Raw genomic sequence first — 72089 nt, forward strand, 5'->3', positions numbered from 1 at the left:
GATGATTCTTATAAATTAATGAAATACAGATGGAATACATCCAGCCAGAGATTCTAAGCTTTGGCTCCCACATTGAACAAACTAATCACCATCTGTGTCTACAGGGCAGCAGGGTGCACCAGTGAAGGTAACTCTGGGCTTGATACAACACAACTGCTGGTTAGGACACACTGATTGGTTTTCTAGGCAATGTATGATTTGAAGGAGACATGAGCTCAATAAAGGACAGAAACAGTATGGACCTAACAGAAGCAGAAGATATTAGGAAGAGGTGGCAAGAATACACAGAAGAACTGTGCAAAAAAGATCTTCATGACCAAGATGATGGTATGATCACTCACCTAGAGCCAGAAATACTGGAATGTGAAGTCAAGTAGGCCTTAGAAAGCATCACTACAAACAAAGCTAGTGGAGGTGATGAAATTCCAGTTGAGCTATTTCAAATCCTGAAAGATGATGCTGTGAAAGTGCTGCACTCAATATGCCAGGAAATTTGGAAAACTCAGCAGTGGCCACAGGACTGGAAAAAGTCAGTTTTCATTCCAATCCCAAAGAAAGGCAATGCCAAAGAATGCTCAGACTACAGCAATTTGTATTCATCTCATATGCTAGTAAAGTAATGCTCAAAATTCTCCAAGCCTGCTACTGCTGCTAAGTCACTTCAGTCGTGTCCGACTCTGTGCGACCCCATAGACGGCAACCCACCAGGCTCCCCCGTCCCTGGGATTCTCCAGGCAAGAACACTGGAGTGGGTTGCCATTTCCTTCTCCAATGCATGAAAGTGAAAAGTGAAAGTGAAGTTGCTCAGTCATGTCTGACTTAGTGACCCCATGGACTGTGGCCTACAAGGCTCCTCTGTCCAAGGGATTTTCCAGGCAAGAGTACTGGACTGGGGTGCCATGGCCTTCTCCGATTCTCCAAGCCAGGCTTTAGCAATACATGAACCGTCAAATTTCAGACGTTCAAGGCGGTTTTAGAAAAGGCAGAGGAACCAGAGATCAAATTGCCAACATCCGCTGGATCATGGAAAAAGCAAGAGAGTTCCAGAAAAACATATATTTCTGCTTTATTGACTATGCCAAAGCTTTTGACTGTGTGGAACATAGTAAACTGCAGAAAATTCTGAAAGAGATGGGAATACCAGACCACCTGACCTGCCTCTTGAGAAACCTATATGAAGGTCAGGAAACAACAGTTAGAATTGGATATGGAACAACAAACTGGTTCCAAATAGGAAAAGGAATATGTCAAGGCTGTATATTGTCACCCTGCTAATTTAACTTATATGCAGAGCACATCATGAGAAACGCTGGGCTGGATGAAGCACAAGCTGGAATCAAGATTGCTGGGAGAAATATAAATAACCTCAGATATGCAGATGACATTACCCTTATGGCAGAAAGTGAAGAGAAACTAAAAAGCCTCTTGATGAAATGAAAGAGAGTGAAAAAGTTGGCTTAAAGCTCAACATTCAGAAAACAAAGATCATGGCATCTGGTCCCATCACTTCATGGGAAATAGATGGGGAAACAGTGGAAACAGTGTCAGAGTTTATTTTTGGGGGGCTCCTAAATCACTGCTGATGGTGACTGCAGACATGAAATTAAAAGACGCTTACTCCTTGGAAGAAAAGTTATGACCAACCTAGATAGCATATTCAAAGGCAAAGACATTACTTTGCCGACTAAGGTCCGTCTAGTCAAGGCCATGGTTTTTACAGTGGTCCTGTATGGAAGTGAGAGTTGGACTGTGAAGAGAGCTAAGTGCCAAAGAATTGATGCTTTTGAACTATGGTGTTGGAGAAGACTCTTGAGAGACCTTTGGACTACAAGGAGATCCAACCAGTCCATTCTAAAGGAGATCAGTCCTGGGATTTCTTTGGAAGGAATGATGCTAAAACTGAAACTCCAGTAATTAGGCCATTTCATGCAAAGAGTTGACTCATTAGAAAAGACTCTAATGCTGGGAGGGATTGGGGGCAGGAGGAGAAGGGGACAACAGAGGATGACATGTCTGGATGGTATCACCGACTCGATGGAAGTGAGTCTGAGTGAACTTTGGGAGATGGTGATGAACAGGGAGGCCTGGTGTGCTGCCATTCATGGGGTTGCAAAGAGTCAGACACAATGAGTGACTGAACTGAACTGAACTGAGATACATTGTTATTAGTCTTATAAAAGTCCATCAGTCCAGTTCAGTTGCTCAGTCGTGTCCGACTCTGCGACTCCATGAATCGCAGCATGCCAGGCCTTCCTGTTCATCACCATCTCCCGAAGTTCACTCAGATTCACTTCCATCGAGTCTGTGATGCCATCCAGCCATCTCATCCTAGGTCATCCCCTTCTCCTCCTGCCCCCAATCCCTCCCAGCATTAGAGTCTTTTCCAATGAGTCAACTCTTCTCATGAGATGGCCAAATTACTGGAGTTTCAGCTTCAGCATCATTCCTTCCAAAGAAATCCCAGGGCTGATCTCCTTCAGAATGGACTGGTTGGATCTCCCTGCAGTCCAAGGGACTCTCAAGAGTCTTCTCCAACACCATAGTTCAAAAGCATCAATTCTTCAGCGCTCAGCTCTCTTCACAGTCCAACTCTCACATCCATACATGATCACAGGAAAAACCATGGCCTTGACTAGACGGACCTTAGTCGGCAAAGTAATGTCTTTGCCTTTGAATATGCTATCTAGGTTGGTCATAACTTTTCTTCCAAGGAGTAAGTGTCTTTTAATTTCATGTCTGCAGTCACCATCAGCAGTGATTTTGGAGCCCAAAAAAATAAACTCTGACACTGTTTCCACTGTTTCCCCATCTATTTCCCATGAAGTGATGGGACTGGATGCCATGATCTTTGTTTTCTGAATGTTGAGCTTTAAGCCAACTTTATCGTGCTCCTCTTTCACTTTCATCAAGAGGTTTTTTTAGTTCCTCTTCACCTTCTGCCATAAGGCTGGTGTCATCTGCATATCTGAGGTTATCGATATTTCACCCAGCAATCCTGATTCCAGCTTGTGTTTCTTCCAGTCCAGCATTTCTCATGATGTACTCTGCATAGAAGTTAAATAAGCAGGGTGACAATATACAGCCTTGATGTACTTCTTTTCCTATTTGGAACCAGTCTGTTGTTCCATGTCCAGTTCTAACTGTTGCTTCCTGACCTGCATATAGGTTTCTCCAGAGGCAGGTTAGGTGGTCTGGTATTCCCATCTCTTTCAGAATTTTCCACAGTTTACTGTGATCCACACAGTCAAAGGCTTTGACATAGTCAATAAAGCAGAAATAGATGTTTTTCTGGAACTCTCTTGCTTTTTCCATGATCCAGCGGATGTTGGCAATTTGATCTCTGGTTCCTCTTCCTTTTCTAAAACCAGCTTGAACATCAGGGAGTTCACGGTTCATGTATTGCTGAAGCCTGGCTTGGAGAATTTTGAACATTACTTTACTAGCATGGGAGATGAATGCAATTGTGTGGTAGTTTGAGCATTCTTTGGCATTGCCTTTCTTTGGAATTGGAATGAAAACTGACCTTTTCCAGTCCCGTGGCCACTGCTGAGTTTTCCAAATTTGTTGGCATATTGAGTGCAGCACTTTCACAGCATCATCTTTCAGGATTTGAAACAGCTCAACTGGAATTCCATCACCTCCACTGGCTTTGCTCGTAGTGATGCTTTCCAAGGCCCACCTGACTTCACTTTCCAAGATGTCTGGCTCTAGATTAGTGATCACATCATCATGATTATCTGGGTCATGAAGATCTTTTTTGTACAGATCTTCTGTGTATTCTTGCCACCTCTTCTTAATATCTTCTGCTTCTGTTAGGTCCATACCATTTCTGTCCTTTATCGAGCCCATCTTTGCAGGAAATGTTCCCTTGGTATCTCTAATTTTCTTAAAGAGATCTCTAGTCTTTCCCATTCTGTTGTTTTCCTCTATTTCTTTGCACTGATCACTGAAGACTCTCTTATCTGTTCTTGCTATTCTTTGGAACTCTGCATTCAGATGCTTATATCTTTCCTTTTCTCCTTTGCTTCTCACCTCTCTTCTTTTCACAGCTATTTGTAGGGCCTCCCCAGACAGCCATTTCACTTTTTTGCATTTCTTTTCCATGGGGATGATCTTGATCCCTGTCTCCTGTACAATGTCACGAACCTCACTCCATAGTTCATCAGGCACTCTATCTATCAGATCCAGGCCCTTAAATCTATTTCTCACTTCCACTGTAAATCATAAGGGATTTGATTTAGGTCATACCTGAATGGTCTAGCGGTTTTCCCTACTTTCTTCAATTTAAGTCTGAATTTGGTAATAAGGAGTTCATGATTTGAGCCACCGTCAGCTCCTGGTCTTGTTTTTGTTGACAGTATAGAGCTTCTCCATCTTTGGCTGCAAAGAATATAATCAATCTGATTTCGGTGTTGACCATCTGGTGATATCCACGTGTAGAGTCTTCTCTTCTGTTGTTGGAAGAAGGTGTTTGCTATGACCAGTGCACATTCTTGGCAAAACTCTATTAGTCTTTGCCCTGCTTCATTCCGCATTCCAAAGCCAAATTTGCCTGTTACTCCAGGTATTTCTTGACTTCCTACTTTTGCATTCCTGTCCCCTATAATGAAAAGGACATCTTTTTTGTGTGTTAGTTCTTAAAGGTCTTGTAGGTCTTCATAAAACCGTTCAACTTCAGCTTCTTCAGCATTGCTGGTTGGGGCATAGACTTGGATAACTGTGATATTGAATGGTTTGCCTTGGAGACGAACAGAGATCATTCTGTCATTTTTGAGATTGCATCCAAGCACTGCATTTTGGACTCTTCTGTTGACCATGATGGCTACTCCATTTCCTCTGAGGGATTCCTGCCTGCAGTAGTAGATATAATAAAAGTCCATCAGTGCCACAAAATAGAGATGAGACTTACTTCTGCCAGTAAGAGAGACTCATGGAAAACTTTTGAGGCGAAGACCACCATAAGCAAGTTGTCTCAACGAATGGCATGTTAAAAACTGTATCTCTTGTAGCAGGCTAGTGGATCAGCTAGAGGAAAGAGAGATCAGTGGCTACCCTGCTGATAAGCACCAGAACTAGGGTAGTGACTTATTATGTATAGCAAGTGAGAGGCTGTTAAAACAAAATCATTGTAACTTAGAATGAATGGTGGCAATTCAGAGATTGTTGTTGTTCAGTCACTAAGTCAAGTTTGACTCTTTGCGACTCCATGGACTGCAGCACACCAGGGTCCTCTGTCCTCCACTATCTCCTGGAGTTTGTTCAAATTCATGTCCATCGAGTCAGTGATGCTATCTAACCATCTCATTCTCTGCCATCCCTTTCTCCTCCTGCCTTTATCTTTTCCAGCATCAGGATCTTCTCCAGTGAATCCACTCTTTGCATCAGGTGGCCGAAGTATTGGTGCTTCAGCTTTAGTAGGAGTTCTTCCAGTGAATATTCAGGGTTGCTTTCCTTTAGGATTGACTGATTTGATCTCCTTACAGTCCAAGGGACTCTCAAGAGTCTTCTCTAGCATGACAGTTCTAAAGCTTCAGAGGTCTCATTTCTTTTCTCTAGATATAAATATTCTATATAGGTTTCTTATTTATATATATTTCAGAACATTTCTGCTTTCTCAATATACCTAGATGTGGTGTGTGTCTATGCATATATTTAAGCAAACAGTTTTTGTGGTATTTTGGGAAGAAGTAACCAGAATTGCTGCTAGAAATTCTAATGGGAACTTGGAAAAGTAACACTTTGAAGACTCTTATTTCTTCCATTTAAACAAATGGTTTGTAGTGAAGACATACTTTTCAGCATATTGTGTATAGTTGGCTTTGTTTCCTATGACAAGCTTTAAATTTGGAAACAAGATAATGCTCGTTAGTTAAGACCTTTAGGCACAGCATTTACAAAATCAAAATGACAATTTTCAGAGTTAAAATCTTTATATTTACAAAGGAGGAAAAGACTCTGATACTGGGAGGGATTGGGGGCAAGAGGAGAAGGGGATGACCGAGGATGAGATGGCTGAATGGCATCACAGACTCGATGGACATGAGTCTGAGTGAACTCCGGGGGTTGGTGATGGACAGGGAGGATTGATGTGCTGCAATTCATGGGGTCGCAAAGAGTCGGACATGACTGAGCGACTGAACTGAACTGAAGACTATACATTGAGACTAGAACTTTAGGAAGTTAATTCATGTTTGGATATTTAGTTCATCTTGGCTTTTGTCCTCCTTGTACCCTAAATGGACTGCTTATTCTGATAAAAATAATTGTTTTATGGATTTATGCTACTCTATATAGTTTCATCTTAGTTTAATCTCTTAAAAATCCTGCTTAAAAAAAAATAAGTGTGGATTATTGAAATCACTGTAAGTTGACACTGGTCTAACCTACTTGGCCACCAAGCTGTTAGTTCAAGAACTAATGAAAATCGATATTTGTGATTGTACTTTTTCAGGCAGTAGCATCCCAGCTGTGATTCCTTGAATGTGTTCCAAGGGGTAGCATTTTAGGCAATATTGCTCACTCTGATAGAATGTCAACTGGAAAAGCTCCTGGCTTCTTCTTTGGTTCTGCTAGCATTTATTGGGATACCATTGTGAGTTCACTGCTATACCCAGTGCTTTCAGACAAAGAGCTATGAGCCTCTTGGAAACACAAAGCCAAGAGCAAGCTTCATTTGAAATTCCCCAGTTGAAATATGTGATATATTAAAGTTCACCTTGAAGGTCGTCAGCATTTGGATCTCCGACACTGTGACCTCACTCTATGGAAGAGTGCTGCTATAGGAAGGAAGCTTACAAATGAGCAGCATGGATTCCACATTCTGCTAAAATCAAATAGGACCTTTCCCCTTTGTTGGATGCCTTCATACACAAGAAATAAGTCAGCAGGATGCCCATATTCATCCTTTTCACTCAGGTAACAGAGGGCTGTCACTTTATTCAGCAAGAAAAATTTTACCATGAGGCAGTTCATTTTCCAAGACAAAATAAAGTCTTATATAACTGGAGCCAAAAAAGTAAACTTTTTATACATTTTAATGAAGGATTTCTATTTAAAAACGTATGCTTTTCACCAGAAGCTGCCCCAATAGAGAAAAAATATGGCTTTGGCATCAACCAAACCTCAGTCTTAATTCCAAATCCACCACTTACTAGTTTGACTGTTCATATTACTTATGCTTCAGTTTCTTCATTTATGAAATAGAGATAAGGACACAATCTCACAAGACTGCTTTATGTTTAAATAGGGAAGTTAGTATGCTTGGGTTGTGTAATTCCTAACCAAATCCCCAAATTGTCTCATAAACTGATGTATGTATGTGTGTGTACTTTTGTGTGCACATGAATTATTATTACTATTTTTTATTAGTACGAGCAGGGAAGTTGGAGACCTGGTTTCAGGCTATCTCCACCTCTTTATGGTCAGATGACTTTTAGGAGAATTTTTACTCTCGGTATCTCTCCCTGAGCCTCAGTTTCCTTGTCACTAAAATACTTCTTACCCGAGCTGGGTATTATGGTGAATAGTTGAGATAATCTGTGAGGACCTGGAACATTCTCTCTCCTTCTCCCTTTATGCCTTTGAAAAGAGAGAGAAAAGGAGAGCAGAAGAAGTTTAAATGTAGTATATTTCATGTTTGCAAAATGATTCACTGATGATATCAAGGATGATTGTATCGACTATCTATTGAGTGTGCATGCTAAGTTACTTTATTCACTCTGTGACCCCATGGACTGTAACTGCCAGACTCCTCTATCCACGGGATTCTTCAGAGTGGGTTGCGGTGCCCTGCTCCAGGGGATCCTCCTGACCCAGGGATCAAACCTGTTATTTCTTATGTCTCCTTCATTGGCAGGCTGCTTCTTTACCACCAGCGCCACCTGGGAAGCTCACCTGTTAATTACTCTGTCTGAACAGCTCCAAGAGCTTATATGTATTATCTCATGAATCCTTACTCCAGTCTTTGAGAGATAGTGTTATTACCCCCATTTTATAGACAGTGAATCAGAGATTTACTAACCTAAGATCAAATGTAGGTCTCCCAGATTCCAAAGCCAGTGTTCAACCATTCACTCTTCTACTTCCCTGACCATGTTTATCCTTTCTTTCATCATAAATGACATGGAATTTGCTGTTTGTCTATTTTTTTGTTTCTACTTTTGTTTGTTTTTTGCCAATATTCGGATATAGGTCAAGAGGACTATTACCTTACAAATTATAGATAAGCCTAACTAAGCTGCTTTAAACTTGTTCTAGTCAAGAAGGTATCTTTTTTTAGTCTGAGTATTTGATTGTTGTTTTTATAAGTTTAAAATTGGGATGCACTTAGAAAAAAAGATAGGATAGTACTTTCTCATTTGCGACAAAGGTATCGGCTTGAAGAAGTCTTGCCCTTAAATGATTAGACAGCTTGTGTGACTAATAAGATTATTGTCCCTAAAGGAAAGAGGAACATTTTATGAATACAAGAGCACTCAATTAGAGTTTTAAATTAGAATGTAATTATATGTTTTTTTCTCTTTTCACCCTTTTTTAAGGAAGAAAAGGAAAGAGGTTTTAATCATTTGGGTTGCCTCATTTTATTGAAGACAGTTTTAGGAAGTGTTTAAATTTAAGACACTGCTTTGCATCTTGCTTAATTTTGGACCTAGTCCAATCCCTGAAGAACTAGAACCAGATAAGTTTGCTTATACCTGACTTTTAAAATAACTGCATTTCATAATTCAAAACAAGGATGAGCTGTTTATATGGATTACTGCACTCTGTATAATGAAATTGTCAATATGCTTAGAGATGCACAGTATGTAATCAGGCACATAGGGAAATAGCCCATTCAACCTCTGAAACAAAGGATTTGCCTTTGAGACCATAGCTGTACAAAAGAATGTGTGCTCCCCATGCTTTCTACTTAGGAAATAAACTGAAATGTGGGTAGTTTTCTTAATATGGAACCAAGTGTATGCTTTGTCCCTAAACACTTTCCTTTGTAGAGAAGACTACATGGATGTTAAAGACCAATGGAGTTATCTGTGAAAGGTCTCCATTTATCTGCCACCTGAACTGGAATAAAAACAACTCCATGGGCTTCAGATCTTGTGAATGGTAATGTAACTCTAAGCGAATTTCAACAACAATTCAGTCTGAAGAGGACTTAAAGACTCAGTTGCGTCTGCATCAGTCACTCAGTCATGTCCAACTCTTTGTGACCCCATGGCCTGTAATCCACCTGACCCCTCTGTCCATGGGATTTTCCCAGCAAGAATTCTGGAGTGGGTTGCCATGTTCTCCTCTGGGGGTTTTCTTGACCCAGGGATTGAACCCATGTCTCCTGCATTGCAGACAGATTCTTTATCACTGAGCCAGCAGGGAAGCCCTATTAGTCATTTGTTTAACTTGGACCAATTTTCTCCTTTGGATAAGTCTCTATTCCTGAGATGTGGATTCCCTGCATGTTCTGTTCTATCCTCTGATTTTGCATGCTCTCTAATAAGGACACTAGTAAAAGCTATCAATTGGGTACTGCAATGTACAGAGTACGTTTGCAAATACTTTACACTGATATACCAGGCAATACTCTTGATATTATGCGAGTAGGTCTTATGTCTATGTTCCATGGCTGATTGGAGAGATAAAGTGACTTTTAGACCCCATAGCTATCATGCAATTGGAGCAGGACTTACCCACCTGCGCTCTTAATCATATGATGTGTTAATGAATGTTTAATCTTAAGTGTATGCATGCATTCATACATCAAGAAGATGTGGAAAAATAAAGAAGGGATATATGTATAGGTATAATTGATTCACTTTGCTGTACAGCAGAAACTAACTCCACATTGCAAAGCAACTATATTCCAATTAATTTAAAGTAAATTAAATTAATTAAAAAAAAGAAGACATACTCTGCCAGTGTTCCTTGTGGTCATACTTATTGTCAGTCTCTAGCTGTGCTTTTTAAAAACATCTGGCAAGAATGCATTTGGTTAGAATAAGTTTCCTAGGATCCTAGAAACTCAGAGTTCAAAAAAAAATGCTAAGTTTCATCCAAGAACCAACTGTCTGAATATGCTCATGAGCAACTGAGGACCAGGAAGGCAAACAAACACACCACCACCGACAAGAATCTTTCTCCCAGATTCACTCAGAAAGTTAGTAGCAGAACTAAAGTTGCTGTTCTTTCTACTGAAGCTGAATCATTCTGCCTCCATATATAATGCAAATGACATATTTGCATCTTTACTTGTTTCCAAGGACACAGTGCAGAATTTTTTTTTTTCAAACAGGGAAATAGAAATTACATTTCTAATGCTGTTTTTTTTCCCTTTAAAAACTATATAGGGATTAAAAAGAATCCTTGTTGAGAAAATAATTATAGATGAAAACACAAATAACTGGAATACTATTTAGAGACATCTGAAACCATAGCAGGAGGCTGAAAATAACAGAATAAGCAAGTCACCAAATATAGGAGATGAAAATGGTCTTAGAAATCATGCTGCTTAATGTTTCCCAAAGAATGACAGGCATAATACTCAGAGGGGTGATTAGGGGGTATATGTGATAGCTTTTGGTGACAAAAACGAAATTTAATATTTATTTTAATTATATTAGCATATATATGCAAATATATTTGTGTATAAGTATGTATCTATTTATGCACATTTATCTGTATATATGGGCTTCCCTGGTGGCTCAGTGGTAAAGTCTGCCTGCCTGCAAGAGATACAGGTTCAATCCATGGGCTGAGAAGATCCCCTAGAGAAGGCAATGGCATCCCACTCCAGTAGTCTTGACTGGGAAATCCCATGGAAAGAGGACCCTGGTGGGCTACAGTTGATGGGATCACAAAAGAGTCAGACAGGACTTAGCAACGAAACAACATGTGTGTGCGTGCATGCATGCTCAGTTGCTTCTGTTGTGTCTGAATATATATATATAGGCTCTCATTGTGGGCTTCCCTGGTAGATCAGCTGGTATCGAATCCAGCTGCAATGTGGGAGACCTGGGTTCAATCCTGGGTTGGGAAGATCCCTTGGAGAAGGGCGTGGCAACCGACTCCAGCATTCTTGCCTGGAGAATCCCATGGACAGAGGAGCCTTGCGGGCTGCAGTCTATGGGATTGCACAGAGTCAGACATGAGTGAGCGACTAAGCACAATAAAGCTCAGGCTGTTACTGTATGCCACGTACTGTCTTGGGAAATATGAGAAAACAGGATAGGTGAACATCGCTGCCATGCTGAAGATGATGTCAGCCCATGAAGATTATCCATGCAACCCAAGGAATCCTTTAAGTTTGAAATCTTCTGGCTGAGACTATGCTGGGCCTTTTTACTGTTGCTCTTAACTATAAACCAAGCCCTCTCTGCAGGCACGGGTGGATAAAGTCCTTGTCTGGGAAGAGAGAAAAAATGTTTTAACACAATCCAGGTTCTATCACAATAGATGGGCCTCATTACCCATTCTCAGCTTCATAGATAATGCAGTCGTGGATGGCATCATTGGTATAGTGAAGAATTGCCCAGGAGATTGTGTTGACATCTGAGATTTATTTTAATCCTTTTTTGCAGATCTTATAATGAGCATTATAACAAAGTATGCCAAAGAATCATTACATATCTTATAAAATCTTAATAATATAAAAATTAGAAACGTTTTTCATGCATATGTTCAATTTGTTCAGAATCCACAGATTTCATTTTGCTGATTAGCACACGGTGCCCTTTGAGAGGACACAGTGTTTCAGAGGTCACAATTCCTGAACTGCTATGCTCTTTTTTGGTTATGAATATTATTTATATTCACGGGCTCTTACTATTAAATTTTGCAGTTTGCACAAAGAAGACATAGAATGAATGCACATATACCTGTGTACAAGGTTTCTTTTTTCCTCACTTATTTGCTAAATGTTTATTGATTGCCCACCTCAAGCATAGTATTAAGTATAAAAAGAGGGGGAAAATAAGGCTTTAGACGTGAGGAAACATTTCCAGTGTGGTGCAGATGTAGTGTGGGGGTTTATTTGGAAAAGGAAATGATTCCCACCAGGGCAGGAAGTGAGCATAAACACAGGACCTAAGGTTAGGTGCTCACCTATTCTTCTCCTGAGTCTATTATTTAATTGCTATGTGATCCTGGGTGCTGGAGACCGAATGTTTGTGTCCTTCAGAATTCATGTGTTGAGACTTAATTCTGGATGTGATGATATTTGGAGGAGGGCCTCTGGGAGGTGTTCAATCTTTCTGAGACTGATTTCTTATCTGGAATGTACCATGAATACCACCTACTTTGTTGTGCTATTGTGAACATGAAAAAGAATACTATACTCAAAAGTAGCCATTGCAGAGAAGACATCCAATAAAGGTTTTTCCTCTTTCTGTTATTTAGTTGTAAGCTGTCAAATAACTCAATTTTCCTCACAAATCAGTAGTTTTTAAAATATTAATACATTTGCCCTATGGAACTCTTCATGGTCCTAACATGACATCTCATACAGTGTTCTTCTTCTATACTCCCCAGTTCCAACCCAGATCAGGTGTATCTCTGTTCTTCTCCAAGATTTCTATTTTCTTGATCTTCCAGTCTTCCTTTTCATTCAAAAATCCACTTCTTCCCTTTCTTTTTCATAATTTTCTCTTACTCTCTTTCTTAAATGGTCCATTCCATCCAAGACACAGACAGAGCAGATAGCACTTCCAAGCTCTCTATTTTTCCTGCACCTGAATTGAAGTACTCAAATGGTTTTAATTAAGAGACATTCTTGATAACATGAATATAAACAATATTGAAAACATCTTGGAATTTCCCAAAATTCTTCCTATGGTATATCGAGATTTCATTTGCATAACAGTCCTTATTCTCATTGTACTTTTACTATTAATTCTCCATTCAGTCCAAGAGGATAGTCAGGCTTTTGGCCCATGAGCTTTTACGGAAAACTTGCCTGTAAGCCCTTTCCACCAACTACCTTGACTATCCTGCCTGAACCATGCCTTCCTTCAGACATTCAGTATTTTGCTTTCTGAAATTAAAGTCACTGAAGCTATACAGTAAGGTGAGTGGCTGAGACAAATGCCTTAGGAACATGAGCATGCGAAATGTATGGATGCACAGAGAATGAGAAGAAAAAGTTCTGGGGAAAAGTTCCGTAACTTTTTCTTCTCTAATAAAATAGCCTCTGTGGCTACTGGAGACTTACAATGTGGAAATCTGATTGAAATTAATTGTAAGCACAAAATACATACTGGATTTCAGGGACAGTTTAAAAAGAGGAATATAAAATATCTCATATGTTATTTTAAATTGATTACATGTTAAAAAGATAATATAGTCATGTTAAAAAGATAATACAGTCATTTTGGTATCCCTAGGGATATTAAAATTCTGGGATTTCAAGTCTCTCATATAAAATGGCCTAGGATTTGGCTATGACCTATCCACATCCTCTTAAATACTTTAAATCTCTAGATTATTTATAATAGTTAATATAATGTAAATGGTTGTTAATGCAATGAAAGCAGTTGCCAGCACACAGAAAGATCTAAGTTTTGCTTTTAGGAATCTTCCAGAACATTTTTTCCCCCAATTTTTTCATTCTGTTGTTGGTTGAACCTGCATATACAGAACCTGAGGATATGAGGGTTGATTGTATTTTGGAGATACTGTGTCAAATGCAATAGATTATTAAAATTAATTTCATCTATTTCTTTTAATATTTAAAAACTGTAACTACTAGAAAATTTAAGATAGTAGTTGTGGCTTTCATGTGGTTCACCTTATATTCTACTGGAAGCCCTACTGTAGAAGATGAAATATAAAAGTTGATAAAAGTTCCATTTTTTTAATGCCTGTAAGCCAATGTATAGAGATGGAAATGGCAACCCACTCCAGTATTCTTGCATAGAGAATCCTGTGGAGAGAGGAGCCTGGTGGGCTGCCACTTATGGAGTCGCACAGAGTTGGACATGGCTGAAGTGACTTAACAGCAGCAGCAGCAAACCAATGTAAGGACTTTTGCACTTGCTCTAAGTGAGAGGACAGTCACTGGAGGTTTGGGGCAGAAAATGGCCATAATTTGCCATTTTATAACAGGTCACTCTGGAACTTCCTTGGTAGGCTATAGGGGGACAACTATGAAATCAAAGAGATCCCTTGAGGGTTATTGCAATAATCCAGGACAGAGATGTTGCTGGTCTGGGTAGCAGATAGATGGTGAGAAGTGGTCAGATACCAGGTAATTTTCTAATATATTCTAAGTAAAGTGTCAGAGAGAGGGACTGAGAATTACTACCCAAAATGTTGGTCTTGAGAACCTATAAGTTGGATGTGAAAGTTGGACTATAAAAAAAGCTGAGTGCCGAAGAATTGATGTTTTTGTTGGAGAAGACTCTTGAGAGTCCCTCGGACTGCAAGGAGATCCAACCAGTCCATCCTAAAGGAGATCAGTCCTCGGTGTTCATTGGAAGGACTGATGTTGAAACGAAATTCCAATACTTTGGCCACCTGATGCAAAGAGCTGACTCATTTGAAAAGATCCCGATGCTGAGAAAGATTGAGGGCAGGAGGAGAAGCAGACAACAGAGGATGAGATGGTTGGATGGCATCACTGACTCGATGGACATGGGTTTGGGTAGACTCCGAGAGTTGGTGATGGACAGGGAGGCCTGGCGTGCTGTGGTTCATGGGATCGCAAGGAGTCAGACATGACTGAATGACTGAACTGAAGTGAAGGATTCAGTTGCCTTTGACTGAGGTGGAGAAAATAGGAAAGAGTAGATTTAGACAGAAGATCCAGAATTTAGCTCTGTACATGTCAAGTTTGTAATTCTTACTGCGCATCCAACTTGAAGTTTAAGAAGGCAGTTTGATATGAGTTAAGGCAGGGTCTTGGCATAATACCAACTTTGGAGGATCTTCAATGTAAAATTGGCATTTAGTACTAAAAGATTGGGTATCATTACCAAGGAAGTGAGTAGAGATAGAGAAGAGGCTAGAATACAAGCTTGGGGGCACTCAGAGAGTTCATGGGCATTCACTGCAACACAGTCTTTAGCATTCCCATCCATGGTGCTGACTAATTCAGACTTACTTAGAAATTTTAAAATTATAAATTTAAAAAATCCTGTGTGTTTTGGGTCGATAGTTACAGCAAGAAATATATTAATCAGTATGATAAAAGTCATATTTTTAAAATATTCCACCATCTAAATATGAATCATTATTTAAATAGACAAACTGTATTGCAAACAATTCTTAAAGATGTCCTAATTTTAGTCAATAATTTGAAATTCCAGTGATCCCAATATCGTAGTATGCTATCAATTATCTCAGTAGGTGACCTTCTCCGATTTCTAAGGGGAAATTTTTAATTTTTTAATTATTTTAATTGAGCTACACAGTACTCTGAAAAGAATACTTGCAAAATTTAAAAAAATCATAAGGTCTTAGAACTCTAAAATAATGAAAATTACTGTGACATAGAATTTCTGAACACACATTACAAAGACATTTTCAAGCGCTCTTGACCTTGTCTTCTAGAAAATATGCTTCTTATATGTTCACTTACTGCTGCATTTTAAATCACCACCTCCGAGATTTCCAAGTTTCTTTTTCACTTCAAACCTGATCAACATGTCCATTTCTTAAAAGTAAAGATTCCACAAAGGGATAGAAAGTAGAGGCTGAGTGACCAAAAGCAGAATAACATTATTCTGCTGCAGGATACCCAGGATGTGATGTGGAAATTTAGCTGCTTTTTCTAGGCATAGAAACTGTATATTTTAATTTCTATTTATCTATCTAGAGAGTGTGTATATGTAGTGAGAGGGGAAAGAAACCAAACTCTGGAGCTGTACTCAAAAGCTCAGGTTCTTCTATTCAGCAATCATTTCAACCAAAGCAAAATTTTAGTCTTCTTTGTGCTTCAGATTTCTTATCTGCACAATGAAAGTAATGGTATCTACATCATAAGTGTTAAAATGAGTTAATACTTGCTAAACACTTTTAGTGGGCTTCCCTAGCGGCTCAGATGGTAAAGATTTCGCCTGCATTGCAGGAGACCTGAGTTCAGTCCCTGGGTCGTGAAGATCTCAAGGAGAAGGGAATGGCTACCCACTCCAGTATTCTTGCCTGGAGAAAGCCATGGGCAGAGGAGCCTGGCAGGCTGCAGTCCATGGGGTTGCGAAGAGTCAGACATGGCTGAAGTGATTTAGCAAGCAAGCAAAGACTTTTAACGGTGCCTAGCCAAGCACTCTATAAATGTTAACTATATTATCTATCTGTTTATCTATCTCCCTGTATATCTATCATGCTTTGTGCTCTGAAACTGCTGTCATTAAGAACTGTATGTTCTCAGGTTTAGAGACTTGTGATTACCAGGGGAAAGGGTAGGGGAAAAGGATAGTTAGAGAGTTTGTAATTGACATGTACACACTGCTGTATTTAAAATGGATAACTAAAAAGGACCTACTGTACAGCACAGGGAACTATGCTCAGTATTATATAATAAACTGGGGAAAGAATTTGAAAAAGGAAGTATGTATATATATAATTGAATCATTTTGTTGGACACCTGAAATTAACACAACATTGTTAATCAACTAAACTCCAATACAGCATAAAAAGTTAAAAAAAGAAGAGTGAGTTTTTATTTTGCACAAAGAAACCTATTTTAGACTGTGGATGCTCATTCTTCTGGGGATTCAGGAGACTGAGGATTCCTTAAACCCAGGTTTTGAGAAAATTTCCCCAATGCCCTAGTCCTCTGGCCGTTAGTTATGACTCATCTAAATGAGTTTAATTTAAAGCTGTTCTTCTTCACAGCTCTTTTGTTTCCTTTATGTCACCAACTTTTGATGCTTTTGTGCTATGTACCATACTGCCTGCCATTCCCTCCAGGGTCTTCCATATCCTCCAGGCACAATAAGAGACATAATTCAATAGCTCAGGATGGAGAAACAGAGATCAAATTTACCCTCCTGCCTGGAACAACCAACAAATGGATACAATACATGACATGATGTTTTGTGGGACACTGGACATCAGACAATGAGGAAGCAACATGAGTCCTATGATTGCTCCAGTTTACTGTCAGGAGAGTTTCCAGTTCACAGAGTAGGGAAGTGGGGTCTAGCAGCAGAGTCTGACTCCCTGAGCTGGGGAGATGGATTTGAGAGTCTGTGGAAACCAAAGCAGCTAGAGTCAATAGAACAGAGTACTGGAGAAGAGAGAACTTCACATAGAGAGAAGACCAGGGAGCTTCACATAGTTCCACTCCAGCATTCAACTGAGTATTGATACACATACACATGTGAAGAAATGACCCAAAGGTGGGAAAAGAACCACGTGGCAGGACTGGACATGATAGTGATCTGCACTCAAACTAGGCTGGGACGAGCACCTGTTTGCACCTACCAGACTAGAAAGCCGCAAGATTCATAGGCTTTGGGTGGAGTGTTTAGGGAGAGCTTGCCTCAGAGTAGGAAAAATTAGCCCTAACTAAGCACTGCTCTGATCTCATATGATATGTCTTAAATGCAAGACCCCAAAGGATCAAACTGTTTTAAAATAACTGCATCCTGGAGCAAATATCTAGATTATTCACAGTAATACAAAATCATCTGGCTCTGCAAAGTAATATTCACATTTGCTGTCCAATCAAACATGATTGACTATGAAAAAGCAGAAATATCAATCAAAACCAACCCAACATTGACACAGGTGTTAACAATTAGCACATATTTTCATTTTCCTCTTTCACTTTCATCAAGAGGCTTTTTAGTTCCTCTTCACTTTCTGCCATAAGAGTGGTGTCATCTGCATATCTGAAGTCATTGTTATTTCTCCTGGCAGTCTTGATTCCAGCTTGTGCTTCTTCCAGCCCAGCGTTTCTCATGATGTACTCTGCATATAAGTTAAATGAGCAGGGTGACAATATACAGCCTTGACGTACTCTTTTTCCTATTTGGAACCAGTCTGTTGTTCCATGTCCAGTTCTTCCTGACCTGTGTATAGGTTTCTCAAGAGGCAGGTCAGGTGGTCTGGTATTCCCATCTCTTTCAGAATTTTCTACAGTTTATTGTGATCCACACAGTCAAAGGCTTTGGCATAGTCAATAAAGCAGAAATAGATGTTTTTCTGGAACTCGCTTCCTTTTTCAATGATCCAGCGAATGTTCTCTAGCATGTATGTAATAATCAGATTCTCTGAAGTTGTGTGGTGGCAAAAAAAGCATTTGAAGAATAATGATAGACTTTTCCAACTTTGGTAAAAACTATAAACCCACAAATCAGTCAGTGGGTATCTAGCCCAAGAGATATGAATAAAGGCTACTTCAAGGCACCTAACAATCAAATTGCTCAATATCAATGATAAAGAGGAAAATCTTGTAAGCAGACAAAGGAAAAAAACACATAAGGTACAAGGGAACAAAGAACAGGATTACAGAATATTTTTTTTCACCAGAAACAGTGTAAACAAGAGAAAAGTAGAACAACATCTTTAAAGTAGTGAAAGGAAAAAAAAAATCAATCTAGAATTCTAGACTGAGTGAAAATATCTTCAAAAAGAAAACTGAAATAAAGATGTTTTTCATATAAAAATGATTAAAATAATTATCACCAGAAGGGCTATCAATACAGTAAAAGAAATGATAAAAAAAAGTCTGTAAGGTTAAAGAACATTTTACCAGATTTGGAAATATGGATCTATACTAATAAGTGGAAAGCACCAAAGCTGATAACTATATAGGAAAATATATAAAATAAATTTCATATTACTCGTCTCTTTAAAGATAATTAATGCTTTAAGCAAAGTAATAGTAATGTAATGTCAGTTGATAATACATGTGAAAGTAAGCTACATGACAACAATAACAGAAGGGTCAGGAAGAATAAGTGTCTTTATGTTATGATAAGGTCCTTATGCAAGTAGAAAGTGATATTATATCACATGAAGATAGACTGTGACAGGTTAAAATATAGTATACACCATTAATTCTAAAGCAGTCACTCAGTTAAAAAGTTATATCTAACAAACCAACAACAAAGATAAAACAGAACCATAAAGAAAAGTGTACTATCCAATGTATGATTTGAATAAGTGTAAGACTGCCCACTAGATTTTTAGAAATTCATTTTTTGATAACAAAAGAGTTAATTTTGAAGAAAGAATAGGAAAAAAAAACCCACTTGGATAAGCTGTCTTATACTGATCTAGGGTGTGGCTATCATCTTTGTACTACAAATAACCTGAAAATAAGAAACTTGCCTTAAGAGTGTTATACAAATTATTTGGAGTTCCAATAGGAAGTACAAGACTTGAATTAGGAACCAACCCACTCCCTTCACTGGGCACAGCAGATTTAAACTTAAGTGCTGAGATGCATTTCCAACATGAAGCATCTACATGAAGACAACATAGCGACTGAAGGATGTTGGCTTACAGAGACGGTTTTACCTTAAGCAGAATCAGTCTTATAACTAGTGGTTGTTGTTCAGTTGCTATGTTGTATCCAACTTTTGTGACCCCTTGGACTGCAGCACATCAACTTCCCTGTTCATTATCTCCCAGAGTTTGCTCATACTCATGTCCATTGTGTCAATGATGCCATCCAGCCATCTCAAAATGATCTGTTTGTTTCTAAAACAAACTATTCAACATCATGGTAATCCAAGGCTATGCCTCAACCACTAATGCCAAAGAAGCTTAAGCTGAGGTCCTATGAAGTCCTCCAAGACCTTCTTATAACAAGCATGTGCCCATTAAAGTAAATGTAACTTTTATTTAAAAAGGTGAATGCTAAAGACAAAAAGTGGCTACCAACTATTTGCATATTTCAACCAATTCTTAGAATACCAAACATAGATGAAAGAATATTTCTTGAGAATCAGAGTGGAAGAATCTCATCTTGGAGCATTAAGAATGAGATTGCTGTGGACAGGAGAGGAAGTTGACCAGCCTCAGAGCCGGAAGGTGCAAGTGAGAAGTAGGATAGAAATCAAAGGCATTAATGCTAGGACTGTACATGTAGCAGGTGACAGGCAATGGACTTCTTTATTATTCCTTTCTGAAAAATATATGATGGCTAAGAGTACATCAGGAGAAATGCTGGGCTAGAAGAAACACAAGCTGGAATCAAGATTGCTGGGAGAAATATCAATAACCTTAGATATGCAGATGACACCAGAAAGTGAAGAAGAACTAAAAAGCCTCTTGATGAAAGTGAAAGAGGACAGTGAAAAAGTTGGTTTAAAGCTCAACATTCAGAAAACTAAGATCATGGCATCTGGTCCCATCACTTCATGGCAAATAAATGGGGAAACAGTGGCTGACTTTATTTTTTGGGCTCTAAAATCACTGCAGATGGTGATTGCAGCCATGAAATTAAAAGATGCTTACTTCTTGGAAGGAAAGTTATGATCAAGCTGGACAGCATATTAAAAAGCAGAGACATTACTTTATCAACAAAGGTCCGTCTAGTAAAGGGTATGGTTTTTCCAGTAGTCATGTATGGATGTGAGAGTTGGACTATAAAGAAAGCTGAGTGCCGAAGAATTGATGCTTTTGAACTGTGGTGTTGGAGAAGACTCTTGAAGTTCCTTGGAATACAAGATCCAACCAGTTCATCCAAAAGGAGGTCAGTCCTGGATGTTCATTGGAAGGACTTATGCTGAAGCTGAAACCCCAATACTTTGGCCACCTGATGCGAAGAGCTGATTCATTGGAAAAGACCCTAATGCTGGGAAAGATTGAGGGCAGGAGGAGAAGGGGATGATAGAGGATGAAATGGTTGGATGGCATCAGCGACTCAATGGACATGAGTTTGTGTGAACTCCAGGAGTTGGTGATGGACACGGTGGCCTGGCATGTTGTGGTTCATGGGGTTGCAAAGAGTCAGACATGACTGAGTGACTGAACTGAACTGAACTGAACTGAACTGAAGTTTCTATGCCTCAGCCAAAATAATGAGTAATATATAGGTTTTTGGTTTTTTTTTTTCCTCTGTAGAACTGGAAGGTATTGTTAGAAGAAAATAGTAGAAATAGTGTTAGTATCATCCACCTAGAGAGAAATCCCTCTGTATTTTAGCATTTGAGGGAGGGTTCCTACATTGCAATGGTGCCCTCATGCCCATTTAAGCTAAATTAAAGCTTCCAGCAAGTAAAATCCACCCAAACCTACAGAGTCCTCAAAAAGCTTTTCTGTTGTTTATTTAAGCAAATTGCCTCACAATGCTGATAGTTTCTGCTGTACAACAATGTGAATCAGCTATATGTCTGCATATATGCCTTCCTTCTTGAGCTTCGCTCCCACCGTCTCCCCAGTCCCATCCCTCTAGGTCATCACAGAGCACCGAGCTGAGATTTCTGTGCTATATAGCAACCTCCTGCTAGCTATCCATTTTACACGTGGTAGTATATACGTACATACACACCCACACACAGACACATATATATGTATATGTGTGTATATGTATATATATGTATACAGTGCTACTCTCTAAAACATGAAAAGATATCCAAGGATCACCAGGCTTTTGAAGAAATAATATACAAAACAGAATAATTTATCAAAAAGAAAGTGAGGAGAACATAAAAGTATCTGGTTATTATTTATAAAATCTCAAGGGAATTTTACATCTGTAAATAAAATAAGGCTGCTACTATCAAGGAGTCATGAGAACACTAGAAAGAGCTCTGGGATATTTAAAATATATTTGCTAAAGTAGAAAGATGTCAACAAGAAGATTAGAAGACAATGTTTAAAAAGAAACAAAGAGCCCAAAATGTAGAACAAAATAGATGAGGATTCAGAAAATATGAGAGAAAAAGTGAGACATATATTTAAGATCAACTAAAAAAAAATTGAAGAAAATGAAAGGGGGAAACTATCTATGTGCCTGGAAGTGCTTGGCACGTATTTGAATAATGCAAAAGTCAGTAGAACCTAAACTGTTGAGGAAAAATGTGAGGTTGGGCATTATGAGGAACAATGTAAGGTTGGGCCCTCATTGGTTTACAGTTTGCAAATTCTTTTATATTTATTATGAATGCTTTTTAAAATTCAAAGATTGTTATAAAATAGGATATAATATACTATGAAATATTATCATTGGTATAGTAATTAGTATACAGTTCAGTTCAGTCACTCAGTTGTGTACAACTCTTTGCAACCCCATGGACTGCAGCACACCAGGCTTCCCTGTTCATCACCAACTTACAGAGCTTACTCAAATTCATGTCCATTGAGTCAGTGATGCCACCCAACCATCTCATCCTCTGTCGTCCCCTTCTCCTTTCGCCTTCAATCTTTTCCAGCATCAGGGTCTTTTCCAATGAGTCAGCTCTTCACATCAGGTGGCCAAAGTATTGGAGTTTCAGCTTCAGCACCAGTCTTTCCAATGAACACTCAGGACTGATTTCCTTTAGGATGGACTAGTTGGATCTCCTTGCAGTCCAAGGGACTCTCAAGAGTCTTCTCCAAAACCACAGTTCAAAAGCATCAATTCTTTGGCGCTCAGCTTTATTCAAAGTCCAACTCTCACATCTGTACATGAGCACTGGAAAAACCATAGCCTGACTAAATGGACTTTTGTTGGCAAAGTAATGTCTCTGCTTTTTAATATGCTATCTAGGTTGGTCATAACTTTTCTTTCAAAGAGCATGTATCTTTTAATTTTATGGCTGTAGTTACCATCTGTAGTGATTTTTGGAGCCCCTGAAAATAGTCTTCCACTGTTTCCCCTGTTTCCCCATCTATTTGCCATGAAGTGATGGGACCAGATGCCATGACCTTAGTTTTCTGAATGTTGAGCTTTGAACCAACTTTTTCACTCTCCTCTTTCACTTTCATCAAGAGGCTCTTTAGTTCCTCTTCACTTTCTTCCATAAAGGTGGTTTCATCTGCATATCTGAGGTGATTGATATTTCTCCCAGCAACCTTGATTCCAGCTTGTGCTTCATCCAGCCCAGTTTCTCATGATGTATTCTGCATAGAAGTTAAATAAGCAGGGTGACAATATACAGCCTTGACGTACTCCTTTTCCTATTTGGAACCAGTCTGTTTTTCCATGTGCAGTTCTAACTGTTGCTTCCTGACCTGCATACAGATTTCTCAAGAGGCAGGTCAGGTGGTCTGGTATTCCCATCTCTTTCAGAATTTTCCACAGTTTACTGTGATCCACACAGTCAAAGGCTTTGGCATAGTCAATAAAGCAGAAATGGATGTTTTTCTGGAACTCTCTTGCTTTTTTGATGATCCAATGGATGTTGGCAATTTGATCTCTGGTTCCTCTGCCTTTTCTAAAATCAGCTTGAAATCTGGAAGTTCATGGTTCACTTATTGTTGAGGCCTGGCTTGGAGAATTTTGAGCATTACTTTACTAGCGTGTGAGATGAGTGCAATTGTGTCGTAGTTGGAGCATTCTTTGGCATTGCTTTTCTTTGGGACTGGAATGAAAACTGACCTTTTCCAGTCCTGTGTCCACTGCTGAGTTTTCCAAATTTGCTGGCATATTGATTGCAGCACTTTCACAGCATCATCTTTTATGACTTGAAATAGCTCAACTGTAATTCCATCACCTCCACTAGCTGGAGTGACAAGCAGACAAGAGGAGATACCCTACTTCCATGGTCAGGAGAAGCGCCTGAACTTTGCTGGACTGGCCATGTGGAGATACCCCACGTCCGAGGTCAGAGAAACACCAGTAAGTTGGTAGGCACTGGAGTGGCTGTGAGGAGATACCTGACGTCCAAGGTCAAAGGAGAAACTCCAGCAAGATGGTAAGAGGGGCAAATTTACATTTAGAATGAAACTCCATTCCCCCCAGAGATGCTCAAAGGGCTCAAAGAAACCTTGTGTGCACCAGGACCCAGGGACCCCACGGAGACTGAGACAGAACTGTGTTTGAGCATCTCCTGTGGATGTACGGCTCGGCAATGGTCTGCTGCAGTGACAGGGGCTCTGGGTGTAGGTAGGGCATAAGTCCTCTTGGAGGAGGTCACCTTTAACCCCACCATAGAGCTGCCAGAACTTACATGGGAATAGGGAAACAACTCTGGGAGGGCACAAACAGAACTTTGTGCACCAAGACACAGGAGAAAGGAACAGTGACTCCACAGGAGTCTTGCCTGTGTGTGTCCGTGTCTCTGGTGAAGGTGTGGTTTGGTGGTGGCCTGCTGCAGGGTTGGGACATGGACTGTAGCAGTAGATTCATGGGATCTTTTTGGGAGTTCATCATTATCTTCATTACCTCCACTATAGTTTAGTTCAGTTCAGTTCAGTCACTCAGTCATGTCTGACTCTTTGCAACCTCATGAATCACAGCACACCAGGCCTGCTGTCCATCACCAACTCCTGGAGTGTACTCAAACTCATATCCATCGAGTTGGTGATGCCATCCAGCCATCTCATCCTCTGTCGTCCCCTTCTCCTCCTGCCCCAAATCCCTCCAAGCGTCAGGGTCTTTTCCAATGAGTCAGCTCTTCACATCAGGTGGCCAAAATATTGGAGTTTCAGCTTCAGCATCAATCCTTCCAATGAACACCCAGGACTGATCTCCTTTAGGATGGACTGGTTGGATAATAGTTTGGCCCCAGGTAAATAAGAAGGAGGGAACACAGCCCCACCCATCAACAGAAAATTGGATTAAAGATTTACTGAGCAAGACCCCCCTCAGGTGGTCTATCCCATCAGTAAGCTTTCAAAAGCCTCTTATCCTTCTCCAACAGAGGGCAGGCAGACTGAAAGCCACAATCACAGAAATTAGTATTAGCTTTTGAAAATATGTGTGTGTGTGAGCTTAGCTGCTGTAGTGTCCAATTCTTTGTGACCTCATGGACTGTAGCCCACCAGGCTCTTGTCTCCATGGAACTTTCCAGGCAAGAATGATGGAGTGATTGCCATTCCCTTCTCCGGGGGATCTTCCCAACCCAGGGATTGAACCCTCATCTTCTGCATTGGCAGGTAGATTCTTTACCAGTGAACCATCAGGGAAGCCCCCTTTGAATCTATAGGCTACTGATTAAAATTTTCTTTTACACATCATCTAGGCAAGCTTTTTGAAGGGAGCATACTGTATTACCTCATAAATCAAAAAATACTCCCTGAAAAGTAAACTGAAAGTTTGTAGGCTGGGCTACTCATGCCACATAAAATTATGATAGAGTTGGTTTATGGTTGAAATTCTCTTCTTTTCTTGTCGATCATTCTCTTCTGATACTTCTCTTCTAATTTCACTTAAGAACAGAAAGAATTTATGCTACTACAAGCTGCTGAAATTTAGGTAACTGAAACTAGTGAAGTGAAGTCGCTCAGTCGTGTCCGACTCTTTGTGACCCCGTGGACTGTAGCCCACCAGGCTCCTCAGTCCATGGGATTCTCCAGGCAAGAATACTGGAGTGGGTTGCCATTTCCTTCTCCAGGGGATCTTCCCGACCCAGGGATCAAACCCAGGTCTGCCACATTGCAGGCAGATGCTTTAACCTCTGAGCCACCAGGGGATGTGGGTTTGATCCCTGGTTGAGCAACTAAGCCCACATGGGCTGGAATCCAGCACTGCAACTAGCGTACTCATCCACCATGACCAGAGACCCTACCTGACATGAGGAAAATCCCAAGCACCGCAACGAAGACCCAGCACAGCCACAGAAATAAATATCTTTAAAAAAGGAAGAAGAAACGTTTTTCTTTTAAAGTCAGGGCTTCTTGGAAAAACTGCCTGGTTTCAAGTCTAGAGCAGGAAGGTATAAAGGACAGAAGAAGACTGGGCCACCTTGATGTAGCAGCTAGCAGGAAGTTCTTGAAGACTCATAGGATGTCAAAAAGACTCAGAAACCAGTTTGAAGAGACTCCCACTGGCCCATGTGAGCTTTAATTATGATAACAATGGCAAGGGATTAAAATCAATCAAATATGTTTTAATCTATAGGTTCTTGCTGGTGGTGCTTTAGTTGCCAAGTTGTGGCTGTTTGGTGAGCCCATGGACTGTAGCCCACCAGGCTCTTCCATCTATGAGAGAATACTGAAGTGTATTGCCATTCCCTCTTCAGGGTATCTTCACAACCCAGAGATCAAACTGGCATCTCCTGCATTGCAACAGATTCTTTACAGACTGAGCCAGCAGGGAACCCCATTGTTCATAATGCTATTAAAAATTAGAGTACAATATAATTCATATATGATGATTCATTAATGAATAAGCTCATATAAATAGTTTTATAATACATATATTATGTTTTCTTTTTTCAGTTTTAAATACAAGCCAATTGAAGGTAGGATCAAATAATAATACCCATATTGATGATATCCATTTCTAATGGAAAAGCCAAGATTGGAGCCAACTCTTCTAAACACTTGCAAGAATGTTCATCTTGATAATTAAACAAAAAAATGGTGAATGTGTTATGAATTTTAAAAGAAAGACACATAAACTCATAACAAAAATTAGGTATTTCAGGAGAAATACAGTCTCCGGAGTGATCTCTTGTGTATAGAAGGTGTCAAGTACAGAGTAACAGCAATTAACAAGATAGAAATGTATCATTTGGTTATTTAAATCAGATTTAGATTTTTACATGACACTGAGATACCACTGGACTTTCTAATCTTGTTATAGCATCACCAACGGGTATTTTATTTTCCATCTTACTTTCTACTTTTCTTCATTTAGTAATCTTTTAAGAGGAAAAAAACTCTTGCTAAAATTGAAGTGAATACATTTAATGTAGTATAATCAGCTTGTAAATCTACTTAACTGGAGTCCCATCATGCATTTAGTATACTGAATGAATAGCCCAAATGGGAAACATATTATAATAAGGACTGGGTGAATTTCGTTGAGACAAACTTCACTTTCCTGAAATGTTTTTAAGCATCTGATTTTGTAGTCAAGTATAGCTCCATTTGCATACTTCCTTATTTGCATTTGACCTAGACACCTGCATCACTTTTTGGAGAATCATATTTCTATGGTACTTTTGAACACTTCACTGCCACCCCACTATGACAAAATGCATTATGCTTGCTGGGGCTCTTTGAGGGGTGCACAGCATGATTATTTTTAATCTTTCACTTGTTTTCATTTAAGTTAGAACAAGTTGTTTACCTATATTACATGGGAGTTTTGTTTTTCATAGGTTTACTTTGTCATCCAATTTTTAAAAATGACATGCAGTTAGGGAGACATGGGCATTTTCTCAAAATAGAATGCAAATGATACTTATTGATATCATAATTATTCATGTTCACAGAAAAGCTCCCCACTTCTGCTGTACTAATATTAGATCACAATTTTTTCTGTCTTCTGTGATATGGAGGAAATAAACAGCCATAACTCTTACATCCCAAGCAGAACCTACCAGTTTCCCACTTCACTTTGCAAAACAACGCATCAGTTCAAATGCCTCTGTTGTTCCCCATTTTATCCAACTTGAAAACCTGGGGTTCACTGTTTCATATCCAACCAGTCAAGAAGCTTGGTTGAATCTACCTCCTTCAGATACATTGTGCCTATGGTTTCTCCATTCCCAGTCACTGCCTTAATTCAAATTCCATCCTCTCTTTGCTGGATCATTTCAACATCTTTATTACTGTAATTCCTGTGTCCAACTTTCCACCTTTCCGAGGTGGCAACCTTTCCAAAATTAAAATATCTCACTGTTGTGCTCAAAACACAAAAGGCCAAATGCCTTAATTACCCTTGGAATACAAATATAACACCTTCCATGCTCTACATCATCTCTGCAAAATCTCCCGCGATAGCCTCTCTTGTTTCCTACTGACTCTTCTTTCTCATCTATTACTCTTTCACCACATGGAATTCCTTCTTACTGTACTGGACTTCCATGTACTTCTGAATGTATATAGGTGCTATGCTCCAAATTCCCATTTCCTGAGGCATGGCTCATGGTGTATGGCAAGAAAGTGAATTGGTGTCAGAGTATAGGTGGTGACAGGACTTCCCGGTTGATCAGTGGTAAAAAAAAAAAAAAAAAAAAAAAATCACCTGCAATGCAGGAGATGCAAGCTTGATCCCTGGGTCAGGAACATTCCCTGGAGGAGGAAATGGTAACCCACTTCAGTATCCTTGCTTATGAAATCTCATGGACAGAAGAGCCTGGCAGGTTATAGTCCATGGTGTTGCAAAGAGTCAGACATGATTAAGCACAGCACAAAGCAGACAGGCTCTACATTCCAGTTCTCCTATCTCTTATCTATGGGACCTCAGTCAAATAACATAGCTTAGTTTTTTCATCTGTAGAATGGTGATAGTTATACTGTTTGCCTTACTGAATTCTTGAGAGGTTTATGTGTGTAAAATATAGTGTCTGGTGCATGGTGATCAGTGAATGCTGGCTAATGTCAATGATAATCAGTTCAGTTCAGTCGCTCAGTCATGTCCGACTCTTTGCAACCCCATGGACTGCAGCACACCAGGCTTCCCTGTCCATCACCAACTCCTGGAGTTTGCTCAAACTCATGTCCATTGAGTCAGTGATGCTATCCAACCATCTCATCCTCTGTCATCCTCCTTTCCTCCCGCCTTCAATCTTTGCCAGCATCAGGGTTTTTTCCAGTGAGTTGGTTCTTTGCATCAGATGGCCAAAGTATTGGAGTTTCAGCTTCAGCATCAGTCCCTCCAATGAGCATTCAGGACTGATTTCCTTTAGGATAGACTAGCTGGATCTCCTTGCAGTCCAAGGCACTCTCAAGAGTCTTCTCCAACATCACAGTTCAAAAGCATCAATTCTTTAGTGCTCAGCTTTCTTTGTAGTCCAACTCTCACATCCATCCGGACATGACCACTGGAAAAACCATAGCCTTGACTAGACGGACCTTTGTTGGCAAAATAATGTCTTTGCTTTTTAATATGCTGTCTAGGCTGGGCATAGCTTTTCTTCCAAGGAGGATGCATCTTTTAATTTCATGGCTGCAGTGATTTTGGAGCACCCCCTGCCAAAATTAGGAATAATTATGTAATTATCAATCAAAGGAACTCAAAGCTCTTTAAGGACATCGTGTTGGGTCTCATAAACTGCCTAAAGCTGTACTTGATAGCTATGGACAAAGAAAAAGAAATATGCTTTTTCTTTACTATGCCTTTAATAATCATCTAATCTTAAGTCATATCTGTGTAATTACATATATCATAATTCACTTTCTATGGATATCCATGGATAGCGCTGAAAAATTGTCATCAAGAAAATATCAACTGCTAGGTATTACTTAATTGACTAATAAATCATGAACTTAAGAGATCCACCATCTTGTACTTTCATTGGCAGGCAAAGAATCATCAGCAAGTTCCTTGTCCTGCAAAAGGATATCACAGAGACCAACTTCTAAGAGATACAAGGCATAATATAATTATAGCCTGAGTCTGGAAAACTCCTGCTGGTTCCACACTCTGCCTTTTTCACCCTAGGCTATTCTGTTTTTCTTACTTTGCCTTTGGGTTCAGACCCCAGAGCCTTCCTGGTGGATAGTGTGGGTGGCCAAGAGGAACCCCTGATTTTAAAAGTTCTCTAAACCCTTCCTCCAGTGCTTATCCAAAGGTCTGCATGCTTCCTCTTTCCTCTACAACCTGACAGTTGGCTCATGTTTTCACTTGCTTTGTCCTCAGAGTTCCCTTTGCTATTCAAGCGACCTTTTCACCCCTGGTTCCAGTACAGCCTTCAGCATCTCCTTCTCTCTAAGCCAGAAAGCAGGAGAAGGTCTCTACTCTTCTACTGTATTGTAAACTAATATTGTTTAAAATACAATATTTTGTATTGTTAGTTCCCAAAAGAGAATGGCCAAAATAAATTGAGCAGGGAGCTGCATGGGGTAATAGCAAGGTCTCTTTGTGCTTTGTATCATATGATTCTAGGTTTAGAGGCATTGCATTTTTAAAACAGTTAAAGGGCAACACATGCAGGAAATGAGGCTCTAGTTCTTCAACATGGACCCTAAGAACCTTCCTGCTGGATGAGATGCATTACATCTTCCAGGTGTTACATCCTCTTCTCAGCTGGCTGCTGGCTTGGAACCCTGACTTAAAGAACAATCATGAGTTTAAAAGGGGTGTGGGATTAAGGCATCTCACCATATGTCCTAGGATATGTGTTCCTGAGAGTCCTAGGGTCTGACTAAAATGACTTAATGGTCACAGCAGACTAGGGTATGAAAGCAAAAGTGTTAGTCACTCAGTCGTGTCCAGCTCTCTGCAACTCCATGGATTCTAGCCAATCAGGCTCCACTGTCCATGGAATTCTCCAGGCAAGAATACTGGAGTGTGTAGCAAATCCCTTCTCCAGGAGATCTTCCCTACCCAAGGATCAAACCTGGGTCTTCTGCATTGCAGGTGGGTTCTTTACCATCTGAGTCACCAGGGAAAGCTTAGAGTAGGGTATGCAAGGAGGAAAGAAGAATGAGCCTTAAGCCTGGAAACTTTCATCACAGCTCTACCTTTAACAACGTACTCAACTGACAAATGTTTACTGAGCCCTTCATGTATCAGAACTGTGGTGGTGCTGCTGGAGATGACAGTATCTCTGTCTTCTCAGAAAGGAGCTGGGGAGTTCAGGTGGAGGGGAAATCACAAGATAATTTCGGCGAGAGAATGATTCTATGAAGATATTAATAAAGCACTTATAAGACGAGTGATTTGAAGAGCCTTCTTAAATAAGGTGCAGCACTGGGGAGGAGGCATTGTCTTTACCAGGAAGATCTGGGGGAAAGTTTTCAAGATGGGTGGTTTGACCATCATAGTGGGCTAAACCAGGAAGGAAACTCAATGTATTCAAGAGCCAAAGAAAGAAAAGTGGGTGTCAGAAGGAAGGCAGTTTCCCGCTCTTGTGGACCTGGTAGATTACAAGTTTTGGATGTTATTCTAGCATGGATTTCAGGTAACATTTCATATGGACAAAGAGGTTGTAGCAGAGTGAGTCCAGTGGGGCCACAGAAGAATGACTGAACGTAAACTAGAATAAAAACCCTACTTAATGACATTCAGTTAATTGGCTAATGTTCTGGGCTTTCAGATCTTATACATGTGTTTATCAGAAGACAAACTGCCTCCTACCTTTTTATCTTGCAGTCATCCCTGGATTTCTATGTAGTTCTTTGGGATTGAGTGTCTGTTGTCACTTTCTTCTTTGTCTTCTACTCTTGAGATGGAGATTCTGTTCTGCTGTTTTTCTATTCCTCTCCTGGAGCTTTCACCCAAACTCCAACTCAACATCTGGCATTCACTGAAGGACATCCTGGAGCTGGACTTTCTGCCTGCCAGCCTGGATTTCTGAGGACCACTGTTCTGGCTTCTCCTGCACTCTCTACCCTGGCAGCAGGGACCACACTGTCAGCAGTGCCTACCCTAATGCAGGGGAGTCTGTCATGTTTCAGAGGAAAGAATTCAGGCTTAGGCATAGCTCTGATTGCTTCACTGCAGGGTTGTTGTAAGGAATGAATAGAAGACTATTTAAAACCCCAAACATAAAGTGCTTAGCACAATGCCTAGTACAGAGCAAGATCTCCAGTTATCTACTTTCTTTTTGTTCTAAAGTGAAGTGAAAGGTGCTCAGTCGTGTCTGACTCTTTTTGACACCATAGACTATATAGTCCATGGAATTCTCCAGGCCATAACACTGAAGTGGGTAGCTGTTCCCTTCTCCAGGGGATTTTCCCAACCCAGGGATCATACCCAGGTCTCCCACATTGCAGGCAGATTCTTTACCAGCTGAGCCACAAAGAAAGCCAAAGAATACTGAAGTGGGTAGCCTATCCCTTCTCCACAGGACCTTCGTGACTCAGGGATTGAACTGGGGTCTCCTGCATTGCAGGTGGATTCTTTACCAACAGAGCTATATAGCTATCAGGGAAGCCCAGCTCCCAATCATACTCTGAGCCTGTCTGAGCTAGCCCCATCTTATGGTAATTACTCAGATCATAATCAATGCTTCCTGAAATAGGTTTAACAACAGTAACAAGGATGGCTTATTAGGTTCTTATTATTTTCCAGGAATTTCTAGGCATGAACTCATTCCAACACTAAAAGCATCTTTTAGAGAAATGCACCAGTGTCTTTGAATAAGTGAGGAAATTGAAGCTCAGAGAAGTTAAGTAACTTATCCAAAGTCACATAGTTGCTAAATAATGGAGCTGGGATTCCAGGCCATGTGTCATGAGTCTACTGTTGGTGCTCTTAGCCAGAGGTGCCTCCTAAGAAACAATATCAAGAGTTGGTCAGCAATTTTGTTTCTGAGGAAGTACTCACATTGGGAGCTTCTGTAAAGTCTAAGCTCTGGTATTTCAAGACGTTATTTGGAGATAATGATACTTATTGCTCTCAACACAATACCATAAAGATTAATTAGTGGATGTTGGTAAAACACTTTGGAGAGGAGTGATTTAGACATAATCACAAATCTTAACTCTCATTGATCTCCAGCATCCTTTTTATTTAGTATTGACCCAATATTATTGACCAGCTGGATGACCATTAATCAGGCTGGCTCAGGTTTTACCATTTCCAAGTACATTTCTGGAAATCAGTGGTAAGGTTATTTCTGTCACAAGACACCCACAGTTCCAACTGTCATTTAAACTGAGAATTTCAAAGATTAAATTAATTCAACCTTCAATGACACTTTTCTCATCCTTTTATTATAGCCATTAATACATGGTGGCTTAATTTATTGTGTATGTGTCATCCTAGATTCTTCCTTTGAACTCTTTAGAGCAGCAATTTCTTAGTTATGCCTGAAAGAAATGACTTCAGTAACAGCCACCTCGGCTAGTCATTAGTTGAATGTAAGAGACTGTGTAAAAGAGTTTGGGGTGCTCAAGGCAGACTTTGTTGAGGTTTGGTTTTGGGAATGATACTTAAAGACCTTAATAAGTAATCCTGTAGATGTTAAGAGGCTAAATCACTCAATTTCTTTTCTCTTTTTGCTTGTTGCATACTTTCCTAGTTTAATGGCTATCATGGCTATTAAACAGCCGTAATGGCCCAATTCTCAACATCTCCATTTTTAAGGTAGACTTACAAGCCACAGCACAACAGAAGGGTTAAGGGCAGTTGTTCTTTCCTTCTAGGAAGGAAGAAGTGTGACTAAGAATCAAGTACACGTTACATGTCAGCTTGTGTTAGTCATCATCAAAATGTTATAGAGCAATTATGGGTGAGGTTCTTATTGCTCCAGATTTGGCAGATGGGGAAACTGAGGTTCACCAAGATTGAGTACCTTGCTTAGGTCACATAGCTGGTAAACAGAAGAGCCTGGATTTGTAACCAGGTTTTAACTGGCTTTAATTCTTATAGATTTCAGCTGCAATATAATTTCTTCCAAGGTTGGAACTCAATCAGGTTTTTCCCCTGTCTCATGAGACAGTGTTCCAGTAAACATGCAGTGGATACTAACAATATTAGGATCCCTTAAGTAACAGTACCACTTAATTGCATTTTATTTTTCAGCTCTGTCATCCACCAAACTAGAGCAGGTGGAGGGTTTCTGTGTTGGTGCTGAGAGGGGCTACCAATGGGAAGCAGAGATGAATAGGAAGCAAATGTCAATTGGCTTGTCATATCCCCTACCTGAGACGATGAGGAGGAAATGGACGAAGCTCAGGTTTTAAAGAAGAGAAATAGGTTCTCCCTCTTGTACAGTGTGTGTTTGAGGTGAATCCCTGGAAACCAATTGGCAGAAAATAGTAAAGCACTGGAGGAGCCACATCTCTGCAGTGATGAGCAAAGAAGAAGCTATGAGAACCTCCCTATAAATATAATTACCGTGTCTTACACTTGGGAGCCCACGATCTGAGAAAAACCTGCTCATGTTTCTACTTCCCCTTTTCATCCCTTCACTACCTTCCACCTCTGTTCACCTCACCATCCCTTCTTGCCCACAAATGTCTGCAAGTGAAGCAGAATCATAGAGCAGGTCAGCTTTAGATTCCTCAGAGATCCGAGGAGACCAATCCATGATTCATCAGGCGAGAGGACCCCAACCTTTTTGGCACTAGGGACTGGTTTCATGGACAGCTATTTTTCCATGATTGGGAGTGGGGAATTGTGTGGGATGATTCAAGCCCATTACATTATTGTGTACTTTATTTCTAATCTAATGCCACCATTAGAAGAACTAAAGAGCCTCTTGATGAAAGTGAAAGAGAGAGAGAGAGAAAGTTGGCTTAAAGCTCAGCATTCAGAAAACTAAGATCAAAGCATCTGGTCCCATCACTTCATGGCAAATAGATGGGGAAACAGTGGAAACAGTGGCTGACTTTATTTTTGGGGGCTCCAAAATGACTGCAGATTGTGACTGCAGCCATGAAATTAAAAGATGCTTACTCCTTGGAAGAAAAGTTATGACAAACCTGGATAGCATATTAAAAAGCAGAGACATTACTTTGTCAACAAAGGCCCATCTAGTCAAGGCTATGGTTTTTCCAGCGGTCATGTATGGATGTGAGTGTTGGACTATAAAGAAAGCTGAACACCAAAGAACTGATGCTTTTGAACTGTGGTGTTGGAGAAGACTCTTGAGAGTGCCTTGGACTGCTAGGAGATCCAACCAGCCCATCCTAAAGGAGATCAGTCCTGGGTGTTCATTGGAAAGACTGATGCTGAAGCTGAAACTCCAATACTCTGGCCACCTGATGTGAAGAGCTGACTCATTTGAAAAGACCCTGATGCTGGGAAAGATTGAAGGCAGGAGGAGAAGGGGACAACTGAGGATGAGATGGTCGGATGGCCTCACCGACCCAATGTACGTTAGTTTGGGTAAACTCCAGGAGCTGGTGATGGACAGGGAGGCCTGGTGTGCTGTGGTTCATGGGGTCGCAAAGAGTCAGTCATGACTGAGTGACTGAACTGAACTGATCAGAACGCCACCATTAATTTGATAGGAGGTACTGGTCTGTGGCCTGGAGGTTGGGGACTCCTTCTTTAAATCGCTGCCAAGCAGATTATAACATAGATATTACTTTCCTTTTTTAAAAAAAATTTTTCATGACTCAAACTGCTGCTAGTGTACCCCATCCAGCTCTTTAATTGCCTAGCAGATTGTTAAAGGGTGGTTTCAGATTGCTACAGATGGTGCCACCTACAGCCAGTTCTTCAGTCCTTGTTTACTCCATCAGTGGCCTTGGTCATGATCTTCTAACAGCTTGTTCAGGAGAGAAGAGAGAACCATGGAGACTTTCTGTTTACGGTTCACACACATTCAGCAGCCAATGTCATATTGTCATGGACACAGTGGTCCAGGGGGGTGGGCAATTACTGAATATGCCAACCCCATTTTCAAATTGTTATTTGAAGAAGAGAGGAAATATATATGAGGGGGGAAAAAAAACTGTTAGAATGATCACAACAATATCTCTATCTCCAATCTTCAAGGCAGCAATAATTATTGATGTATGGCCTTGTTTAATACTATAGAGAAACTCGCTAAAATAATGCTGAAGCTGAATTCAATTGTAATTTGTGAAAGTGTCTATTATGTTTCTAGGCTATTATAATCTCCATATAAGCTATGAGCAAGTTATCAGATCTTCCACCTTTTTTCTTTATATGAAATGTAAATCTCTAAAGTTTCTTAGAGGGTCCATGAGGTGTGTTTGAAAGCTCTTTAAATAAAATCAAGCATTATTCAACCACTCTTCATAATCTTAGTGATCATACTTGTTTTCTTCTTCCTCCCTCATGCTTCTTTTTGACATGCAAGAGCATATTTTGAAAGAATCACGGGGAAACAGTAGCAAAGAAACTACTCTTTGCAACCTACTTACCAAAAAAGTCATTTGACATCTTAAAAGCAAAAGAAATAGAAATGACTGATTGTTTAGATACTAAGTATGACTAAAGCACTGGTCTCTGTCAAATTGTAGATTTTACCCTTTACCTGTCTACACTGGCTTCATAGGGGGAATTTTATGCAATTGCTCAGATGATCTAAGCCTCCGTCTGACTATTTTCCAGATAATTGGAGAAAATACATAGGCAATATGACATAATTGCTGGATAATTATGGATGCTTTTGTGCATCTTTTCATAGAGAGCACTATCCTGGCCTATAGTTCAACTGCAAACTCTCTTAGGTGGTTCTAAAATAATTGAGAGAAAGTGAGAGGATGAGATTAAGAAAGGGAGAGAGAGGTGGGAGGGAGAAAAGGAAAGAGAAAGAGGTGGGAGAGAGACAAAAAAAAGAGAAGGAGAGACAGACAGACAGACAGACACAGTCAGGAAAGTGCTATTAAAAAACAACAACAAAAAAATGTGCTGCCGTCTTTTTGTTTCCCTTTGAGATACCACCAAAGAAACTATAACAATTTGACTCAGTATTTAATTGATGTTATTATCAGAAATACATTCCATATGAAAATTCTGTTTGTGATAAACACCTAGGAAACTCATTAACCAGATGGAATTTAGTCTCTCTCGGAACCTAACAGGTGAAAGAAAAAACAAGGACTTCGTAAAAACAGAGAGCTAACTAGGGTTAAAATATTTTAGATGGATATGCTGCTGCTGCTGCTGCTGCTGCTGCTGCTGCTGCTGCTGCTGCTGTTAAGTCGCTTCAGTTTTGTCTGACTCTGTGCCACCCCAGAGATGGCAGCCCACCAGGCTCCCCCGTCCCTGGGAATCTCCAGGCAAGAACACTGGAGTGGCTTGCCATTTCCTTCTCCAATGCATGAAAGTGAAAAGTGAAAGTGAATTTGCTCAGTCGTGTCTGACTCTAAGCGACCTCACAGATATATTTAAGTGCAACAGTGGTAAGTTGCTTTAGTCATGTCCGATTCTTTGCAACCCCATGGACTGTAGCCTACCAGGCTCCTGTGTCCACGGGATTCTCTAGGCAAGAATACTGGAGTGGGTTGCCATTTCCTTCTCCATGAGCCAACAAGACTGATGTTAAATATATAAGAATTGCCTAGAACAGAAAACTGAAGAAATATTTAAAATAATATTTAATAAAGTAATGCATAGAATAAATACCTAAGAGAAGATATATTTATTAAAATCACCTTTGATTCATTAAAATTCTGATGTGCTACAAAAAAAATCTCTATGATACTGAGAAATTTCAATTTGTTTTAAAATTACACAGTCCAAAATTTTAAAATAATTCTGGCATTTGTAGCTGACAAATCATTAAAGTTTATCAGAGAAATAAAATTAGTCCAACATTTGTCCATCAAACAAAATGTCTGTGACATTTTAACATATGACCATGAAGCTGGCCAAGTTTGAATATTTTTTCATTTTTTTTCTTGTCCTGGAAGATATTTCCAGAATCTTTGTCCAACTTTGTCTTTTTAAAGTGATATTTATTTGGGAAAAAAATAAATGGAAACCATTCTATGTTTAAAAGGTGTAAATAAATCAATTCCAAATAACTTTTAAGATTAAAAGAGAAAAAAGGAATGATGGGTTACACTCTTCCCCAATTTTTTTTTTTTAATGTGAGGTGCTTTATGTGTATGCCACTTCTGCCAAAGGTAAATTTAGAGAAAGGACAATGCCAGCTGTAGGTCATGTTAAGGAGAAGGTCAGTTGCTTGTCTAGACAATGTCTTTGATAACAATGAGCATTTTCACATAGCCAAGAAAAGCATAGCCCTTTCAGAAATGTAACTAGATAGGTGATGAGTTATTACATTACCAATAATTGGTCCCAGAATTAAAAATGGAAAAAAAAAAATCCCCTTCCCTAACTGGCATATGCATCAAACTAGATTATCAGTTGCTCTTTCATAAGTGAAATTCAGGGAAAGGAGAATAATTCTAGCTTCAATGAAGATGATGCATTGTTAGAAAATATATGAATATGCTTCATATTAATTACTGTATACTATATGAATTTTTATATTGACATCTTTTTGTATTATATAATCTATGTGGACTAAGTGGTTTTCACGCTCAGTTTTATTTCTTGGTCCTTAGCATCCTCCTGTCATTTATTTGCTTCCATTTACACTTTTACTATCAAGGATGTACATATGTATTTATACATGATAAAACCTAAGCTTTTCTCTCCCTTTCAGTTTCTCCTTAATGCAAAGGTGAACTTTACTGGTAGCGAGTAGAATTCAGCCTGCAACAGTGTGCTGGAGATGGCTGAATTGAAGCTTCTTCAGGTTACAGGGCAAGAATATCTTGACAAAAGAGTATGTTTCATCTTGTCTTTTGATGAGCACAGCACAAAGTAGAAATGTTCCCTTTTAACACTGACTGCCAAATTTCTAAACTGGCGCCCTAATTACACCCTTGCAACATGAAGACGCGTCCATTTGCACATCAGTGGAGATCCTGTAACACACTGGAGGCTGGGTGCTGTCAAGCGAACCAAGAGTAGGTAAATGGCTCTTTTCCTTTTAATGCTTTTTCCCCAACATTTTATTATGAGAAATTTTAAACACATAGAAAAGTTTGAAAGAATTTTTCAGTGAACACCTGAACACTGTCCACCAAGATTCTACCATTGGCATTTTACTACATTTTCTGTATCACATATCTATCCTTCTATGTATTTCTCTATCTGTACATCAATCCGTCTTATTTTTGTGATGCATTTCAAAGTGAATTTCAGTCCTGTTCCCTGAAATACTTCAGCTGCTATAATGGCTTAATGGTTTAATGCTGTAATGGTGATGAAGAAAATGGATGCATTTCTCCCAACCAACTTTGAAAGAGCAATTTTAGAGAGAGGAAAAAAGGTAGAGCAAATTATTTTCCAGGAACAAAGATAGGAAGAAAAATAAGTTTTGAGACACCACACAGTGTCATTTTATAGAATGCTATTCCAGTCCTGCTGGAATTTAAATCAAGATACCTTTTTTTTTTGCCCTCAGTAGCAAGTGAAAATTGTTCATTATCAGATGTATGTGACACTCTTTAGAATCAGCAGCACATTAGCATTAATTTGATATCAAGTGATACTTAAAATATGAGAATTGCCAGTGGATTTTCCTTTTGAACCATTGAGCAGTTATAGAAGAATTTTCATCATGCATGCTGTTGAAACCAAATAGTACAGATGGGATGACCTGAGTTTAGAATGAGATAAAAGTTATCCTTTCATTAGACCATTGGTTTGCTAAAGCAAGGAACATTAAATATATAACAAAGTAATTGAGACACTGGCTCATTTCTGTATATTACTGTGTTGCTTTTAAGCTATGTAGTGATTTAACCTTACTTGGTAAGAGATGGTTGAGAAAGTTATCGAAGAAGATTGTAATGTGGAGAAGGAGTGAAAGAAGGAATTCTGAATGGGAGATGCTAGAATAACACATGTGAAAGGAATTCTTGAATTGGAACCAAAGATAAATTACAGGAAGCTGTTCTGAATCTGCCAAACACATGAAATGAGAGATGATTTAAATTTAGGATGTTTTCATGTTTTAGCAGTGGAAGAACTGATACTACAGAATGGGTCAGAGCATAGTGTAAAATAATTGCAATATATTCAACCTGTGTAGCAAGTGAAGTAGATATACTTCTATCACCTGGAGGTGGAGGATGATTGCAGAAGCTGTGGATACACCAGAGAGGTTGACCCTGCTGCTGCTACTGCTAAATCACTTCAGTCGTGTCCGACTCCGTGCAACCCCATAGACGGCAGCCCACCAGGCTCCCCTGTCCCTGGGATTCTCCGGGCAAGAACACTGGAGTGGGTTGCCATTTCCTTCTCCAATGCATGAAAGTGAAAAGTGAAAGGGAAGTCGCTCAGTCGTGTCCGACCCTCAACGACCCCATTGACTGCAGCCTTGCAGGCTCCTCCATCCATGGGATTTTCCAGGCAGGAGTACTGGAGTGGGGTGCCATTGCCTTCTCCAGGGGTTGACCCTAGGGTAAGTTAAAGGAGGAAGACCTAAAATTCGCTGGAGTTAGACGAAAAGGGAAAGGATTTCAGAAGGTAATATACAAGGGAAAACTAATTGTGATGGTTGAAGGTGGGCAAGGCAAAGATAGTGCTGAGAGAGAATGAGGCAAAAAAAGTGAGATATCTTCACCCTTTTCCCATGAAATACCATGGGACTGGATCTACATTGTTGTAGAACTGGAGTCCCTGAACTTTCTTTTGCCCAGAAATTTCTACATGTACATATTTATTGTTGAATAGATCAGATCTCACATCTTCCAGTCCTTGTTCCTTAGTTCTTTCATCCATATAGGTCTTGCTGTGTTTAGTGATAAACTACATCCCACCACATCCCATCAAGGGAAGCTCACAGAGAGGGTTTCTGGAGAGAAGAGAAAGGGCAGTGCTTATCCATTATGGATTATTTTGGTTAAACAGAGAAACATCACAAAAGAAGAGATCAGGAGGTATGTCACTTTTCTAACTCTGTAAAAAGGCTGTTTCACCTATGTTCACACAGCAAATTAACTGAAAGAACTGGATTTTACCTTGACTTATTCCAACATTGTTTAGGGGAAATGAGAGGCTGAGCAAAACAGAAGAGAAGGGGATGGGGAATAAGAAATAGAAACATGAATGTAAAACATTTCATAGCCCCTTGAAATGTTTACTTTCTTTCTTACCATTATACAGGTATAGGTATATATGTGCTAAGTCGCTTCAGCCATTCTGATTCTTGGTGACCCTATGGATTGTAGCCTGCCAGTTTCCTCTGTCCATGGGATTCTCCAGGCAAGAATACTAGAGTAGGTTGCCACGCCCTCCTTTAGGGGATCTTCCCGAACCAGGGATCAAACTTGTATCACTTAGGTCTCCTGCATTGGCAAGTGGGTTCTTTACCACTAGTGCCATCTGCGAAGACATATAGCTACATTGCTTTTATTTTCCGGGCTAATCCAAAGACTTGATTTGTTATTACTGTGGATGTTCTTAGTCACCAACATTTTTCTTAAAAAAATTGCAAGGTCAAAAAAAATCCATAAACTCTAGTATTATACCTTTATTCTCCCCATCTTATTTCAGTTTCAAACATTCTGTCATCCTCCTGATGACAAGCCATGGGAGAGGAGGCTCGTGTTAAATCCACTCAGATTGTAAACCGCTGATGGCAATTTGCAGAGAGGGATAATAGGCAAATATATTCAATCCCTTCTTCCCTCATTCTTTCTATTTTAAATACAATGCACACACATTTTTTTAGAGACAGTTTAGAGAATTAGGGAATTAGCTCATTTAGATAATTTTCCTCAAGATTTCTGTGGGAGGGAAAAGAGATTGTCATTTGGAAATTTCTGGAAGTTTCCTCAGGGATTCCTGACATAAAAAGTTCAGTTTTACCACCCAAGGACGACCGGCCACTCTCAACTGCCATGTCTTCCTTTCTTTCTACTCCCCCTTGACATGCTAACTTCTTGCTTATCAAATATTTTCTACTTTTTATTAATAACTGGTTTTAATTTCACTAAATGAGAATGTATTTCTTCGTTTTTTTTTTTTTTTTAAACAAAAGTCAATGGTAATCTACTTTATAGTCACCTTTGCTGGAATCCATCTATTGTCTATTTAATAATAGAAGAAATCTGAATTTTAGCAAAAGCATAGTTTAAAATGGTTACAATCAATACATAGTAAATATAGCCCCCAGAGATTCTGAGAATAAAAATATTTCCTACATTACGCAAGCTCAAAGAAAAAATAAATTCTTTAAATACCCAGAGAAAGGGATTAATGAGGTAAATTAGATTCAGCAGTTTTCCATTGGGTCTTTGCCAAAAGAGGATCAGTCATAGAAATGTATCTTTATTTTCCTATCATTAGTGGGATTTTCTTATCAGTGTCAACAAAGTTCACAGCATTGTATAAAAGGTAAAGAGGCCATAAGGGTACTCATCAGATCATTTAAAAAAATACTAAATGGTTGGGAAACACTGATTTTTTTCCTTTGCTCTGTATTTTTCACAGGTTTATGTAATTTTTTAATTCATCCATCCTTCAATTTATCTGTCCATCTGTCTGTCCATTTATCCATTCATTCGGCTAATATATAATAAATCTGAGGCATGTGCCGGGATTATAGACTTAAGTGAAACATCCCCTGACCCGAGTTCATTGTGTAAAAAGTGCCCTATCTCTGAACTTAGGGTTCACTTACAGCGGCTCAAATAGGGTGGTTCCCGAAAGCCAGGGCTCTGCTTTCTGGGGCTTCAGTGTTTCTCTAAGATTAAGTTATCAGGAGAACTAATTTATAGATAAATTAGACACTTTCATATATAAAACAAATATAGATATTTTCATGGAATAGAGACAAACTTTGTGTAGATTTAAAAGGTCTGAATCAAGAAAGAACCTGCCTGACATGTTACGAATCTGGAGAAGAAATGGCAGTTTGGGTCGGACCCCCTGCAGCAAACAAAAGGTACAGGTGCCTGGAGAAGGCTGTGGGGAACGATGCTCCCTGGGCAGGCGAAGCCAGCCTGGGAAGGGCCTTGGCCAGTATGCTGATGGATCTGAACTTTGTCCCTGAGGCTCCAGGAAGTCACGGCTACGCAATCGAAACTCCCAGAAGTTTCGCTCTCCCAAGTAAGCTGATATCGGGTATTGTCTAAAACTTGCTGAGGCAGCAGAATACACGAAATACTGTACCGCAGTCTGTGAGTCAGAAAACCTCCCTTCTGTTTCGCTAACCACTAACCATGTGAGTGAACTTGTGCAGACACCTTAACCTGCCTGAGCCTTGGTCCTTTAATCTATCACAGAGGGAGAAACCATCTGCCCTTCTGCCCGCACAGTCATTTTGTGTCCCAGGGAGAATGTGCCATGAAAACCCCAGGTAAATGATGATGTATTGAACAATACATGGAATGTTTGTTAAACTGAGTCACCTCAACTGTGGAATAAAAGCATTCAATAAATATTATCATAATTTTTTAAAGTGAATTTCCAAATCCTGTGTTGTTTTTTTTTTTTTAAACTCACATAGCAGCCCTTAGTCAGAGGATTAAGGGTTCCATCCCTTCAAGGTTGTTATTGTTCTCGGCTTTAACAATGTCTACGTACAGCCTCCAGTGCAATAATCCAGTTGAAGCTTAATAAATGTCTCTTGCATGACTGTCTTCCTGTGGCCAGGTACCCTACATCTAGTCCTATTTATCTCTTGCCCAAACAAGCACAACCACCTTCTGTTCCTTTTCCTTGTTTCTCCAAGTCCAAAATGACACTTTGATCCTTGGCTCACTTTTTGGACTTGAGACTATTTAGATGTTTAGATCTTTCTATAAAGCCATTCATTTTGGGGGCTCCTGAGCACTGTTCTCTTAGTACTCTTTCACCCCACTCACTGGTCTCATAGCAGGTAAATTCCTCTCAAGTTTCTTTCCTTTTATCATTTGTTCATTTGTTTATCCAGACCCCAAGCATTAAATATGTCCTTATATCGTACAGCACTAGAATCAGGGAAAATACTGGGACATTAAACTTTTTGTCCCTGACTTGAATGAGGATAAACAAATTTGTAGGAGATGCTTGTAAAGTAGTGCAAAAAGACTGGAATAAAGGTTTGAATGAAGAGTTTTAGAAATTCCAGGCAGATACTTAGTAACTCTGCCTGGAACGATCTAGGTTAGCTTCACAAATGAGGAAGCATTAAAGAATCTTAAAGAATACAACTTGTTTATTTATCAATCTAGTCATTTATCCTGTAACTTGTTCCACAAATGATTTCAGAGGGATCTCAAAATTACATGCTATCCTTAAAAAGGTAAGCGAGGAAATCAGGATGTTTAAAAAATAGAAGAAGAAAACAAAATAAAGAACAGTGAGATTAGTCCCCAGAAAGAGTAAGGTCCTTACACTTAGGGTCATAGATTTGGCTCTGAGCTAAATCAGAGAAGAAACATCTTCTAAAATGAATCAGAGTGTGATTAAGACAAACACAAACTAGCTCTAGGGAGCCTCAACTATCACTGGTGCTGGCAAACATTCCCTTGGTGCCCACATAGAAAGAATCCTTGTGAAACATGACAAAGATTTTTGAACATCACTACAGTCAACAGAATAGCAAGCTTCACGGGTTTGATCTCACAACATTTCTTCATGGGAGCCAATGGCATAACATCTATGCTGAATTCAGTAAAAGTAATTCCGTGTTGTCAAGTACACAGCTGAGAACAATGACTGCAATTTCGCCAGGTGGGGCTGGCATGTGGAGCTGAAGAAGCAAGACAAACAATAGCAGAGAGCTGTGAAAGTACCTGGAGTGGCCTTGGAACTAGGCAGAGCTTGGCATGGCTGTAGCACAGGGTGTGTCTGGGAGCGCCACTTTCCATCAGGATGCAATCCAAACCCCTTAGCATGGCAGATGGGGACCCTGATAAGCTGGTTGTCTGCCTTTCCTGATTTAAGCATTGCCACGCCTCATCTCCACCCTTGAACGAGAAGAGTCAATTCCTCTGAGATCGTTTGGTTTTCATTTTCTGTATATTCTCTCTCTCTCTCTTTCTTGTCTACATACTTTATTCAGGTGATTCCTTCAGGCATAAAAGCCATAACCCACCACACACCTATCTCTACCTACCAAGTCTCTTTCTCTGCCTTTTTCAAAGCATCTTCCATCAGCTCTGAAAAAGCCTCTCAAGCTGAGTCTAACACCCTTCCTCTGGACCCCATGATGCTCTCCTTAGCTTTGTACTTCTGTCTGTATATCTTTGCTGCTTCTCTTTTCTGCCAGAAAATGATACAGTTCTTTCTCGCTCATTTTTATTTCTCCACCACCGGGCAGAGTGCCCTATCTAAATAGGCACTCAATAAATATTTATTGAAGGAAAGAAGGAAGGTGAATGGGTGATAGGCAGGAGATGATACTGGAATAACTGGCTGGGAAAAGCTCTCAGGAGCCATCACATTCATGCTAATGACTATGGACCTTATTTTATAGGAAATGGAGAATCACTGAAGATACAACACAAAGAAGTTATTAGGGCAAGCCAATATTTAGGAAGAATAACCAGCAGCATTGTATGGGTAGACCCAGGGTGACAGACAGATCAGTTTGTTCACCATTATCAAGTTCACCAAGTTCTCTCCTAATCAGCATTTATTATTTTTAAATTGGGATATAATATACACGGGCTTCTCTGGTGGCTCAGATGGTAAAGAATCTGTCTGTAATGTGGGAGAGCTGGGTTTGATCCCTGGGTTGGGAAGATGCCCTGAAGGAGGGCACGGTAACCCACTCTAGTATTCTTGTCTGGAGAATCCCCATGGACAGGGGAGCCTAGAGGGTTGCAGTCCATGGGGTTGCAAAGAGTCAGACATGACTGAGTGACTAAACACATAATATACATAAAGGCTGCTAAGTCACTTCAGTCGTATCTGACTCTGTGAGACCCCATAGACAGCAGCCCGCCAGGCTCCCCCGTCCCTGGGATTCTCCAGGCAAGAACACTGGAGTGGGTTGCCATTTGCTTCTCCAATGCATCAAAGTGAAAAGCGAAAGTGAAGTCACTCAGTCGTGTCCGACCCTCAGAGACCCCACTGACTGAAGCCTTCCAGGCTCCTCTGTCCATGGGATTTTCCAGGCAAGAGTACTGGAGTGGGGTGCCATTGCCTTCTCTGATACATAAAGGCCATCAATATTAAATATGCAATTCAAGGTATTTTATATATTTATGTAACTATCATTCTGATCTAGAAACACTCCATATCTAATATATCATAGGAAATTTCATGTCCTCTCATAGTCAATATCACTCTCCAAAGGTAGTTGCTATTTTGATTTTTGTCACCACTGATTAATTTTGCCTGTTAGGTAACTGTATGTAAATGAAATTTATGCTCTTTACTGTTTTGTGTCTGTCCTCTATGTTGCTACATGTGATTGTAGACCATTCATTTTCACTGATGCATGGTACTCCATTTTATGAATATATGAAAAATTTTAATCTATCTTAATGAATATTTGGGCTATTTCCACTTAGAGGCTGTTATGAATAAAGGTTCATTATTTTAATATCTTAAATCATTCCATGAGAAAGACTTTGACTCTAAAAGGCAGTTATACGGCAAAAAGCTGTGGACTTGGAGTTCAGCCCTGGCTATGACAGTTATTAGCTTCTTAAAGTTGGCAATTTATTTCATAACTCTATCTCAGTTTTATTTTCTGCAGAATTGGAGTAACTCTCTGAACTCACTCAAGCTTGAAAACCAAGTTGGGTCAGACCTCCTAGTAAGTGGAATGGATGTCCACACAGATATCAAGAGGTGAATCTGATTCACTCACTATTGTGGCTGCAGAGCCTGGTAGGCATAAAAAGCCCCCAATCACTGAATAAGTAAATGAAAGTTAATAATAGTTGGCAATTTTGACCTTAATCTTTCCTATCTAAACAAAAGCCTTTCTAGAAAACTTTTTAGTCAGATGCCAGACTATTATGGGACTCATGGGTAAGCGATTAAAATAATCATGGTACATAATCCTGTTTTAGAGGCTCCTGCATTTCTTTTAGTTGAAGAACGCAGTGTAGACATTGCCTAGTTCTTACTATTTTCTTGGTCATTATTTCCTTAATGTAACCTCCTGCAAATGGAGGAAATGTTGTTTGACTAGGTTTCATGTCCTTTGGAGGACGATTCACTACCGACTCATAATTGAGAGCAGATGTCACTTTTCCTTGCCTTTGCCCTTAAGGACCACTTTAATCTCCATTCCACCAAATGCATTTAGCTCTGCTTATTCTCTGTAAATGCAAGTAATATTTATTTAGTAGGTAGATTGGCTTGATATTAGTCAATTTGTTATCATGTCCTCCAGAAGTACAATTTTGTTACTGTTTGCTTAGAAGATTCTGGGTAGGGATGCTGTTTTTGGTCATTTACTCAGTGCCAAAACAACTGTTGTTTGAGTGGACAATGAAATCAGTTTTTTGACTCTCTTATACTTAAACAACCTGTTTGACACCTATAAACATATTGGCAGTTTTTGCTTGTTTTAGAGGGAAACTTGCAGAGTCAGGCACGATTGAGCAACTAACACGCACATATATACATTCTATGAATGCAACTGATTTTTTCACATTATGTTAGATAAAGGGGGCATATTTGCGATGATGAACAATGAAAATTTTTTAACTTTGTTAAATTTGAATACCTTTTCCTATATCCTTTAATTCTGGACTCTAATTTGACTTTTCAGAGAAGGACATGGCAACCCACTCCAGTATTTTTGCCTAGAGAATCGCATGGACAGGGAGGCCTGTTGGGCTGCTGCCCATGGGGTCGCACAGAGTTAGCTACGACTTAAGCGACTTTGCATGCATCCGTGCATTGGAGAAGGGAATGGCAACCCACTCCAGTATTCTTGCCTGGAGAATCCCAGGGATGGAAGAGCCTGGTAGGCTGCCATCTATGAGGTTGCACAGAGTTGGATACGACTGAAGCGACTTAGTAGCAGCAGCAGCAGCAATCTACTTTTAAGAAACATAATCAAATGAAGTGTGAGATTCTGGAAGTCATTAAGCTCTCTTACTCAAGTACAGATTTGTTTCTCCGAATGCCTACTGGGCATCTATATTTGGATATACTATAAGATGCAGACATTTAACTCCTGGAAAGGAAGCTCTCCTTTTTGTTCAGATTTGTCCCTTGTCTATTAACCCCTTCATGTTCACTCACAATAGTAAGTTATATAAACTAAAGAGTCTGTTTTCCTATACCCCATCCTAGCCATATCACTATTTTGAATCCGTCACTCAGTTCTGTGGTCCTGACTCTCTTTTCTACTTCCATGACTCAGCTTCCCCTTCTACTGCCATAACTCAGGCCCTTAGCATTATTCTCCTGGATTATCTCCTTTTTGTTCCTTGATTTTCAACATAAAATCTGTCCTACTCTACCCATTCTTTTTTTCAAAGCAATTTTAAAAATTCACATTAAATAGGAATTTCCTCTTTAAAATTGTTCACCATCTTCTTGAAGCTTTCAGGGAGCATTTAACTCTCCTTTGTTGGCATGGAAGACCTCATTGCATGAGGTGGTCCTAGCTTTGTGTTCTAGATTCAACCCCAGCTCTTGATGTTTGTCACTCCAATAACAAGAACCTTCCTTATGCAGTTGCCCTTGTGTGACTGTGTTTTATTTTTCATTTTAGTACTTCAGTTCAGTTCAGTTCAGTCGCTCAGTCGTGTCCGACTCTTTGCAACCCCATGAATCGCAGCACGCCAGGCCTCCCTGTCCATCACCAACTCCCGGAGGTCACTCAGACTCACGTCCATCGAGTCCGTGATACCATCCAGCCATCTCATCCTCGGTCGTCCCCTTCTCCTCATGCCCCCAATCCCTCCCAGCATCAGAGTCTTTTCCAATGAGTCAATTCTTCACATGAGGTGGCCAAAGTACTGGAGTTTCAGCTTTAGCATCATTCCTTCCAAAGAAATCCCAGGGTTGATCTCCTTCAGAATGGACTGGTTGGATCTCCTTGCAGTCCAAGGGACTCTCAGGAGTCTTCTCCAACACCACAGTTCAAACGCATCAATTCTTCAGTGCTCAGCCTTCTTCATAGTCCAACTCTCACATCCATATATGACCACAGGAAAAACCATAGCCTTGACTAGACGGACCTTTGTTGGCAAAGTAATGTCTCTGCTTTTTAAAACGCTGTCTGGGTTGGTAAAAATTTTTCTTCTAAAGAGTAAGCGTCTTTTAATTTCATGGCTGCAGTCACCATCTGCAGTGATTTTGGAGCCCCCAAAAATAAAGTCTGACACTGTTTCTACTGTTTCCCCATCTATTTCCCATGAAGTGATGGGGCCAGATGCCATGATCTTCGTTTTCTGAATGTTGAGCTTTAAGCCAACTTTTTCACTCTCCTCTTCACTTTCATCAAGAGGGTTTTTAGAATGTGGTCCACTGGAGAAGGGAATGGCAACCCACTTCAGTATTCTTTCCTTGAGAACCCCATGAACAGTATGAAAAGGCAAAATGATAGGATACCGAAAGGGGAACTCCTCAGGTCATTAGGTGCCCAATATGCTACTGGAGATCAGTGGCGAACTAACTACAGAAAGAATGAAAGGATGGAGCCAAAGCAAAAACAATACCCAGCTGTGGATTTGACTGGTGATAGAAGCAAGATCCAATGCTGTAAAGAGCAATATTGCAAAGGAACCTGGAATGTCAGGTCCATGAATGAAGGCAAATTGAAAGTGGTCAAACAAGAGATGGCAAGGGTGAACGTTTACATTCTAGGAATCAGCGAACTAAAATGGACTGGAATGGGTGAATTTAACTCAGATGACCATTATATCTACTACTGTGGGCAGGAATCCCTCAGAAGAAATGGAGTAGCCATCATGGTCAACAAAAGAGTCCGAAATGCAGTACTTGGGTGAAATCTCAAAAACGACAGAATGATCTCTGTTCGTCTCCAAGGCAAACCATTCAATATCACAGTTATCCAAGTCTATGCCCCAACCAGTAATGCTGAAGAAACTTTTTTTTTAATACTTACACAGTGTGTATATGAATGCATTCCATTATTCAAGATTTGAGCATACTCAACTAAGCAAAAGTATACTATGTAAAGTCCCCCTTCTTTCCACTCCCTCTCCCCAGTAATCTGTTGTTTCAAACTTCTGCCTTTATACTTACTCTCCTCTTTCTCAATGTGACCATGTTTCCATATTTTCTAGGAAACTCCACATCCTTTTTCAATTCTCGGGTAGAACATTGGCTGGTCTTGGCAGTCTTCCTAGATCCTTTTCTCTAAAAGAGATACACCTCTTTGGACTTACGTTTTAACTTGTGCAATACTGTTTAGTTGAATTTGCACTTGTTCTGTAATTGATCGAGGAGATCAATCATTCCCCCAGCTAGAGCATAGATTCCTTGAAAAAAAAAAAAAGAAGTCTTACTTGACTTTGTGTCCTTAAGTCATGCTCAGTAAATGTTTGTTGAATGAATGAATGACCAAGCTTTTTTATTGTGTCACAGGATCTGTTTGAAGGATGAGGCAAGATACAGCCACAAAGGAAAGGACTTCTAAATAATGGAAAACAATCTTTTCTGCACTTGTAAGCTCAGAATATTCTCTGTATAACACAAAGACTTAAAGATATGAAAGCCATTCTCATTGCAGAAGAGAAGGCATTCACAGGGATTTAAAGAATGCCAGGCATTCTTGGTTCTGCTGTGTGGATCAATGAACTAACAATTTGGAAAATAAATAGGAACGACAAAATCTAGATGTATGATGGCTTCTACGCAGCCCATTTGTCAAGCTTTAAATTCCAAGGTTCACATATGAAGAGTCTGAGGTATCTCTACAATGAATCACATTAAATACCAGATGCTGTCAGTCTGGTTTGGCCTGGCTTGGGACACTGAAGATCAGAGTCATAAGGAGATGAAAAGAAGGAACACCCAGGGGCAGGTTGAAATGGCACCTGAGCACTGTCTATGGATAATCCTTGAATCATATTGGAAACAATGCAATCAGGACAAATCACTTCGGAATAGTCTTCCTAAACTTATTTATGATTAAACTGATTTAGTTACATATGTAGAACTTATTCTGTAATGTGAAGCTATTCTTTACAAATAATACTTTGGTTGTTCTCTTAAGGTCTTAATTTAATGAAATCCGAAGATATTATATCCAACAGTACCTGAAGCAATATGTGCAAATCATATTGTCTTGCTCTGCTGGTAACCTGCTCAGGTAAGAACAGCCAAGTGATCTCAAAATAGGCCTTTTCTGTGCCTACACAGTATATGGTTAAATTTTTAAAAATTATGTTAAAAAAATGCTATCTGTATAGCTACATGATAACAACAAATGGTCTTTTATTTTCAAGATGTATTATTTCTTAAATAAACTAAATAAACTAATTGCATATATTAGTATATTATAATGGCATTAAAAAGAATGCCATTAAAAGAATTAAAAACAAAAGAAGAGAGCAGAAACAAAGGATTTTGCGAAGTGATGATAAGTCTGAGATAAATTGTTGTATGGATTGTACTAAAACAAGGGATAGGACAGAGAGGACATCAAGCAAGACTGTAGGGTATGCAAAACATTTCTTTGCATTGGTGTAACTGATGCATCCCCTCAACCAAGGTAAGGATCAATGCAAAGAAATAGAGGAAAACAACAGAATGGGAAAGACTAGAGAACACTTCAAGAAAATTAGAGATACCAAGGGAACATTTCATGCAAAGATGGGCTCGATATAGGACAGAAATGGTATGGACCTAACAGAAGCAGAAGATATTAAGAAGAGGTGGCAAGAATACACAGAAGAACTGTACAAAAAAGATCTTCAAGACCAAGATAATCATGATGGTGTGATCACTCACCTAGAGCCAGATATCCTGAAATGTGAAGTCAAGTGGGCCTTAGAAAGCATCACTACGAGCAAAGCTAGTGGAGGTGATGGAATTCAAGTTGAGCTATTTCAAATCCTGAAAGATGATGCTGTGAAAGTGCTACACTCAATATACCAGCAAGTTTGGAAAACTCAGCAGTGGCCACAGGACTGGAAAAGGTCAGTTTTCATTCCAGTCCCAAAGAAAGGCAGCCCCAACCAGTAACGCTGAAGAAGCTGAAGTTGAAAGGTTCTATGAAGACCTACAAGACCTTTTAGAACTAACACCCAAAAAAGATGTCCTTTTCATTATAGGGGACTGGAATGCAAAAGTAGGAAGTCAAGAAACACCTGGAGTAACAGGCAAATGTGGCCTTGGAATGCGGAATCAAGTAGGGCAAAGACTAATAGAGTTTTGCCAAGAGAACGCACTGGTCTTAGCAAACACCCTCATCCAACAACAGAAGAAAAGACTCTGCACATGGACATCACCAGATGGTCAACACCGAAATCAGATTGATTGTATTCTTTGCAGCCAAAGATGGAGAAGCTCTATACAGTCAACGAAAACAAGACTGGGAGCTGACTGTGGCTCAGATCATGAACTCCTTATTACCAAATTCAGACTCAAATTGAAGAAAGTAGGGAAAACCGCTAGACCATTCAGGTATGACTTAAATTAAATCCCTTATCATTTTGCAGTGGAAGTGAGAAATAGATTTAAGGGCCTAGATCTGATAGATAGAGTGCATGATGAACTATGGAATGAGGTTCATGACATTGTCCAGGAGACAGGGATCAAGACCATCCCCATGGAAAAGAAATGCAAAAAAGCAAAATGGCTGTCTGGGGAGGCCTTACAAATAGCTGTGAAAATAAGAGAAGTAAAAAGCAAAGGAGAAAAAGAGAGATATAAGCATCTGAATGCAGAGTTCCAAAGAATAGCAAGAAGACATAAGAAAGCCTTCTTTAGCGATCAGCACAAAGAAATAGAGGAAAACAACAGAATGGGAAAGACTAGAGATCTCTTCAAGAAAATCAGAGATACCAAGGAAATATTTCATGCAAAGATGGGCTCGATAAAGGACAGAAGTGATATGGACCTAACAGAGGCAGAAGATATTAAGAGGAGGTGGCAAGAATACGCAGAAGAACAGTACAAAAAGATCTTCATGACCCAGATAATCACGATGTTGTGATCACTCATCTAGAGCCAGACATCCTGGAATATGAAGTCAAGTAGGCCTTAGAAAGCATTACTATGAACAAAGCTAGTGGAAGTGATGGAATTCCAGTTGAGCTGTTTCAAATCCTGAAACATGATGCTGTGAAAGTGCTGCACTCAATATGCCAACAAATTTGGAAAACTCAGCAGTGGCCACAGGACCAGAAAAAATCAGTTTTCATTCCAATCCCAAAGAAAGGCAATGCCAAAGAATGCTCAAACTACCGCACAATTGCATTCATCTCACATGCTAGTAAAGTAATGTTCAAAATTCTCCAAGCCAGGCTTCAGCAATACGTGAACCGTGAACTCCCCGATGTTCAAGCTGGTTTTAGAAAAGGCAGAGGAAACAGAGATCAAATTGCCAACATCTGCTGGATCATGGGAAAAAGGAAGAGAGTTCCAGAAAAACATCCATTTCTGCTTTATTGACTATGCCAAAGCCTTTGACTGTGTGGATCACAGTAAACTGTGGAAAATTCTGAAAGAGATGGGAATACCAGACCACCTGACCTGCCTCTTGAGAAACCTATATCCAGGTCAGGAAGCAACAGTTAGAACTGGACATGGAACAACAGACTGGTTCCAAATAGGAAAAGAAGTATGTCAAGGCTGTCTATTGTCACCCTGCTTATTTAACTTCTATGCAGAGTACATCATGAGAAACGCTGGACTGGAAGAAACACAAGCTGGAATCAAGATTGTCGGGAGAAATATCAATCACCTCAGATATGCAGATGACACCACCCTCATGGCAGAAAGTGAAGAGGAACTAAAAAGCCTCTTAATGAAAGTGAAAGAGGAGAGTAAAAAAGTTGGCTTAAAGCTCAACATTCAGAAGACCAAGATTATGGCATCCGGTCCCATCACTTCATGGGAAATAGATGGGGAAACAGTAGAAACTGTCAGACTTTATTGTTTGGGGCTCCAAAATCACTGCTGATGGTGACTGCAGACATGAAATTAAAAGACGCTTACTCCTTGGAAGGAAAGTTATGACCAACCTAGATAGCATATTGAGAAACAGAGACATTACTTTGCCAAAAAAGTTCTGTCTAGTCAAGGCTATGGCTTTTCCAGTAGCCATGTATGGATGTGAGAGTTGGACTGTAAAGAAAGCTGAGCACTGAAGAATTCATGCTTTTGAACTGTGCTGTTGGAGAAGTTTCTTTAGAGTCCCTTGGACTGCAATGAGATCCAACCAGTCCAGTCTGAAGGAGATCAGCCCTGACTGTTCCTTTGGAAGGAATGATGCTAAAGCTGAAACTCCAGTAATTTGGCCATCTCATGAGAAGAGTTGACTCATTGGGAAAGACCCTGATGCTGGGAGGGATTGGGGGCAGGAGAAGAAGGGGACGACAGAGGATGAGATGGCTGGATGGCATCACCAACTCGATGGACGTGAGTCTGAGTGAACTCCGGGAGTTGGTGATGGACAGGGAGGCCTGGCATTCTGCGATTCATGGGGTCGCAAAGAGTAGGACACAACTGAGCAACTGAACTGAACTGAGTTGTTTTTCTGGAACTCTTTTGCTTTTTCCTTGATCCTGAAAATGTTGGCAATTTGATCTCTAGTTCCTCTGCCTTTTCTAAAACCATCTTGAACATCTGGAATTTCATGGTTCATGTATTGCTGAAGCCTGGCTTGGAGAATTTTGAGCATTACTTTATTGATGAGTGCAATTGGGCAGTAATTTGAGCATTCTTTGGCATTGCCTTTCTTTGGGATTGGAATGAAAACCTACCTTTTCCAGTCCTGTGGCCACTGCTGAGTTTTCCAAATTTGCTGGCATATGAGTGCAGCACTTTCATAGCATCATCTTTTAGGATTTGAAATGGTTCAACTGAAATTCCATCACCTCCACTAGCTTTGCTCGTAGTGATGCTTTCTAAGGCCCGCTTGACTTCACATTCCAGGATGTCTGGCTCTAGGTGAGTGATAACACCATCATGATCATCTAAATATCAAGAGATCAATGAAAGTGAGAGGATTTAAAGAAGGAATTTGTGTTTGCACCCCTATATTTGGTTTCTTTGAGGTTTATAATTGAAAAGCTAATGCACTGAAAAGTAAATCAAAGTGAATCAATTACAACAGAAATATAATAGGAAGATAAAATTACTGTCATGAAATATAGACAAGGTAGTTGATTAACCCACGTTCATGCAAAGCCTTGTGAAAACTGAAGTCTTTAAACTGCTTTGGGGTTTTGAGTAAAAGAAATAGTCTCTATTTACCTTCTCTATTTCCTTTCCTTTTATTTATTCTGAGCTTAAATTGCCACCATCTTCTTTTGATTTCCTAGAGCCAGGGAAATCAGCTTCCTCAGATACATCAGGGACTCCACTGTCCCAGATTCCAAGGCAGTCCTACTCTTTTATCACTTGGCCTTTGTGTGGTTTTTGACACAGCTGAATATTTTCAACTTGAAAATTTCTCTTCTTCTTGCCTGATCTGAGGTTATTCCATGGTGATTTCTCCATACTTTTCAAATTATTAATACTTATTTTCAATCTCTGTTACCAGCTTCTTTTCCTCAAAGCAGTGCTGTTATATTTTTATGTTCTAAAGTGCTTTTCAGGTCCCTTCCACTGCTACCCTGCAGTTTGCTGAGACTTAGCCACTCCCAGGACTAACTGTCAGTTACATAACAGTGACATCCAAAATTCTATGGCTTGTGCCTTCCTCATTCCTGTGCTCTTTTCTAGCATATTCTTCTGCCTACCTCTCAGATACTTACGTGGTACCTCATTGTCTTCTCAAAAACATGTTCTCAAACCCAAATTCTTTTCCCATTTATTTCTTATCAGAAACAGCTCCAGAGTCCACACAGTTGCTTAAGTAAAGCCACCTTATGGCCATTTTGGTTTCCCCCTTTTCTTTCGCCCACCAAACCAAAATGGCTGCCTACTTCTGTCAGCTCCACATTCTATGGTTTGCTTTTAAATAGATCATCTCTTTATCTCCCTTGCTAGCATTTTACCTCAGACTTACATTATCTCTCACCTTCATTAATTTTTGTAGGTCAGTCAGAATCACTACCTCCTTTGTGATTTTCCTGTTTTCTGTCCCTCCCTCCATCCATTCATCCATCCTCTAAGTTATATCCAGAGTAATCCTGTAGAACTGCAACTCTGATCATATCACTATCCAGATTTTAAATCCTTAAATAGTTGCCAATCATTCTGTAGGTTAATATCCTAGTCAGTCAGTGCAGTAAAAACAAAAGCAAAGAACAACAGCTACCCTTCACCTTGAATCTCCCCTCCACACCCACCCTCTGGCACATATGACTCCTTCCTCCCATACCCTCACAGCCTCAGCATATTCCTTGTCTTGCATTTCTCTCTCTGTCTTGCTTTTGCACTCATTCTATTGCTGGAAAGCTGTTTCCATTCCTCTAAGATACCATTCATGTGTTTTCCCCTTTAAGAAAACTTTCCTGTGGGTTACTGTTATCTTGGCTGTCTCATGATCTTGTGCACACGCTCCTACCATCACAGCACTTACCAGACAGACGGTATTGTGACCATCTGTTTATCCACCCATTTTTCCCATTAGGCAGAGATCTTAACATTTTTTTCATATGTGACACATTGCACAGATGACATTCAATAGTGCAACACATTTCCACCAGTATTCCTAATGTGATGGCTATAACTCCACTATTTTTTTCTCCCAGTCAAGAAAACATATTATAATAGGACTGAGAATGGCAGATGATGATGACCTTGAGTCTGTCCATACACACATGCATATGAATATATTTCAGAATACATTTAGAACTCTCATACTCAAGTTAGACTGTCCAGGATTGAATCTTATTTGTTCACTTACTACCCAAAATGAATCGTTTAACCTTTATAAATCCCAGTTTCTTTCTTTGTAAAACTAGAGTTATAACAGTAAAAAAGACTTCGAGTAGATTAAAAAAAAAAACAAAACCTAAATAACGTAGTTCATGTAACTTGCTTAGCATGGTAGTGAGTACCTAAAGTGCTCCTAGCAAATCTTTGATATTGCTATAGTTACTACCATCTGATATGAATTAATAAATTTGTCCTCCAATGGAACATAGTAACTCACTCTTATTTTCTTGCTACAGAATCTGACTTCCCATGAGTTCTTTTGTGAAGGGAGAAAAATAGTTATCCTGAGACTTCCGTTAACTTCAGTTGCTCATGAAATTGAATAAAATAATGCCCATAGCATTTGGGCAAAATGGAAAAAATAGCATCAAATACATATTGTTCATATAGTAAGCACTCAACTGTTCCTCCCTTTTCTCTAGGCAAAACTGCCATTCAGGGTTAAAGGAGAAGACAGAGCTCTTCAAATTTTTTGAAGCAGAACTGTGTGCGGAGAATGATGATATCAGCCTTGTTCAGTTAAACAAAGAGAAAACCACTTCACCAGAAGAGGGTCCATCAACTTGAACACTGAAGAGAAAGAAACAAGCCTGATGATTGGAAAGGAAATTCTTTAAGTGTGAATTGCTTCGAGTACAATATAAACCTTGTCAGTTATGGGATTCCAGCTGTTGTTTTATTGCCTTTAATTTCCCATTAGTGGTTCAATGTCTGGGAAAGGTATCTGGCCTCCAGGAGGGGAAGTAAGGTCGGAACTGTTGTTCCTGTCTCTGCCAACATTTTGAATAGTGTTTAAATGAAGCCATTCAAAAGATCATCTTGCGCCTAATTCTTATAAGGAGTGTCTGTGACTAAAACAAGTTCTTTAGATGCTTTCTTTCCCTCTTCAGTCTTTCTTTCTCTACACTCCTCTTACCACCTCCAGAAAAAGAGATGCTGGTATAATACGTACAAGAGAGTCATTATAATGTAGTACACTGAATGTAGCTGTACCTTACCTAGGGTTAAAGGGCATGGAGTGTGTTGGGGTGGAGGATAGGCTTTATCATCTGACCTTACCTCTTCTGTTCCAATGAATTAAACACCTTATGATTGTGTGCTGCAAAAAAGAAGAATGTTCCAGTTGGGTGCACTGTGGTTCTACCACTTACCCAACATATTATTTTTTATCTTGCTGGCGGAATTAAGTTATATTTACTGAAGAGTAAATATTTACCGTAGAGTAAGATATTCCTTTATTGATCATTATGAAGACTATGGGTGTCTAGATTCTTCCTAGCTGTAGACAAGAGGAGGATGAAAACTAGCATTTAAGCTAAGCTAGCTAGCTAGCTAGATAATTTTTGGACTTATAGTTAAATACTCTTACTTTATACCATCACACTAATTCTCAGAGCACCAATATGAGGCTTGTCATGTTATTTCCATTTGAGATCAAGGTTCAGAGTTTCCAAGAAGTGGAGAGCATATAAACTTCAAGTAGAAGGGATAGAACTAGAACTCACATTTAATTAAATTTTAAAAATTCTGTGCTTTTATATCCTTCCAACTTTTCCAGAAAGAGGAAAGTAAAATTTTCTTCTCTTTTGAGCCTAAGGATTTGCACTGCTGAGAAATTTGAAGCAGTAAGAGAAAAAGCTATGTGCCTTGTCACTGATTCTTATGGGCTGGGGTCTTCAAATCTGAATTTACCACTATTTAGTGTGTGTGTCCAGAGGCAGTCATCCATGGAGTCTTGCAGGTCTGAACAAGAATTCCTTATTATTTGTACCTTCTATCAAAGACAGTGAGATTTCTATAGACAAGATCGAGAAGACTCTTTCTCTTCCTCATGTGCCTAATTTTCAAATCTTCCTGTGGGGTTTCTGGGGTCAGGTAATGAAATACAGGTGCATTCATTCCTCTGACTGCCACATTGTGAAGGTTACAAACATTTGGTTAGAATATTCAGCACTTATAAATGTTAACCTTGTAATAGCAGCATTCTTATTATTCCAAACCCTGGAGTCAGGATTTCCTTGTCCTGAGCACTAATAGGAGCCATATATATATATATTTTTTTCCTGTTTAATCACAGACACAATGATCACCTTAAAAAGTCCAATGTTGAATCTATTGCAGTAAGATAATAGAATATATACATGGAAATACACAATAGCAGTTAACACCTGAAAGGTGAACTTATTTCTATGAAAAATGTGTTTGAAGCTGTAGTTACAGAGCAGTCACTTATCAGTTTCCATTCATGGCCTTGATTTTGGAGAAGCAATCAGCAACTATTAACTGGGACATGTTGTTTTCCATTAAGCAATATACTAATATTATTGATCCTGTATATACTATTCACCCTGACTGACTTAGCTCTACACATTTCAACTATTTCCAGTTAATGGATGGGTTATTATAGTGTTTTGTTTTTAATCTTGCAATTTATACTAATGACATTCCCATTATAAACTCATTCCCCAGCTGGCATTTTTTGAAAAAAAAATATACAAACAGTTACATTTTTGGCAATATTTTCTCCATACCATTACATAGCAGATATCAAAAGTCAAAATACTGCAGTTTTTCAGAGATTACTGTCACACATGGCCCCCATAGCAGGGTCGAGGCAGATGGTAATACAGAAGGGGTGGGAGACCCCGCCTCCCATATTCTCACAAAACAGAGCAAAGCAAGCTTTACTCTGCCAAAGCCTTATAATATTTGATCCCAAATAAAGTTGGACCTTGTCCTTCTGTTTCTCTATCTTTTCCCCTACCTTCTGTGTGGGGTCCATGTCTCTCTCAGTCACCATGCTGTTATGAAAACTCTGCCAATACAGGCATGTGTACAAGGCCCAGATCATCGAATCCAGGCATAGGAGGAACCAACATGGCATTCTTTCTTGCCAAACCATTGCAGAAGTCAGCACCTCAACATTATGGCTTAAATAATTTTTCCAAAATGGATATTCTAAAATTCTCTTTATCAATAATTTTTGTTGATCCATGATCAATCTGAAAATTTCTCTTTATCTCTAACTGAAAGTCAGGTCTACATGATAGGTAATTATTGAGTTATATAAAATTTAATTAAATAATACAAGTAGTTAGCTCATGAGAGTAGCATCCTGCGAGATGGAATTTTAGGGGCATGATAAAACTCCTGCTATCAGCTCAAAACACTGATTTGCTTAAAGTAGTATATCTTCATATACACCGTCATACCTATAATCAAGGCATACATAGCCTTTCGTGACAGTAAACCTTACTATGATCCTTACAATAGAAATATGAATAGAAACCTTAATTTATAAATGTTTTAGTGGCATTGTCCTTGTCACAGCTACTAGCCTTTCTATTGAGTTTTCTTAACTGTATGATTTGTTTCTTTTAAAGGACTCCAAAATATAATTTTAGGAAAAGGGGTAGTTTGAAGTATTTCTCCACCAATGCTATCATTTTAGAGAGCAAACTTGGGTAAGATGTGCAGGTTCCTTATTCATTTAAATAGAATTGTAGAGTGATGGAGAAGTGGGAAATAACATGAGTAGCCCTACCTGGCAAAAAAATTTGAAGCAGAAAAAAAAAAAAAAAAAAAAAGAACTGATCCCAGTGTTTTTCCTTACTGAATTTCTTTTCCTTCTACAATTTTTTCCTTTGCTGTCAGTGATGTCATGCTCACTATGTATTTCATCCTTATCAAAAACTGCTCTTAAGATGCTATCCACATCAAACTGGAGTTATACATTTTTCATTCAGCTTATGTTAAATGAGTCAATGTATGACCTCCCTTGAGAGAATTGCATTTTGTTCCTTATCCATAAATACTAAGAGAGAAGCTTTGAAAATTGATTTAAAATCATCAAAGAGTGGTAATGAACCTTTAAAATATATGGTGTTTTCTTAAACTCTATCCATTCATTTGTTTTCTCATTCTCCATATATATATATGAATGTCTCTGTGCTCTAGGTGCTATAGTAGGTGTTAGAAATCAATAAGATATGATTCTTCCTGAAAGTGACTTACCCTAACAATGTAGGAAATGAGGAAGTAAAAGAAATAATGTATCTGAAATAGATAATTATAGGTGCAATTGTATAGCCTTTACAGGGTGAAATGAAGATAAAAAAAGAAAGAGAGCATTCTAGTATATCTGATAAAACAAGTCAGGCCACGCTTCATGAATGAAGTTCTATTTGAGAACAGGGTTAAAAGAATTGTACATGTCTGCAAGAAAGCAGAAGGGATAAGAGTATTCAAGGGAACAGGGTTGAAGGGACAGGGGAGGAAATGATCTTAGGCAGAGAAGAGACATGACCAGAATTGTTTTGTCAGCAGCACAGTGAAAATAGATTGAATAGAACAGGACTGGGAGCACAGAACATCAGTAGTAAATACTTTTATCATCCTTTCCAACAGAAACTGAATATAATCAGTAACAACGGGAAAGCTAAGGGAGATTTGAGTAGATAGAATCAACTGGATTTGGTCCTCAGTTGAATGTGGAGAATGAAAAAGCAGACTGGGAGAAATTTCAGGTTTCTGATGAGGGTGGTTGGCATTTCATTGAGACAGGGAACACCATGCCGAGACCAGGTTCTGTAGGGAAAGCTGAGCTAAGCTGAAGGCATGCTGAATTAGGAGTATGAGTGAGATATCCATGGGGATTGCTTTGTAGACATTTGATTGTCTCTGGTGCTCAGAAGAAGGGCTGAGGCCACAAGAACAAATATGGGTCACCAGCACCAAAGGGTCAATACTTCCTTCACAGTGATTGCCCAGCAAGCATTTGGAGAGTGAAAGAGAATGACTGTTGGGACACTGCTGAATGTAGGCATTTAGAGAGGGAAAGGAGTTATCACTGGAGAAAACCAAAAAGAAATAGTCACAGTTATGGAAGAAGAAGTGGAGGTGAGGGAGAGGAAGAGGAATTATGGAAGATAACAGAAAAGAGACTGTAAAATTTAAAATTGCTAAATAAGAGTTCAAGTGACAAAAGGAAATGCTTATACGGAAAGAGAGAAAGGGAAGGTGGGAGACAGAGAAAAAAGAAAGGAGAAAAAGGAGGAAGAGTTCGAGGAGGAGGAAGGGAGGGCAAAATAAGAGGAGGAGGGGGGAGGAGGAAGAGGAGAAGAAGAAGATAGAGAGAAAAACACAGTAAAAAATATTTCGTCCTTACTGAATTTTTCCAATGAAAGATCAGACTGGATGTATATGTTGAAGTGACAATGATAGGAAAGGGCTAAAAGAGCAAGAATAGAGAGACTGGAAGGAGCACAATCACATTTGGATTTGAGACTTGTGTGTGTGACAGAGTGTCAGAAGATGAAGTCAGCATCCAGGCCATGCTAAGGAGCTTGAACTTTATCTCACAGTTAACATCAAAGCATTTCAAGCAGGGCAGAGATACTTTTAGGGCTGTGTTTTTGAAAGAATGTTCTGACAGCGGTGTGGAGGAAGGTTGGACAAAAGCCAGCCTATGGATGGAGATCAGTCAAGAGGTTGGTGAGATCCTGGCCAGGGGGGATGAGGACTTTCATGAGGGTATGCAAAGTGGGCACCAACCCCATGACCACTCTTGCCCATTTTGTTATCTGTCCTTGAGATACTGTTGTTCTTCTGTGGATTCTGGTGTTCCCAAAATAGACGTCATTGTGAGCCACCAGCCACTTGTCTAAGTTAGCTCAGAAGGCGGATACACACCATTGTAACATGGTATGTTACCCTTGGCTTTCAATAGCACACAGTTTCTATTGTTCTTTCACCCGGTCACAGCTGCAATCTTGAAGGAGGACTGTAGTTTCAAAGCTGGAATTTCGCTCCCCAGGGTGTGCTTCTCACCTGAGCTCTATGCATGGCAAGCCTGCAGCACACAACCTCTAGAACATACAGGGAGGTTCTATCCTAACAGTGTCTGCACTCTGCTTCTTCTGTCATCTCAGGTTCAAACAGTTGACTGATATATTAAAAGCAGTGGTTCTCAACTAGAGGAGTGTCCTCCACTTGAGGACATTTGACAGTTTGGCTGTATAGATAGAGTTCAAGGATGCTGCTAAATATCCTACAGTGTACAGGATAGTCCCCTAAAATAAAGAATTGTCTAGCTTGAAATGTCAAAAGTGCTAAGGTTAAGAAATTCTGCTTTAAAGGATTGGTATATTCATTTTCTTAGGATAAGTTTTTTTTATTATTATTATTACTTATTATAGTAAGTGTATGTTTTGGGTTATATATTTCCAAACTTTTATGTATCTGCTGTAAAGTGAAATGGAGAACTGAATCAATTGTTTGGATATGTCAAACAAAAGTTCTAAAAGAGTATTTACCTGTTATTATTACTCTAATCACTTTAAAAAATTTTAATGGTTCAAACCATGCATACAGGAGCTAAAATCTCCTCTTTAGTTGCATCTTGAGTCATGAATGGATAAACAAAAACTGAACCATGCAGGTAGGTTATCTTATCAGGTTTTGACTGAGAACATTTTCAAGTGCCATGTAAACTTTTCATCCATATATTCAAGCTCTGGGGAGCTGTAGAGGATAAATATTCTCTGTTGGAACAAGATCCAAAGAGCAAATGCTTTAGCATTTGTCTGTGTGCATTGAGATTTAGGACGCAAGTATAGGACACTGACTATATTGAAAAATAGTCATTATCCAGCAGCTTCTCTCTAGAATATTATCTTCGTATCTTTTTATTTGCTCAGGAAAGAGATTGTGTGCTATAAACCTCTCTTCTAAGATATTTCGAGGAAAGAACAAATTCTGGCAGAATGCAATAGATTTATGCCTTTATAAGATAGAAGACAATTCACACATCCCACAAATACTAAAAATGTACTAGGTTTTTATTAGAAGGATAATCTGTCTTCTTAGCAAAACTTCATTTCAGTTTTGCCCCATTCTGACTTTCAGTTTTTGAGCCATTATTTATGATATTTAAAAACAAAATTCAAACAAAACCCTGCATTTGTCATCAACTAAAGTATATGTCAATGAGGCAGATATTTAAGCATTCAGCAATTCAAGCAAATGGTTAAAATGGAATTTTCTGTGAGAATTAGGTATTTTGTACTTAAATAAGCCAACTTTTTTGAATTAATATAAAGACCAACCAGTCCCATAGGAAATCTGAGAGGTATTCTGGGTTGGAGCTTAAGATCACTATGTTTTTTCACTTGGCAGAATGATGACCAGAACTCTTTCATCCAAGTTGCATCTGAATATGCTTTTAAATGTCATCTTGGAATTTCTAGAAGGGCACACTGGCACCATATAATTCCTTTGACTCTGAGTAGAATTACCATTGAGAGGCAAATTACTAAAAAGTACTCAAATTCCATTATTCTAGGGTTAAAATAAGAATACAGTATGATCGTAGAGAAACCAATTGCTATTGATGGTTTTAGAATATAGTTTTAATATTTATATGGTTATATGACTTCAAAATGAGAGGAGTCTGGCTGGCTGTTTAGATAATATCAATAGTTTTCATTGTTATGTACCCTCTGAGTTTTCATAATCATGCATATATGTTTCATTGCATTATCATATTAAAAGTGAATTATCTCTTTATGTGACCCTCTTCGCTACTAGACTTCCCTGGTGACTCAGTGGTAAAGCACTTGCCTGCCAATGCAGGAGATGTGGGAAGATCCCCTGGAGAAGGAAATGGCAACCACTTCAGTATTCTTGCCTGGGGAATCCTATGGACAGAGGAGCCTGGCAAGCTACAGTCCCTGGGACCACAGAGTCAGACACAGCTTAGCAACTGAGCTTGCATTCACACTTTCCTACTAGACTGTAGGACCTTGAGCTAAGGACTGTATATTAATTCATCTTTTCATTCTCATTGTCTAGTTCAACAATAAAAATGAATTAATGAATACAGAGTTGAAGGGGTGAAGATGGAACACCTATCAACTTTACCAGAAATGACATTCAATAAAACATCTTTTGGAAAATACTAACTTACATCTAGGGGTCTTCGATGTACTACCTTTAACCCTTTAAGAGGAAGTTCATAGCCATTGGTGAGAAAAAAATGAAAAAACAAAACATGAAAGGTGAGATTTTTGGAGTGAACTTTCAGAGTGAGTAATATGGATTTGGGAAAAAGATAATACTCTTAGAGAACTGTGAAATGGGTTGAGCTCAAATCCACAGCAAGGAAAAAAAAAGCAATATATAAAGATTTAGAATAGACTTTCTAAGCTAAATCAATGGCAAAATACCCAAGTTAACTTGCTTTTTACATGATTACTTCTTCAGAATTGTATGTGAAAGTGGACTTGATTTTTTCGGTGCCTAAGTGAGGTATCTGCCCTCCTAACCACTATCTCTGTGCTATCTCCTCTTAAGACACTTGATCTCTCTTTTCACACAGTCACAGGAGTCCTTGCTGTGCTTCAAACATACTGAACACACATTCACTTCAGGGTTCTGTGTTGTCTTTTCCTTACATCTGAAAAATTCTTCCCCAAAGTCACTTCTATTCTGTTTTTTCAAATAACACCTCCACAAGGATTTCTTCTGTTTCTGAAATGTCCTGCCGCTAATTCTTTCTTAATCTTATTTTTCCTAACTTTCTTATATTATGTATTTGCCTATGTTTTCACTCTTTTGTTTGTTGTTGCATTTTTTGTTTTTTCAATTTTATTTGTCTTAACTGGAGCATAACCTTAATAGGGCACTAAGTCAGATGTTAAGGGTATGATGATAAATAAAGTAGAGATGATATTTGCCCTCAAGGGCTTCCAGACTCAGAGGAACTGAGGTCTTTGTCTTCTGCTCCCTCATGGAGAAACTTTACAAGAAAACCATTAGTGATACTCTTGAATTTTCTACAGATTTGCCAAAGGTGTGAGAAAATTCTGGCCACTGGACTTCTTCAAAATGTTTTTGCAAGTAAGATGTAATGATGTGCATTTACCAGTTTGAGAGAAAGCCAAAATGTTATAGGATCACATATTATTATTAGTGTTTAACCAGTACTTATGTTGCATTTTAGTTGATATTTCTGAGCCAAATTAATAAAATAGGACCCATCTTTCAAATGAACAAATTGTCCTCCAACATCATTTGGTGCATTCACAAACACATTAGCAATTTCTGGCTCACCAACTTCTGGAATTCTAATGCCGGAAGGGACCTCAGAGATCACCTAGCACAACCCCCTCATTTTCGTATTTATGCTAAGGCACTAATTATTACAATTGACTGCAGTGAATAGTGGTTGAGAGGCATTAGCAGACCCAGAGAAGTGCTCTGTGTACTTGGCCTTTAATTGGTGGTTACAACTCAATCTTGGCTCAAGAGAAGGAATTTCTTTTTCCTTTGCTGTAAACAGACAACCTTGGCCTACACTGTGTTTCTTTTCATATTAAAGAGTGAAATGGGAAGAAGAGATTCTACTTTAGAAATGGCTTGAGTAATCTTGTCTTTCTTTGCAGAAATACATTTTGTGGTTTGGAGGAAAAGTCTGGACTGAAAATTTTTCATTCCAATGAGCTGAACCATCCTGATGTCAATACTCTGATTTCAAAATTCAATGAATTTCATGATCTGATTGAACAGTCAAACAGAGAGTAGTGCAGAGACCACACCAGAGAAATATGGATGTGTCCTTTTATTAAAATACATTTCAAAAACTGGAGTGTGGTCTTCCTTGATGAACCACTTCAAAAATCAACTTGTAGAAATGAGTGTAGGCATGTTAGTGATACTAATGTCTTGAAGAAATCTTTCAGTTCAGTTCAGTTCAGTCGCTCAGTCGTGTCCGACTCTTTGCGACCTCATGAATCGCAGCACGCCAGGCCTCCCTGTTCATCACCATCTCCCAGAGTTCACTCAGACTGACGTTCATCGAGTCCATGATGCCATCCAGCCATCTCATCCTCGGTCATCCCCTTTTCCTCCTGCCCCCAATCCCTCCCAGCAGCAGAGTCTTTTCCAATGAGTCAACTCTTCGCATGAGGTGGCCAAAGTACTGGAGCTTCAGCTTTAGCATCATGCCTTCCAAAGAAATCCCTTTATGCTGTCCTAAAAAGTCCGCTAAAAATTAAAAAAAAAAACAAAACATTTTGACATAAGTTGCAAATGTAATTAAAGAGTCATTTAAGTTTTAAAAATTTTTGGGGGGAATAGGAGTAATGAGGAGACATTTTATTCTTGATTAAAGTCTTTTTACTAATTAAATTCAAAATGATGGAAGTCTTCTTTTAGCCAAAATTATTACACAGAATTTGCAGGTTTGACTTACATTTTTTATGAGAATTGGTTCAAAATTTTGAAATACATTAGCAAGAGCAGGATTAATAAATGGAACATAAAAGGAATATAAGGATAATAATTTTTCTTGTATATAAGCTATATTATGTTATTGTTAGTATATTTATATATACTATATACTATATACTTAACTTTCAAAAAATTGTACTGTGTTTATATGGGCTTTAATTTCTATAATATATAGCATCTGGTTTAACTAACTTTTTCACATGGGTTCACTCCTCACCTTGTTATGGTGGACATGGACTAGACAATTAACCAAAGGCATTTTAGAGCAAAAGTCACAGTTAAAACTGAATAAGGATAACAGCACTGATGAATTGTACCAGCATATGACTAACCACTCGAAGCAATAAACTGCCTTAGATATAGATCTGTGTTTAGTAATGAAAATGTAATCATAGAGTATAACTCACACTGGAGTTTCTATCTGCCAAGCCAAGTTACCGTCAACAAACATGTTAATGCCTGACACCATATTTCAGCACCTTAATGTCAGAAAATAAGGAAATGCCAAATTTATTCAGATTTCAATATATTCCACCTACTTAGGCATATCCCAACTTGTGGATTAAATGTAATTTTAAAATTCTGATTGCTCAATAACTGATAATCATCTTTTAGAGAGTATGTGTCTTATTCAAGAGGCAAGTAGTAATTTGTAGTAAAGGTGGTTTTCAAAATGAAGTGTTTCATGGTTTTTAATACACTGTGACTTTTTTAACAAGGGTATTTTTTTTTTGACAGAATTATTCTTTTTTTCTCATGCCCTGTGTAGTACCTTACCCATGTGTCAAGACAGATGTTTCTTATCATCAAGACTAGTGTATATATATTTTCAGTTATTCAATCCACAAACACTTTCTTCCTTTGCTAGTTCAGGAAACAATGCATTAGGTGCAAAGAATACAAAACTGAATAAAGCATTATTACTCCCCACTAAGAGCACAGAGAGTGACAGGGTAGACATTTATGTAAATAGATACCTATAATACCTTTCTATAAATGACATTAGTGAATTATGAACAAAAATATTGGAACTTCAGATGACAGGGAAACTCAGGACAGAGAGAAAATCCTATAAAGAAAAGGAAACATTAGCTTTAAATCTAGAGAAAATGATGAAATTTTTTTCCAGAAAATAAGAGAAAACTCTACTTTAGGTATAAAAAAGAAATAGCATGACTAAGACCCAGAATGGCTTGTGAAGGGACATTATGTCTAAGAAATTATGGGAAGTTGAGCAAACCTGACCTGGAGAGGCCAGCTAGGAATAATGCAAGGGGAAGGTAGGTGTGAGATATTTTAAAGAGTCTTATATAGGCTATGCCAAAGAATTTTGATTTTATCCCAATAAAATGAAATATCACATGGTATTGAAATACTGATTTAAATTTATAAGAGTTGTTTTTGTTTTTTTAGCTGCCTCATACAATCAACATTTTGTTTCAAAAAGAATTGCTTTAACACTCGGAATTTCATGGCTGTGTAGGACATACTGAGCACAAGATTACAGTTTAAAGGTACATGGCTGCTCTGAATGGTGGCATCTGAGAGATACACACAAAGCCCTGAGCCTTAGTTTCCACAGTGAGATCCATGTCCAGAACAAGTTTGGAGAACTTTGGGAAGAATCCAGAAGGCATATCTCTATGGCTGCAAGCATAGTTCTACACTTGAATAGAGTAGGTATATGGCTGCCTGTTGAAATTTAAGGACATTAAAAGGAATAAATGTCCTAGGATATCTAACATCTACCACTGGGTCCATTTCACTGGGCAAGTCATTGTTCATTGAAAGCCCCGTTAAAGCACAGGGATTATCCTCTGAGAATCTTAGCATCTATAGCCTAGCCCTGGTCCTTTAAAAGACATCAACTGTTCAATGACATCTTGATCTGAAAGGAATGGTGAGTAAATTTGGATCTGAAGTACTGTCTACCCTACACCAGCCACAATAAGAGCATAGTGGAAAGTCAAAAGGAGGCAAAGCAAGAGATTGCATGGGACTAGGCAGAGGTGTGGAAAGGCTTTGGCTTCTCCTGGCATAACAATACCTATATTTATTCTGGAGGTTTAGAAGCCTATCTCACTAAAAGTCAAGGAAATCAAGAGGAAAAAAATAACTACGAAACATATTTGTGGCTAAATAAGGTATAGCTGTCTATGTAGTACAGGTGATAGATTTGAGTTTATTCCTCTTCCAAGACTGAAAGGCTCCTCAACCCTTTCTGTGTGCTAAGTCACTTTATTCATGTCCAACACTTTGTTACCCTATGGATTGTAGCCCTCGGGACTTCTCTGTCCATGGGACTTCCCAGGCAAGAATAGTGGAGCAGGTTGCCATTTCCTTCTCCAGGGCATCTTCCCAACTCAGAAATCAATCCTGCATCTCTTGGGTCTCCTGCACTGGCAGGCAGATTCTTTACCACTAGCACCACCTAGGAATCCCCTCAACCCTCTCTAGATTCTTGTCATTTAGTTTGGGTGCCATCAGGTTTCTGGCACTGACTTGGTTCTACTTGTCCCCCTGGACTGGAAACATCTTTATTTTATAAGTTCATTAATTTATCTCCTTGAATTTAAACCAACTTTGCAGTTGCCTCCTTCTCCACTGTCCTGGAGATCTCCAGGTTTCCTGGCAGAGTCTGACCATCTGCTGGTATCCTTTCTTATGTGCTGGTCATGTATCTGGCAGCTGGCACTAGCCAGCTTCAGGCAGAATGTCTCTAGCACCCTGTGACCAGCAGGTACCTCTTCTCACCTTGAACTCTTCTATGCAGTGTCATGCGTCTGTAAGTGCTTAAAATAGGGTCTTTTTCTGCATCCAAGTCCCGTGTGCTTTACTTTTCTTTCCACCTGATGAGTCATTGCCTCCTGCTTTAGTTGCATGCACAAAGCAACTGAAGACTGAACTCATTAACTGATCAGGCATTTGGTCCCGATGATCCCATTCATTCATTTCCCTGCCTTGTGTATGTATGAGGGCACCAGAGCAGGGGGTGGGGTGAGAGGGAGCTTCAGTAGCAGGATTTCAGAGCCCCTGTTATCACTTGGTATGTTAACATACATAACATATGTGCTAGAATAGTGGTTATTTTTAATAGATTACATTTATTGAATGCTTGCCATGTGCCAAGCATGTGTCTGTGTTTTGCATAATTTCTGAATTTGAGCTTTAAACACAGCACATATACCACCCTTAGAACAATTTCTTCACATCTGCAGAGTGTCAGCCTAGATGTCTCATTTTCTTAGAGTTCCTTTGCTGGTTTCCTCAATAGGTATCATCTATCTGTGTCATTTGGCTCAAAGTAGGAACATTGGCCCTCCCTTAACACACGTGCACACATATACACACACACACGTTTTCAATTTCCTTCTACACTGTGCTTCGTCTGGGATAAGGCTGTTTTGGTTCCCCTGCAGAAACCCCATGTTGTTAACATTTTAATGCTCACTTATGAGTCAGTGAATCAAGCACAAACTATTTTCAGATAAATTGGGAGTTTTAAAAGTGTATTCACAATACAACCAAAAGTGCCTAAGATATTATGACCCAGAGAAGGAAGCTTTGAGCAATGCCATAAATAAACGTTTTACTTCAGCATGTCTCACTTCAAAGAGCAAATTTAGAATACAAAGACACATTTCTATCTCCTAGAAAGCCTACTATCTAAATGAAAAGAAGCATAGATCCAATCTGTGCTTTCCAGATAACAAACCAGCTATTGTTCCTCCTACTTCTCCCCGCCCCTCAAAAAACTACTCTGTAAGGGATTCTTCATTACTATTTGCATAATTTGTTAACACCCTATTTTCAGTTCTCCTAAGGAATTCTGAATGACAGAAAAGTACATAAAAAAGCTTTCTGGATAGAATTCTGTGAAATATCCCTGATTTTATAAAACAACTCTCATTAAAAAAAAAAAAAAAATCATTTCTCTAGGGCCAAAGTATGTTCTCCCAAAACTCACCCAAGTCTCTTTTGCCTTTCACAGATAAGAGCCAAATCTTGGAGGCAACAGCTCACTTTGATAAATGCAGAGTGTTTCCTGAGTAGTAGAACATCAAATCTCAAATCTGTAACATGTAATCTTGCCAAACTTAGGTTTTGGTTTTTCATCAGATCCCAAATTGTGTTTTAGATCAATATCAGCAAGCATATTGCTAAAGATCTTTGAAGAGTTAAAAAGATCATATGATACAGATAAAACTGACGTATTTTCTTGCATTATATTTAACTGTATTTAAACAAATTAACCACACATTCAAGCCTTTTGAAATTTACAAACTTCCCTTATTGAGAAGCAATTAAAATAATATTATCTTGATATTCTTTGTTTTGCAAAGAGTTTTTAAAATCTCAAATATAAAATGTTCAGGTTTCTAAATAATTAAGGTTTAAAAGGGCTTTCCTAATAGCTCAATTGGTAAAGAATTTGCTTGCAATGCGGGAGACCTTGGTTTGATTCCTGGGCCCAGGAAGATCCCCTGGAGAAGGGATAGGCTGCCCATTCCAGTATTCTGGCCTGGAGAATTCCATGGACTACATAGTCCATGGAGTTGCAAAGAGTCGGATACGACTGAGCGACTTTCACTTTCACTTTCAAGCTTTCAAAAATTATTACTCTATAACTGTCATTATTCTAATAATATTTACTTATATTATCTGAATAGTTTAAATTTAAGCCTCACCCTTCCATAAAATTGTCTTTTTTTTTTTTTTTTTTTTTGAGCCATGAACAGATTGAATGGCACCACATTCTTAGTGAGACCTTTAATCTGAGGCCCATTATTTCTTTTAGTGATTTTAATAATTGGTGTGATGGTCATACCTTCAAATGTGCCTTTGTAGAAATAATATATTTGATTGGATTCTGCTGCCCTGAGATTTTTCAGCTTTATCATTTACTGTTAAGGAGTTTTAAAAAGTTGCTGCTTTTCGGGAAGATCCCCTGGAGAAGGAAATGGCAACCCACTCCAGTATTCTTACCTGGAGAATCACATGGAGGAAGGAGCCTGGTAGGCTACAGTCCATGGGGTTGCAAAGAGTCAGACACAGCTGAGCTACTTCACTTTAAATTCTAAACATTCTTTGATTCATCAACATGGTCGATTTCCTTTCATCTGATGACAAATTTGCCAGTTGTTTTCTGAGCTCATCATTTTCTTGTAATATACCTTGCCAAATGTTACCAGCAGCAAGCAAGCATGCCAACAGTTTTCCAGTCTCTTCCCTTGGAGCTACAAATGTGTTAAACACATAGTCTGCTGCCCAAGTTATTGCAGTTCTGGAGACAGTTTTACCAAAGTTTCCACTGCTACATTACCTTGTCATTGTCCTCTTGCTTTCAGTTAACAGCTTCCTTGTCTCTCACAGTTTAAACAGCAGTCATTGCCATATAATTGAGAGTTTTGTTTTCATAGAACTTCACTTCATTTCTATTTCCTGT

Source organism: Capricornis sumatraensis, chromosome 3 (genome assembly GCF_032405125.1).
Source record: "Capricornis sumatraensis isolate serow.1 chromosome 3, serow.2, whole genome shotgun sequence".
Classification (NCBI taxonomy): Eukaryota; Metazoa; Chordata; class Mammalia; order Artiodactyla; family Bovidae; genus Capricornis; species Capricornis sumatraensis.